General features: G+C 41.5%; 1 protein-coding gene across 1 annotated transcript; it reads left to right on the top strand.

The window, feature by feature from the left end:
• Window positions 1-29,484: 29,484 nt before the first annotated feature.
• On the top strand, window positions 29,485-39,030 carry LOC126455706 (defensin-like). Its single transcript, XM_050091474.1, has 2 exons — window positions 29,485-29,645; window positions 38,760-39,030. The coding sequence occupies exons 1-2, from the start codon at window positions 29,576-29,578 to the stop codon at window positions 38,921-38,923; spliced, it is 234 nt and encodes a 77-aa protein (XP_049947431.1). The 5' UTR covers window positions 29,485-29,575; the 3' UTR covers window positions 38,924-39,030.
• Window positions 39,031-72,089: the final 33,059 nt, after the last annotated feature.

The following is a 72,089-nucleotide window of genomic DNA, read 5'->3' on the forward strand; positions in this document are numbered from 1 at the left end:
ACGGCAACTACCAGAACTTAAATCACAGACAAAATTCAGATTATCAATATCGTCAAAATTTTCAGCAACAGGAAACACATTTTGGTAACAATAGACGTTTTCCACCACAACAGCATGAAAGTCAGCCGGTTGGAATACATAACCAACAATGTAATGCACAAGGTCAACCAGGCTTTAATGTTCCGCCGCGTGCGCATATAGTCCAAGATCCAACAAATAGTAACGTACGGCAGCAAGGAAACAACTACGTACAAAGAAGACAGTATTTCAATTCCTATCGTAATGCACCGTATAGGAATGACTATTACGACAGACGTAAAAACGATGAGCACAATTATCATCGTACATATAACAACAGTCGGTTTCACCAACAGCAAAATCATACGCAAGAACATATTCTCATGAATGAACCCGACAGTAGGTACCATCCAGAGCGTAACACGTCAGGAAGAAGTAATAGGACAGTTCAAATAGTCGAAATGCCACAGAATCCTCCTAATAATAATAACACGTCAGATAGAATCTGACTAAATACTGTACAGATCGCATTTTCCAATAATACAAGCACTACTTCAGACACGCAAAATGTTGTTCACGAAAATGTAATTACTTTTGACGATATCAGAGACACTCTCTTGCAGGAAAGACCAGTTATTCAGAAAACCATTTCACATCCTGTTATCGAAATTAAGATTGGTTCATCGAAATTCTCAGCAGTAATTGATTCCGGCTCACCTATATCAGTAATAAATGAGGAGACTTTTAACGAGTGCAACAAAGAGAATACTTATCCGACATTACCTTTAGGGAAAACCAAAGTGAAGGGAGCAGTATCGAGTAAAGGTGTAGACGTTAAATTACAGACGCATTTGTCATTTTGTATTGGAGGTCATACTTTCCACTCAAATTTTTGGATTGTTCCTTTATTGACAACAGACCTTATTCTAGGTACGAATTTTCTGGTACAACACGACGCAGTTATCGATTTTCAAAATTCTTACTTAATGTTAAAGGATGGAAATGTACAATTGGCTTTAGAATTTCAGCACTCACTATCTGCGGAAGAACAAACAATTAACCGCACAGAGGTCATTTCCGCAACACGCAACATAGCCTGTAATCCCACATTGTTCACAGATACGTACGTACACAACTATAATACTCCAGACGAAGTTGACTACGACGTAATGCAAATGATTTCTGATAAGGTTAAAGAGAGCAGTGCAACTACAGACGACGAACGAACGCAGTTACACAAAATTCTTTTACAGCAAGCTCCAGTTTTTGACAATGTTCCTGGTACTATGTCCGGATTTATGTATGAATTTCAAGTGAAACAGCACGATACATTTAAAGCAAAGCATTATCCTATTCCATATATCCACAGAGAACAGGTTAAAAAAGAATTGCAGGATATGCTCGACCAAGGAGTTATAGAACCAGCAGTTAGTCCGTACATAAACCCGTTGCATATTGCTAAGAAAAAAGATGGCTCACTTCGCCTTGTACTTGATTCACGTCACATTAATGACATTATTATTAATGAAACAGATCGACCACAGACATTAGAGGAACTTTTACAGAAATTTCACGGTACAGCTATTTATTCCACATTAGATTTGAAATCGGGATTTTGGCAAATTCAACTTCATCCGAATTGCAGAAAATATACAGCTTTTCTCTGTTTTGGCGACTGTTATCAATTTTGCAAATTACCATTCGGCTTAACTATTTCTTCAGCAGCTTTTATTCGCGGTTTGAACACAATACTTCCGACAGAACTTAAAGACAGAATTACGACGTACGTAGACGATATTCTTATTGCAGAAGCTAACTGGTCGGAACACAATATGATTCTTGAACAACTGTTACAAACTTTTCATGCACAAGGACTTACAGTTAACCTCAGTAAATCGCATTTTGGCAAAACTTCTATAAAATTTCTTGGACACGTGATTTCAGCAGAAGGGATTGCACCTGATCCGGAAAAACTTCAGGCTCTACGTGACGTTACTGTTCCTACAACAAAAAAGCAATTACGCAGTTTTTTGGGTTTAATTAACTTTTTTCGTAAATTTATTCATCACTCTGCTTTAGACACACCCAGATTATGCCAATTAACAGGTAAAAACAGTATTTGGTCATGGGATAAGCAAGCACACTCTGAATTTGTGAACCTGAAACATGCTTTGTTGAATGCTCCACTTTTATCGCACCCAGATCTTACCAGAAATTTTTCCATTGCCACTGACAGTTCCAATACCGCTTTAGGCGTACACATTTTCCAGGAAATTGAAGAAGATGGTTCAATAGTAATTAAAAACATTGCATTTGCAAGCCGCATTCTGTCACCTGCTGAACGAAATTATTCCGTCACAGAACTTGAAACATTATGTGTTGTATGGGCTTTTACGAGATTTCGGCACTTTCTTTATGGCAGACATACCACCGTTTACACAGACCATAGAGCTATACAATTTTTGCTTTCAGCTAAATTTACTCACGACAGATTAAGTAGATGGAAACTTTATTTACAAGAATTTAATTTTACAATAGTTCACATTCCCGGCACACAAAATGTTATAGCAGACGCACTATCGCGTTCTCTCGGCAACAATCAGCAAGACGGAGCAACCAACTTCTGCAAAACAAATTTCAGTGTCATGTACATTCAGCAAGTTGCATTTGAAAACTTTATTTCATCGTCATTACAGGACATAGCAAAAGAGCAAAATAAAGACAACGTGTGGAAAGAAATTAAACACCTTTGGGTAGATAAGAATAATGTTACAATTAGAAACCACTACACTGTACGCAATGACATTCTGTTTCGCCGCTCTCATCCTGACAGCAACAATTGGTTACTATGCATTCCTGACGAACTGGTCAACAAATTAATCTGGTACACTCATTTAAGTTACGCACATTACGGAGCACGAAAATGTTTTCTTATACTGAGACAGAACTGTTATTTTACTAACATGGAGAAACGTATACGACGAGTTTTAGCGTCTTGTAAAATTTGCCAGAAAGCTAAATCAGACACCACTTCACATATTCCTCCATTATATCCCATTATACCTGTTAAATTAAGACATATGGCCGCAGTAGATATTTTTGGTCCAATTCCCAGAACTAACAGAGGTTTTTGCTACATCTTTGTCGCTGTTGAGCTCACTTCAAAATTTGTTACTTTCACTCCATTACGCAAAGCTACTGCTAAAACTGTTTCGAAAGCATTTGTAAAACATTTTCTGTTTCATGTAGGGCATGTGATGAGAGTAATTTCTGACAATGGATCTCAATTTCGTAGTAGCGTATGGACACGCATGTTACGAGCTAGAAACATTTCTCCGATTTATATATCCAAGTACCATGCTTCTTCGAACCCTTGTGAACGGTTAATGAAAGAAATTGGTAAACTGTGCCGAATATACTGGCACAAAAGACATATTGATTGGGATACACACATACTCTCATTCCAAGATGTAATTAATTCCATTCCAAATGAATCCACTATGCTATCTCCGTCTGTTATACTGAAAAACGTTGAACCACCAAACAAAATTAAAGAATTAGTAAACTTCCCTAAATGTCGTCGACTAAGACACCACGAAATGATTGACATTGCGCTGAATAACATCAAACGTGCCGCAGAGCGCCGGAGAAAACAGCAAAAACAGGTTTGTAGACGCCGCGACTTTCACGTTGGACAGAAGATATTAGTACGTACACACTATTTATCCAGCAAAATAAAAGGTTAAGTGCAGTAAATTTGAACTTCTATACGCAGGTCCATATCGGATTCGCAGCATCCCTCACCCCAATGTTGTACACGTCGAAACTTTGAGAACCAGAAAATCGAAAGGCAATCACCATATCTCAAACATTAAACCGTTTATTGAGTGAAACCGCTGTATGATTCAACACACTATGATGCCATTTACTTATGCAATTATTTTACCTGACTAATTACTGATGATTATCGCATTTTTTTTTGGCAAGTGCCCGGCAAGGTAAGGTTAGGAGGTCGCTTTTCTTGTCGTTACATATCAGACCGTGCACATTTTCCATTTTTTTGTGTATATGATTGTACTCCAGTTTTGTTTGTATGTACTGTGAAATAGTTAAGATATAACACACACCAGTCGACTTTGACATTTTTTTTGCCTTATGACATCTCAACATCGTGACTGTTTTACATTTTTTGCTGCTGCATTGTATTATTCTGTGTACATTTTTGCATCTGAACACTGTCAATGTTTTTGACATATTACGTTTTCTGTCATGTTATGCTGTATGGTTAATTATGTCACCATAAACCAGTCATTATTTAGTGGGTATATGATTTAAATGCAAGACATTAATCTTTGTTTATCAATTTCAGAAAGAAATGATGCGTGTAAGAAATAAATTCAACATAAATGGGAATTTCACCTACGGAATAAACGAAAGAAGATGCAATAACTTTATGAGGAAGAGTAAATGGATCAGGGTTAACAAACATTAACAAGAATATACTATACTCATCGTAGAATAGCAGTCTTAACTAATTTTTTCTTTCAGAATACAAGGTGATTGATGCAGGCTGTCAGACAGAACTTCACATCTTAGTTTTAGTGATGAAATATGCTAGAGATAAGGAATAGTTGTATAATGAGTAATGAAGTGATTTTTTGCAGATGATAATGAATGCTGATGAATAATGATGAAGAATATGCTATTATGAATAATGAAGTTTTTCTTTACAGGTGATGATAATAATGAAGTTATGATAATATGGATAATGAAGTGATTGATAATGAAGTTTTTTTCCTTACAGATGAGGATAATGTTGAAGTTATGTATTTAGGCTATGTTGTTGTTTAAGTATTTGTTGCAGTTTGTTTTGACAGCAGGTGTTATATTGCATAGTAGGATGACGGAAAGTTTTGGAAAGGACAGCTATGGAACACATTTTTTATACATATTTCTCTACCTGTTAATTCGAAGTTCACTACTTTTCAGCATAGTGTGCGTTTCTTCTTTCAGGACAATAATCCATTTTGTATTTTTTTTTCAGGAGAAGTTTTTCATGATACTTACTAAACCTGTTACTTATTATATCTGTTCTAGTACTTGCATTCTTATTTTTTACCCATCTGTGTCTATTATTTATAAATGTGATCACATATACTGCCTTGTTACATAACCTTGCTACAGCTGACTCATGACGAATGACGTTACCTATCCTCATTTGCAGCAATAGGTCAAAAGCAAATAGTCTTATGCCTCAGCAATTAATTATCGATCCCAACGCAATGCATTGTTAACAAAAAAATGTATTACCAGTCCCAAATAGTGATACCAGTTTGAGAAAGTTCTGAGTAATGCTGAACAGCAATGAATAATATGTCACTTGGAAAATGATTAATTAATTATGCTATGCTTTGTAATTGGAAAGGAATGTGATTGTTTCATAATGCTTTGTAATTAGGAGAAGGCTAATAATTCTTACTATATTCAAATGACAAATGATTAATTACGCTTTGTAACTGGAAAAGAATGCGATTGTTTAACAATACTTTGTAATTAGGAGAAGGCTAATGATTCTTACTATATTGGAATGACAAATGATTAATTAACTATGCTATACTTTGTAACTGGAAAAGAATGTGATTGTTTCATCATGCTTTGTAATTAGGAGAAGGCTAATAATTCTTACTATATTCAAATGACAAGTGATTAATTATGCTTTGTAACTGGACAAGAATGAGATTACTATTGGAATGACAAATGATTAATTAACTATGCTATACTTTGTAACTGGAAAAGAATGCGATTATTTAATAATGCTTTGTAACTAGGAAAAGAAGGCTACTGATTCTATGTAAAACAATTAATGAACATTTTTCTGTAATACTACATACTTGGTACAGAAATGTTCAATAACTGGGCTATGAATGCCGCAAACTACTAATGTCCTTTACCTTATGAGCTAACTACCCTGAATTACTGCAATGTCCATTTGTCCTGTTTATCCTAGTGATCATGGAGCACTATATTTGGTTTTGCACTTATTCTACGTTGGTGTGCCTTGTAAGAGCGTGGTGTTGACACGACGTGCTGTCCACCACCGTGAGCGATGAAGACGTTATTATGGTCCCACTGTTTGGTGTACCTAATGTACTGCCAAAATGAAAACATGGAACATTACTACGACAGTTCAGTGTCTTGGCTACGCTGATAAATTCTGATGGGAAAAGAACTTCAAATTGTGTCACTTGGTGTTGTACTTCTGTGGAAAGATATGGACTTTCAGAACAGCTGTGTGCAATCTAAAGTGCTACAACCATGATGCAATCCTTCCCTTTCCTATCCTAATTCTTGTCACATAGTGAAAATAATTTTTTTGCTAACATCATTTATGTTCATGGGTCATACATTTTTTTCGATTCGCTGAACTCCAGTGCGAGTACACTTATGGCACTTGTCGACATGTTTTTTTTTGCCATTATGTTTATTTGTTGTGAAAATGCTAAAGACATTTTTTCGATTTGTTCTGAAGTACAGTATATGTGCACTCTTGTCTTTTGTATTGTATATACATTTTTTATTTTGATGATATGTTCTGAACTACAGTGCATGTGCACTTATGTTAGGTGTTAATATGTTTTCTACTGAACTTCAGTGCCTGTGCACTTTTCTCATTTTTCAATATGATTTGTACTCATTCTGTATGTTCAATACTTCAGTGCGTATGCACTTATGTCATTTCTTACTCATTGTATACACATTTCGTCATTTGCTGATATGTTCTCAACTCCAGTGCGAGTACACTCATATCACTTGTCAACATGATTTTTTTGCCATTCTGTTTATTTGTTCTGAAAATGCTACAGAATTTTTTTTTCTGTGCGTGTGCACTCTGTTATCTGTCAAATAATTTGTATATACAGTTTTCTGATTTGCTACTATGTTTTGTACTCACATCTTGTCTTTGTCTGATATATTTTGTACTCGGTGCGTGTGCACCACATTTAATTTATGTACTACATTTATATATTCTGTAAATTGTAAAAGTTCATTAATTAAAGAAAAAATTTTGCCGCGCTTGGCAAGTCCAAATGACTCACCATCGCTGCCAAATTTTTGCCCCCCCCCCCCCCCCCCCCCAGTGGAGGGTTATGAAACACGTATGTAACGTAGCAGCGATGGTGAGGCACGTTAAAATCTTTGACCAGAGAGCCTATTATCGTGGTTAGTATGCGCTTGACCGCGCGAGTGTTACGAGCAGTCTGTTAGTAGTAGTCGTGCAGTGCAGTACGCTTGTAGTCGTCATGCAGAGCAGTCGGTCAGTAGTAGCAGCCCAGTGCGGTTGTGTGATGTAGTCTGTCGCCAACACTGGTCAAGATGCTGAATGAGGTATACTGTTACTTAAGATAATCATCGGATAATGTAAAGTTTATTTATTGTAACTAATTTTCAACAAGTGCCCCCAATAATAATTTTGATTTCAAAAGCAATTTTACATAAAAATTTTATTTAATTGAAGTAACTATTTCGTTCCACTTCCCTTAAAGAAAAGTTTCAGTTTTCAGTTAAATAATAAAAAAAAGGAATATTATTATTTGCAATGCAGTTCCTCCAAGCCGTGCGCAAGAATAAGAGCAGAAATTTGACTAGCTGTTACAATGAGGTAAGAATTTAATTCTGATTTTTGCACAGGGCCAAAGACAAATATTTCGGTTTAATTGAATTATCATTATCACTGAGATTTTCTTATCACTGAATGGACTTTAATTTTTTTGTGAAGAACTTATATTTGAGTCAGATTGTGATTCTCACTGTCATTGTCATTAAATTTAATTGCTAGGGAGGTTACGTTTGGCTCCTATTCATTTATTATTTCTGTCTTTAAAATTTCAGTGGAGAGGTTACACTTAGCGCAATGTCCATTAGCATTTCTATATAGTATTGTCTTTTTTTTTAAATTTTTGTGGAGAGGTTACACTGTCTAACAAATACGGACAAGAGACAGACGAGCAAGCTGGGAACGAGAGACTGACCAAGAAAACAAGTAGAATGTAACAAGTAAATGAAACAACATATCACGAATCACTTAACTTCTAATAAGCTGCGATGTCTGGCGAAGACCTTGCACAGCACTCCCAAAACGCTCACCCGAACCGTCCGCTGCCAGCCGCTTCAACGAACGCATGAAGGCGCGCCGATCTCCCGTCTCACGGCGTCGCATGTCGCACCGGCCAGACCGATGTCGTGGGTTGACTCCTGTTGCTCTCGTGTGGGCCGCGAAGCCACTACCCCTCGCTATACGGCGCGGCCCACTGGACTGACGTGGCAACCTCACATGCGCCGATGCTCAAGACGGACAAGTCATCTTGTGTCTCAGTGCGCGACCGCCCAACCGATCGATCCAACCGCCAATGACCATTGCCTGAACAAACTCGAGCAGACTGGCGGCCTAACGCATACTAGCACTGCCCCACACTGATCCGGCTGACCAACTGACCAGACTCGCCGCCTAGCGAGCTCATAGCGCCCCTACCAGAGGAAAACACCAAAGCTGCGATTGCCACAGCGGCGCCACCGCCAGAAACGGAGGGCGACTGCTTCACACTACGCACTGCGGCGCTCTCTCCAAAACAGCAAATTTACCACGGCTCATTTACCTTTGGTGTCGATCATTACTTTTTCTGCAATTTCGTACAATAATTCAGCTTGTATGTCCTGTGGAATAGTGACACAAACCAATCGTGAGACTCCTGTCACCGTCGTCGGCTCAAAACATTGAACCTAATAGTCGTACGTAATGGTTGAAGTAGGCTGCACTTATACCGCGTTGCGTGATGAGGCGACGATCGTCTGCACTAACTATGGCCTGTATTAAAGCCCTTCGCCGTTGTTCACGTTCTCGTATGACGTGTTACGCGGTGTGTCGTTCCGTTGCTGTTCTGTCATGGGCTCGTCCACTCAGCTATGGAGGTGAATGTTTGAAAATTAATAAATATACATTTAGAAATAATTAAACTGTTATGTTATTCGTACCTGAAAGACTTACGGTATACAGAGTGTAAGTAGGCTGTTTAGGTTTTTATATTGGTAACGCCACGTAGCGCTCTATATGAAAATCACTGACTGTGCTGTGTGCAGTCTGAGGCTGGTCAGCATTGTTGCAATATTCGCCATTGTAGTGTTGGGCAGTTGGCTGTTAAAAGAGCGTAGCGTTGCGCAGTTGGAGGTGAGCCGCCAGCAGTGGTGGATGTGGGGAAGTGAGATGGCGGATTTTTGAGAGCGGATGATCTGGGCGTGTGTCCATCAGAAACAGTACATTTGTAAGAATGGATGTCATGAACTGCTATATATATTATGACTTTTGAACACTATTAAGGTAAATACATTGTTTGTTCTCTATCAAAATCTTTCATTTGCTAACTATGCATATCAGTAGTTATTGCCTTCAGTAGTTCGAATCTTTTATTTAGGTGGCAGTAGTGGCGCTCGCTGTATTGCAGTAGTTCGAGTAACGAAGATTTTTGCAAGGTAAGTGATTTGTGAAAGGTATAGGTTAATGTTAGTCAGGGCCATTCTTTTGTAGGGGTTGTTGAAAGTCAGATTGCATTGCGCTAAAAAAATGTTGTGTGTAAGTTTAGTGTTGATCAGAATAGGTAAGGAGCGAAATTTCTGAGTATGTTCAGTTTTGCTCAACTGTTTGAAAATCAAATAATGTAAGAGATTTATCAGCACATTAATTCAATAATTTTTCTAAGGGGACGTTTCAAGAGGAGAAGAACGAAGTTAAATAAAGGTTTTCGAATACTTTTATTCATTTATGCACTTAATTTCTGGACAGGTCACTGTAAAATAGAACAGAGAGAGATAGAGAGAGCAATTCAAATTGTAACTGAGGTAAATTCAACTAAAGCAGAAATATGTGAAGCAAGCCAAAGATCGACGTTTTACGTAGACCAGTAAGGCGTTCACCACTTTGGTTAGAAATCCCCTCCCACTCTTTACAACCAAACAGACTTCATGTTCTGGCCGATACGATGGGCCATGTCATCTAGGAGAATAGTTTCTCTTAGTTTATCTACGTGTGAAACATATAATGTGCGATCTAAAAATTCATCTGAATCCTCTTCCGAACTCATAGCTCCGCGTTGCAGAACTTGGATGTGAGCACGATTCGCTAGGTAGTTTCCCGTCCTATATGTACTTGAACTTTAGCCGAGAGCGCTGTTCGTAATCACCACCTGTCTGAACTTTGTATGATAAAGCACGAATTTTGTAATGTGATTCGATATACTTTAAGTATAAAAAATTCAGAATTTCATAAATATCACTTGTCTGTAAGTAACAGTATATGGATGTCTTTGAGGTCGCTGCAAGCAGCATGAAAAGATCTAAAATTTATTAACAACACATCCTTTTGATGCGAACATACGTTATGATTGTTATTATTGGATGCAACTAATGCTTTCATTTGTATTTCAGGTGTCTTGCGCTTTGCTTATTTAATCTACATATTAGTAAAGTGCAAGGAAGGCCAAAGGCAAAATCTCCATTTTTAACTCATTATAGATCAATGATAGTACCCTTCTGAAATGAATCGTCGTTGCCTCTATACTGGGTGTTAGGACTATAAGTGTAGATATTATGATCATTGGTACCTTAACTTGTACCCATTTCAGTGTGTTAGTCTTCCTGCAGACACAACACATTATTTTCTGTCAGATGTTTTTTGCACGGTCGTAACTGCATCATCAACTAAAGACTAACTGTTTTGCGTCCACACGACCACACTTCGCTCCTGACGTGCTGCCAAGGCTAAAACAAAAGATAATGCCTTGCGCTTGTGACATATACTTAGAGGTATTAGCCGAGCGGTCTAAGGCGCTGCAGTCATGGACTGTGCGGCTGGTCCCGGAGGAGGTTAGAGTCCTCTCTCGGGCATGGGTGTGTGTGTGTTTGTCCTTAGAATAATTTAGGTTAAGTAGTGTGTAAGCTTAGGGACTGATGACCCTAGCAATTAAGTCCCAAAAGATTTCACACACATTTGAACATTTTTACTAACCAATCTGAAAACATACTACTTCTAATACTTCAGTCTGTAAATGAAGCAAATCCAGATGTAATGTTATTCAGCACAGTGTCCTAAGTCACCAATAAACGTATCTACACATATCACATATACCCCTAGCGCTCTGTATGTAGCGATTTAGAAGAACGGGAAAAAAAAAGAATCTCAGGAAGACGATTTTGAGCATACTATGCTAGAGAGAGAGAGAGAGAGAGAGAGAGAGAGAAGGAGAGGGAGGGGTAGAGACAGAAGGAGATTTGTAGGAGAGTCTGGCTGCTCTTTAGCCCTACAGATTTTCAATATGACTGAAACTGAGACTAAAAAAAGGGCACCAGCAGCTGACAGTAGCAGCGAAACACCAATCGTTACAGGTATTACTGTTCAAAAAAACTGGAACTTTGTCCACAAAATTTTTCTACGCTTATCTTCTGCTTATTGTGCATGGTCTCTTTCAAATTCTCTCATCCAAAATTGATACACCTCTCCCAACGCCGTTTCCATGTCTGCGAATTTTCGTTTATCTCGTCTATCGTTGCAAACCTTCGTTCTTTCAACGGGGTTTTCATCTTCACAAATAAAAAAAAAAAAGTCCGCACAGACAGGTCTGCTGAGTACGGAGGATTAGACAGCACAGTGATTTCGTGTTTTGTGCAATAATCACCCACCAACAGGGATGAATATGAGGGTACGTTACCGCGCTGCGAGAACAAGGAACTGTCTGACCACATTTCAAGCCACTTCCTTCTCACATTTTTTCGCAGACGTCGCAACACACTCCCGATAGTGCCCTCGATTACCAATTTGTCCCTGTGGCACGAATTCGTGATGAACTAATCCTTCGAAGTCAAAGAAAACTATCATCACGGCTTTGACATTTGACCTGACCTGACGAGGTTTTCTTTGTCTTGAAGAATCTTTGCGAAGATTGAACCTTGGTCTCAGCATCATAACCGCAGACCCACGTCTCATTGCCAGTTATGATTCCCTTAGGGAACATCTCGTTCTCATCTGCGCAATCCAAAAGCTCTTCGCAGACTGCGAGACGAAGGTCTTGACTCATGAACCGTGGAACGAATCTGACAGCAACACGATGCATTCCAAGATGCGGTGTCAGCATTTCACGACATGATACAACCGAAATGTTACATTCTTCTGCAATATCCCGGACGGTCAGTCTTCGAATGGCACGTGCATTTCGTTGACGTTCCTGACATGAGAGTCGTAAGAGACGTCGAAGGGTGTCCTGAACGATAGCCATATTTAACTTCCGTCTGGCCACTTTTAAACCAACTGAACCGTTAGCAACATCGAGTACGGCTTACGCACTCATCACCGTAGCCTTCCTGCATCATTCTGTGTGTCTCTGTAAAGGGTTTCTTGAGTTTCAAGCAAAATTTAATGCGGACGCGTTGGTTCTCTAACCCGGCCACTCGAAACTCGCAAACTGTGCGATACAAGGTTCTACTCAATAAAGCACTTAACAATAACTAACGCACATCCAACAATGAGCCGGCCGGTGTGGCCGTGCGGTTCTAGGCGCTACAGTCTGGAACCGCGTGACCACTACGGTCGCAGGTTCGAATCCTGCCTCGGGCATGGATGTGTGTATGTCCTTAGGTTGGTTGGATTTAAGTAGTTCTAAGTTATGCTCCGTAACTTTTTGAACAGACCTTGTACCGAAAACTAGCTAAAGCTGGAGATAAATTCAGCCGACATTTTTAGAAAGAACCTACGGTGTTCAAGAAAGGACAGATTAAATACAGTTGGTAGCGGCATGTTTGTTTTTGTTATAAGCGGTATATCTTGTAACACAATTGAATCAGAGAATTCCTGTGAGTTATTATGAGCAGAGGCTGTGCCTGACAACTGGAATATATTGCTAATTGGCTACCTACCTCCAGATTCAGATGATACAGTTGCTGAACGGTTCAAAGAAGACTTGAGTCTTATTTCAAGAAGGTACCAAACTCGTAAAATTATACTGGTGACTTCAGCCTATCCTCGATATGTTGGCGAAAATCCACATTTAAAATCCAGCTTAAAAAATCTCCCTAAATCATACTAAATCCTTTCTCTGAAAGTTTAAATGGTTGCAGAAACATATTCGACCTCTTAGCAACAACTAATCCCGAGCAAATAGGGACCATTGTGATGGATAAAGGGATTCATGACTACAAGGATGTTGTAAAGAGACTAAATACTGCATCACGCAAACCCACAAAAATAAATACAAAATATAACTATTTAAAAATGCAGATAAATGTTAAATTGACGTCTTCCTAAGGGAAAGCCTCCATTCCTTCCGAACTAACTATAAAAGTGTAGACAGATGTGGCTTACATTCAAAGAAGTAGTTTCGACAGCAGTTGTGAAAATGGTTCAAATGGCTCTGAGCACTATGGGACTTAACATCTATGGTCATCAGTCCCCTAGAACGTAGAACTACTTAAACCTAACTAACCTAAGGACATCACGCAACACCCAGCCATCACGAGGCAGAGAAAATCCCTGACCCCGCCGGGAATCGAACCAGGGAACCCGGGCGTGGGAAGCGAGAACGCTACCGCACGACCACGAGATGCGGGCCAGCAGTTGTGAAATTTATATCAAGTAAACTAGTAAAAAATGTAACTGATTCCTGATGGTACACGAAACAGGTTAGAACACTATCGCAGAAGCAATGAAAAAAAAGAGTGCCATGTTCAAAAGAACGCAAAGTGCCCAAAATAGCCTATGTTTTACAGAAGCGCGAAATTTAGCGTGAACGTCAATGCGAGCTGCTTTTAATAGTTTCCACAACGAAACTTTGTTCAGAAATCTGTCAGAAAATCCAGAGAGATTCTGGTCGTTCGTGACGTACACCAATGGAAATATGCAATCAATATCTTCACTGCACGATAACAATGGTTATGTTATTGAAGACAGTGTCACTAAAGCGGAGTTACTACATACGGTTTTCCGGTTATTCACCAAAGAACACAAAGAAATCTTTCCAGAATTCGAATCAAGAATTGCTGTCAAAATAAGTAACTTAGAAGTAGATGTCCTCGGTGTAGCATAATAGCCTAAATCGCTTAGTAAACCCCAACTCGACCGTTTCAGATTGTATACCAATTAGGGTTCTTTCAGAGTACACTGATGCAGTAATTCTGTATTTAACAGTTCAACGGAAGATCCATATCTAAATACTGGAAAGGGGAAAGTTGCACAGGTCGCAGCAGTGCTGAAGGAAGGAAGTAGTAGTAACCCGATGACATCGATTTGCAGTAGTTTTTTGGAACGTATACTATGTTCGAACTTCGTGAATTAGATAGAATGCATTCACAGTTGCGAATACGAACAACAATCAGTTGCGTAAGGGAATGACGACAATGAAAATTTGTGCCGGACCGGGACTCGAACCCGGATCCCTCGCCTTACGCGAGTGGTCGTCTTAATGCTTTGACTATCCGCGTACGACTCAAGGCCACACCCGAACTTCCATATGCAGTCTTTCCTGTGTCACAGACCCTATTCGTATACACATTCTGTAATTCCCGTACAAGGGAGGACATTTTAATTGAAGCTAGCTGCCTGGTATCGGCGGATAAATACGATATTGCATGTGCATGTCCAAAGGAACATTACGTCATTCTTCTTTACAACACAGGTGATGCAATATCTTATTATGAATTACCTTGAGGGAAACGATCTGTTGACTGACAGTCAGCACGAATTCAGGAAATATCGTTCTCTTGAAACACGACTAACTGTTTATTCTCACGAGGTAATGAGTGTTATTGACAGCGGATCTCAAAAATGCTTTTGATACCGTTCCTCACAAGCGGGTGGTAATTAAATTGTGTGCATGTGCATTATTGCCTCATAGTGAGAATGGATTTGTGATTAAATGTCTGGAAGGTCACAGTTGGCGGTAACTAACGGAAAATCATCGAGTTAAACATAAGCGATATCTGGTGTTCCCCAAGGAGCTGTTATAGACCCTCTGCTATTCCTGATCTATATTAACAATTTAGGAGACAATCCAAATAGATTATTAGCGGGTGATGCTGTCAATTACCGTCTAGTAAAGTCTTCAGAAGATGGAAAACAATTGCAAAATCATTTAGACAAGGTATCCGTATGCTGCGAAATGTGGCTGTTGATCCTAAAAAATGAAAAATGTGAGGTCGTACTTTAACATTCCCGGGAGTAAAAATGGTTGGGGGACCCTTTTACTGTAGCCGTTTGTCGTTTCGGACTGTTGTTGCTTGACCGTGCGCTCTGTCCGCACCACGTACCTGATAATCCCGCGGCGGCCGTACTGTTCTGCTCCACACTGCTGCTGGCTTGCCTGGAATTATCTATCGAAATATGCAAGCGAGTTAGGGGAGCCACTCAGCGTCAAAACACAACACTGTTCTGCGTCTGGTACGAACAAATATATTCTGAGACGATTAAAGGAAAATCTCAGGTTGTACTGTTCACACTATAAGTCGTAAATGTTTGTCCCAACTGGCACTTGGACGAGCGTACGCGTACCGAACACGGCGCGGGTGGTTGTTGATGATGCGGAAGCCGAATGGTCGCACGAAAGTTCTTACGCTCGTCACGCATACACAGATATTTGGTATCTGTCCTCTTTGACACTAGTAATAAATTTTATCACTGTTTACAAGGTTAAATTTACAGTTCACAGTTCTCAGTTGTACGAGCGTGCGCGTAACCGTCGCGGCGCGGTTGATTGTTGATAATAAGGAAACGATGATCGAACGCACATTCTCACGCTCGCTACAAAACGCTGGCACTTGGGTGCGCTTTTTTATGGTGAATAATTTCTAATGATTCACATCAGTTCATTCTGGGAGACCGAACACGGCGCGGATGGTTGATACTGTATGGTACGACACGCAACGAGAGGATACACTAGTAATAAATTTTATCACTGTTTACAAGGTTAAATTTACAGTTCACAGTTCTCAGTTGTACGAGCGTGCGCGTAACCGTCGCGGCGCGGTTGATTGTTGATAATGAGGAAACGATGATCGAACGCACATTCTCACGCTCGCTACAAAACGCTGGCACTTGGGTGCGCTTTTTTATGGTGAATAATTTCTAATGATTCACATCAGTTCATTCTGGGAGACCGAACACGGCGCGGATGGTTGATACTGTATGGTACGACACGCAACGAGAGGATACACAAATCCGGTATCAGCAGCACTGCTCATTTTTAAATTACTTCTTGACGCACTTTCCTCTGAATCATTTACTTATTTATGATTTTACTGTAATAACACTTGTAGCAACACTTCAACTTCCATGTTAACAGTGCCTCTCACATGCAGAGCTGCACACTACTCAATATAACAGTTCCGTGTCCCGCGCTCGGCTCGACAGGCGCGGCTGCCCGCAAAGATACTCCACAACTAAGCCAGCGATATGACAATACACTTACAGTACACATGAGTACTTTAAGGAATCCGTTAAATTTTGATTACACGATGAATCAGACGAATCTAAAGGCTGTCAGTTTAAATAAATATCTGGGAATTACAGCTACGAACAATTTTAACTGGAACGATCACATAGATGAATCGGGTGAAATAGGAGATGAGTCCTTTTATGAAAATGTTTTACTATGAAACCATTTTTAAAACTAAATCTATGAAAATTTAAATTTGGCTTCCGGGTTAGAAATAAAAAAATACGTGAATCACTGTTTCTGGAAATTCAACTCCTGTGAGGGTGAAACGGGGGAGGAAAGTTTTTATGGAAATATTTCATTGTGCAAGCATTTTTGAAACTAAACTTATGAAAATTTGCGTTTGGCTTTTCTGTTATAAATAAAACAAACGCATGTCACTGCTTTTGGAAATTCAACCCATAAGGGGGTTAAATAGGGGATGAAACGTTTTATGAAAATATTTCACAGCGAAACCATTTTTAAAGTTAGACCTTTGAAAGTTGCTGTTTGGCTTCTCGGTTAGAGATGAAAATATACAAATGTCGCTGTTTTTGGATGTTCAGTCCCTAAGGAGGTGAAATGGGGGTAGACAGATTCACTAAATCACCATTGTCCAGCCCAAACCGCTAAGGATAGAAACTTGAAGTATGAAGAGAGTGTGGATCTTATTCTGTGTGCATAACTTAAGAAAGGATTGTCCGAAATTCCATTGTAAGGGGACGAAATAGTGGATGAGAGGCTTTTTGAAAGTAAGTCGCTACTAAGGAACTTTTGAAGCTATAACTACGAAAACTGGTATTTGGTTTCTCAGTCAGAAAATAAAAGAAATACATGTTTCAGCATATTTGAAAACTCAGCCACTAAGAGAGTAAAATAGTGGGTAAACGTGTTTTGAAAATAAATAATTACTGAAAAACTACTGAAGGATTCTTAAGGCTACAAGTATGACAAATAGTGTTAGTATTCTCTGCTGCAAAAAAAAAGAAAAAGAAACCAAGTGTTTTAGTGTTTCTGGGAACTCAGCCCCTAAGAGAGAGCAATAGAGAATAAAAATTTTTAATAAAATAGTTCGTTACATTGAAAAAATATAAAGCTAAATTTATGAAAGTTGTTATTACACTTCTCCGTTAGATATAAAGAAATATTTGTTAGGAGGTGAAAGTTGCTATGGAAATATCTCCAAAAGAAAGCAAAATGCATGATTAAGAAAGACTTCAGTGACCAGAATCGCTTTTTGCTCAGAAGTTCATTTGGAAAAGACCACGCTTATAAGTCCTTAATTAGCGTGAAAAGCTTAGAAGGTGTTCCAATTTGTGAACAACGTGAAAATCCGATTAAATAAAAACAAACAAAAATATCTCTGCAGACTATACAGTCTACACGAGCGAAGCAGCGGGCGCTAAACTAGTTTTAATATAATGAGAGAAATCAGAGCTCCCACGAAAGGATTTAAATGTTCGTTTCTTCCGCGCGCTGTTCGAGAGGTGGAGAAATAGTGTGGAAGTGGTTAGGTGAACCCTGTCCGATGCATTTAGTTGTGAATAGCAGAATACTCATGTAGATGAAACATGGTGTTACTGAAACATGTGACTGTAAAGGGATGTTTACGGTTTGTATAATGTTATGCCGCTGATCTTATGCTATAATTTGGCTAATAGATAAGTGTATGGCCGTCTTCAGGTAGAGAGCGGGTTGGAATCGGATCGTGATATCAAGGGGAAAAGAGTGAAACAATGAAGTATGGGTAGGGGAGTCTGATGTTAGAGGTAGAGAGCTGATGAAAAGAACTGTCAGATACCAATTTACAAGGATTGGGGCAGGAGAACAGATGTGACTATATGTGCGATGGAGATTGGGTGCAGTGGTTTTGAAAGATGGTGTTCATGACAAGGACGGATTGGGATTGAACGGGGAGGAGACGGAACGGGACGGTGAGGGGGGACGGGGCGGAGAGAAAGAAATGATATATGAGCACTGGGCAGTGAAATTGTTTGTTGAAAGCTATGAGGTCGCTAAAATGGATGGATGTCTGGAGAACAGCGGTGTGAGTGGGACGTAAGAATTTGAGCAGATAAGGTGGTGTGTCGATTTGGAGAATGTGAACAACATTTCGGTTTTTATGGGAAGCCAAGGATAGGTGGATGAGGTCTTACAGCCGTTACATAGTAATTTAGAATGCAAGGTAGGATATTGTGTGTCAGTTTGGAGGAAGGGGATAAGATTCCAGGTTTTGCTGGATGATGATAAAAGCAGGTGGATGTAATAAGTGACGGCCATTATACAGAATGAGTCGCGTAAGACGTAACACCCCCTTTATTCCGGGTGTGATTGCACGTATCGACAAGCGTTGTTCGGCTAATCAAAGCCGACTATGGGGCACATACTTTTGTACATGCACAATAATCACAACGTTTATTTTGACCGAGATTATGAGGCAAGTTCATGTTTTTTAAATGACACGCTATACTTTTTTTACCATCATTCGAACGCTCTTGAAAAGACGCGTATAGTGATGTAACGCATATTGTTATTGTGATTCAAACTTTGCTTAAGAGACGCTGGGAAATGAGGATTTACCTACGTACAGTAGGCCGTGCATGCTGCATAGAGCACGGGAACTCGGCCTGCAGGTCGCGCGAGACGTGTTTACAGTCTGCAGCCTCTTTCGACCGCCTTGACCTTCAGTCGTACAACATTTCCCAGCGTCTTTTAAGCAAAGTTTGAATCACAATAGCAACGTGCGTTACATCACTATACGCGTCTTTTCAAGAGCGTTCGAATGATGGTAAAAAAAGTATAGCGTCCCATTTAAGAAACATGTACTTGCTTCATTATCTCGGTCAATATAAACGTTGTGATTATTGTGGATGTACCAACGTATGTGCCCCATAGTCCGGTATGATTCGTCGGGAAACCGCTTGCCAATACGTGCAATCGCCCCCGGAATAAAGGGGGTGTTACGTCTTGCGCGACTCACCCTGTATAGGGATGTGGATTGCAGTTTATGATATTGTTTTAAAACGGATTGGATTTGTTAGGGGACAGTGGTCAGGTTTTCTCGTTCGTTGGTTAGTTTGTCCCTGTATTGAGGTATTTTTGGCGCAGCGGAGTACTTTGCCTTGAGATCAGAAAGGTTTTACATTGTTTCTGCGTTGGTAAATGTGGGCAGGTAGTCAAGAGGTTACTGGGACTCTGAAAATGCTGCAAACTAGTTTTCCTAGAAAACTAGTGCGGACCGCATCTGGAGCTGTGTAGGAAAGATCTGCAGTGAAGGCAAGAAGAATGTGTGCCCTTGATCTTGATGACGGTTCGGCAAATAGGTTTACAGTCGCCGGTAACAAACGCCGTCTCTTGCTTCACCTGGATGGAGTATCTCGCGGTGGTACTAGTGGAATTTGACGCGGTGACCTCGTCCCGCGGGGCAGCACCTGGCGGCAGGTGCTCGGAGCCTGAAGTGTCTTGCGAGCGTTACCCGTAACTCCACCGCTTACGTCACAGCGCTGACACCTGATGCCGTGGCCTTCAAACTAGTGGGCAACGACACTGCAGCCTGTGCGCGTCTCTGCCGTTACGCTACCGCGCACGAGCAGTACTTACACGAACAGGTTTGTCATCCCCCGGAAATAATTCAATATGCTGCTGATTATGATAATTAGCAGATCATCACCCACTTCTGCATGGATGCATCTCCCAGACTTATTCACGTAATATGCTTTTAAGCCATGTATGCGCGTTTTACTCCTGGACGTTTTCTAATTTTGTTTTCTGCGCATCTTCCTTTTCGTTATTGTCTCAGGCTTTTCTTAACTCTTACATTCTATGAAAAACCTCTAACGTCTCTCTACTTTTCGTTCATCTGACTAGGAGTCCTGGCTACCTACAAATAATTTTCATTTCGGTCATAATATTATCTTTAACTCCTGTCTCTTTATGCACTGATAACTGTTTTATCGAATGAGCCATCCTAAGCACGACTTCGAATTCGAGTCCTAGTCCGGCACATACTTTTAATGTGCAAATAAGTTTCAGTATCTTCATTGTTGCGGAAAAACCATCAATTTTGTACGACTTTGGCATTAGAAATCCACATCTCTTCGACGTTGGTCAAAACTGGTTGCAGATAAATCCGAAAATAAGCTTTGAAAACATTATTTAATTCACCCAAAAGTACTTCACGCAATTTTTAATGTTATGTTTCTTTCTGTTACTATCTAGCCAGTCGTTCTCCTCTGCTGCTCTAAATACAAGGGCTCTACTAGCGTGTTCCACTAAGTGGACCATACGGATGTATAGTCCCGTGCTAATCCGCGTAGATTGTACAGTATTAAGGTAAATTGTGGTTTAATGAACTGCCGAATTAGTGTGGTAACGGCTACGTGTACTGTGAATATTTTATTCTAGGAAGTAGTATTTTAATCCACTGATCTTTCATGTATGTTCCTTTTGGTCTGTTATCATGAAAGCTGAAAATATTCACAAACTGCGATTGGAACTTATCGCCTTGTATAAAGAGAGTAGCAATGTGATCTTTATAACAGAATGTTTTATATATCGGAAGTTTGCCGTGACCAGTCGATAGGGAGAGGAGAATCAGTTTCATAGCGTAGACGACCACGGCCTGATCAATCGGACACATTGTTAGCAAACATCTTATGTTAGTTTGTTCAAAATCTGAGTGCAAAATATCGTATATATATTGAACAAACTAACATTAGATGTTTGCTAACAATGTATCTCCTTTATATATTATATATGTATACATATTTATGCACTACATGACACTCCATTAGGTATATAAAACCACGCGCGTATTCAAATGCAACGTTGTGTCAAAATTTGAGAGCAATCGGTGAGGAACTTTCGGAGCTTCAAGATTAGGATCAGAGGGATGAGCATATAATGTCACGAAATGTGCTGCCTGATATTTTTGGGGTGTAAACGATTGCAACAAGTATACCTGTGGCTTAGAGACTGAAGCACTTGCTGAAATAAGGGCAGCGTAGCAGGAGCATATGTTGTAGTCTTCCGAAAATTAAATGTAAGAACTTGTGGCCAGGGTGACCGTGCTGCTGCTAGGTAGTGCTACATATCTGCAGCAAAATGAACTGGAGTTTTGTCGCTTTTAGGCACATCATCCGACGAACCTTTAGTAGGACCTCATCCCGTCCAATAGGAAAAACATCTCCGAGAAAAATGAGGTAGATCGGCGCTGATAGTCGGTTTCGGACTAGATAAGGCCCGATGTTCTGATTGCAAATTATCCCAGAAGATACATGTTTTGGTTACTTCTAACCAGTTCTGCATGTTAAATTGTAGTCGGCCGTGGTGGCCGTGCGCTTCTAGGCGCTTCAGTCCGGAACCGCGAGACTGCTGCGCTCGCAGGTTCGAATCCTGCCTCGGGCATGGATGTGTGTGATGTCCTTAGGTTAGTTAGGTTTAAGTAGTTCTAAGTTCTAGGGGACTGATGACCTGAGATGTGCTCAGAGCCATTTTTTTTTTTTTTGTTAAATTTCACAGAGCTAAATACGAGTGTTGTTAGAACTCACAACACATTCTCGAGTGAACTTGGTGAACTGCGCCGACACCGGAAATTATATTTGGAGTATGCAGTGCTTTAAATAGTATTGTACAGACTATGTACGCCCCCACGTTAAACGCTAATCTTCCCTTCCTATGTAAGGTCCTCTACTATTTTAATGCTATTATTAGCGAATATAGTTAATTAATACAAGCTGCAGACGGGCTAGTTAGGAAAATTAGGCATCGGACATTAATAAGCAGCTTGTTTCTCCCAAAGTACATCTCCGATAAAGTTCAGATGGACCTATGACGCATTCCCTACCTGTTCTCCCCTGCTATCCTATGATTCTGATTCAGATTATTCTATTAATAAAAGGAGGTCTTAATATTTGAACACTTTTGTACAGTACTGTTAATTTTATTTAATTTTAAATTCATATGACACATCCCTACTAATTCTGATTGCACTGGCGCAACACACGCAGTGACTCATTTATCACGAGCCTGTATGACTTCACCATTCCTGGCTCATTACTGTACTATCGCCTTTTCATTGCGTAACAGTTCCCTCGATACGAAATTCACATCAGAGCTTCCAAATCTCACATTGCTCAACGACATACGCGTTCTACTCGCGTTTTAACTCTGAGGCGACTTTATTTCCACAAAATACTTCAACTTTCCTTGGGCTGTACGGAACAAGACCTCCTGGAACCTACCCCGCAGGCTTGCTCAGGCTCGACTCACTCACTCTTTCGCGCCGAAAGATCTTCAGGCGCCAATCTCTCCCTCGTAGAACGATGGACAGACCCGTCAGCGATGCCGCTGCGCTGTAGCAAAGAAGCGTATGGGTAGATTCGATCCTTCCAGTAAAGGAAGTGCTCGTGTTGTATAGTCCTCCACTTTCATTCCCTGGACATGTAAAGGTTGAACCTGAATTCCACCGACCAAAATATTGTTCGGGGGTATTTCGTGAATGTTTTCTTATAAGGGACCGTTGTTTCTGGTGCCTCATTGCAGAGTAAATGTATGTCCTTATACTGATTGATTTTTTAATCTGTAATGCACTGAAAATATCTTTGCAACAGCGCCATTGTCGACAGTATGCACTGTGTTTCATCTCTGAAAACGAATTTGTTCATTTTGGTCGCTTTATTTGCTGTTGACAACAGTAATGCCCATTTAACTCTTCGCCCTCAAGTTTACATTCAGCATTGCTGACTTCTGTCTCGAGTTTGCTTTCCTGGCAGCGTTAGTTGTACGGTAATAGTGATAAAGTTGTGTGGACACGTTACAAATGGAAGGTTAATTGATATGCACCTCGTGTGTGTAGGAGATAGCTAAGCAGCCCTTAGATTTGATTGATAGCAGATGACGCTGTCATTTACCCTCCAATAAAGTCACATGAAGACCAAACGAACTGCAAAGTGATTTATACAAGGTGTCTGCTTGGTGTGAAAAGTGGCAGTTTACCCTAAATGATAAAAAGTGTTAGGTCTTTCACGTGAATTCTAAATGAATTCCATTAAATTTCGGTTATACAACAAAACAGATTTAAAGGTTGTAGATTTAACTAAACTCGTAATGGCTACAGTTATAAACAATTTAACCTGAAGCCATCGAACAGAAAATGTTGTGGCGAAGGTGAGCCAAGGATTGTATTTTGTTGTCAGAACAAGCAGGAAAAAATCTGCTAAAGAGACTGCTGATACTGCACTTGTCCTTTCTCTTATAGAGCATTGCTGCCCGGTATGGTATCCTTATCAGATAGGATTTAAGGAGGACATTCAAAAAGTTGAAAGATGAACAGCTCTGTTAGTATTACAGGAAATAGGGGAGATAATTTTACGGATACTGACAATCGAATTTGAGTGGCAATCATGAGAACATCCCCCGACTGTTTTAATATTTTGTTGACTGCCTGCTACACAGGAAGATATGACCTTCGTAATAAAACAAGAGAAATCACAGTTATCATTGAAATATTTAGGTGTTAATTTTTCTATGTGCTATTCCAGAGCGGGAAGGCCGAGTAACAGTATGAAAAAGATTGTATGAATCCTGTGCCAAACACTTAACTGTAAATTGCAGAGTAATCATGCAGATGTAGAGGTAGGCGAATGCTATGGAAGATCGCCACAACGACGTCAAATTAATCTCTTCCTGCAGCGACAGCATCCGTATTACAGTACTTTGGAACTGTACGAATGCGTCTACCAAAAACCGGACCTTTTTTCCGTTAGAATGATTTCACACTATCCTCTTTGTAGATATGATAAAGGTATTTTCACAGAATCGAAGGTAACAGCAGTAACAAACCGAATAAGTCACAGTTACATTATCACTCGGCAACGAACCACCGGAGATATCGATTCTCTCACGTCAAAATACTCAGCTTATATCCCTGAAAAAACTCCAAAATATTTTCGGTGGAGTTCTGGTTGACAATTTTTGCTTTAAGGATGTAAAATTTATAGTACATGGCCGACTACTAACAAAATAGATGTAAACAGTATAAATGGCAGTTCCACTGCAAAGAGAAGAACAAGAAAAAAATGTTATTGGCGGCTTTGGGATAGCAGGAGAGGCAAATTGTAGAAATGTTTGTTTAGTCTGTGCTTCAAGCATATCAAACAAAGTGAAATTGGTTTGTAGTGGTTATCATTGCACAGTCCTTAGACATTTCAGCTCCCAGACACATTCTTTCAGTTTCATAAAGTGCTGTCGCTAGGGACAACCAGCAGAGGCTTGTCCACACAGCTCGCATCGTCCAGGACTGCTTTTGTGAACACGAGGATGGACTAACGAATTTCCCCTGGCCGCCGGTCATAAGATGTCAAAGTTACCGAGCCTTTATGGCCTACTTTGGAGAGAAGGATGCTTGATCGGTATCCACCTCCATCATCACTACCTGAAATTCCCACTATTTTGCAGGACGTATCCTGTAGCAGTCGCTCGAAAACCATACAGTATCTGTATTTATCCATTCCGAGACGACTGGAAGCTCTGTTGGATGCCAACAGCTTTCCTGCACCGTGTTGGAGTTACTAATGGGCTTTTGGTGTTCCCACCCCGTGTGTCTTACCCTCATTATAGGTAGTGTGTTGGGGACACATAACATTTTAATTTATGTAGGTTCTTGTTGTTGTGGTATTCAGTCCAGAGAATGGTTTGATGCAGATCTCCATGATACTCTATCCTGTGCAAGCTTCTTCATCTGCAAGTAACTACTGCAACCTACGCCCTTCTGAATTTGCTTAGTGTATTTATCTCTCGGTCTCCCTCTACGAATTCTTGCCTCCACGCTTCCGTCCATTGCTAAAATTAGTGATCCCTTGATGCCTCAGAACGTGTCTTACAAGCCGATCCCTTCTAGTCAAGATGTGTCATAAAATTCCTCTTCTCCCCAATTGTATTCAGTACCTCCTCATTAGTTACGTGACCTACCCATCTAATCTTCAGCATTCTCCTGTTGCACCACATTTCGAAAGCTACTATTCTCTTCTAGTCTAAACTATTTGTCGTCCATGTTTCACTTCCATACATGGCTACGCTCCATACTAATACTTTCAGAAAGGACTTCCTGGAGCTCAAATCTATACTCTATGATAACAAATTTCTCTTCTTCAGAAACGCTTTTCCTTTCCATTTCCGGTCTACATTTTATATCCTCTCTACTTCGACCATCATCAGTTAGTTTACTCCCCAAATAGCAAAACTCATCTACTACTCTAAGTGTCTCATTTCCTAATCTAATTTCCTCAGCATCAGCCGATTTAATTCGACTACATTCCATTACCCTCGTTTTGCTTTTGTTGATGTTCATCTTACATCCTCCATTCAAGACAATGTCCATTCCGTTCAACTGCTCTTCCAGGTCCTTTGCTGTCCCTGACAGAATTTCGATGTCATCTGCAAACCTCAAAGTTTTTATTTCTTCTCTTTGGATTTTAATTCCTACTTCAAATTTTTCTTTTCTTTCCATTACTGCTGGCTCAATATACAATATTGTATAACATCGGATATGGGCTACAACCCTGTCTCACCTCCTTCTCAACCACTGCTTCCCTTTCGTGTCCCTCGACTCTTATAATTGCCATATCGTTTCTGTACAAATTGTTAATAGATTTTCGCTCCCTTTATTTAACCCCTGTATTTACCCCAGAATTTGACAAGAGTATTCCTGTTAACATTGTCAAAAGCTTTCTCTATGTCTACAAACGCTAGAAATGTAGGTTTGCCTTTCCTTAATCTATCTTCTAAGATAACTCGTACGGTCAGTATTGCCTCACGTGTTCCAACATTTCTGCGGAATACAAACTGATCTTCCCCGAAGTCGGCTTCTGGCAGTTTTTAAATTCGTCTGTAAAGAATTCGTGTTAGTATTTTGCAGCTGTGACTTATTAAACTGATAGTTCGGTAATTTTCACACCTGTCAACACCTGCTTTCTTTGTCATTGGAATTATTATATTCTTCTTGAAGTCTGAGGGTATTTCGCCTGCCTCATACACCTTGCTCACCAGATGGTAGAATTTTGTTATGGCTGCCCCTCTCAAGGCTGTTCGTAGTTCAAATGGAATGTCGTCTACTCCCGGGGCCTTGTTTCGACTTACGTCTTTCAGTGCTCGGTCAAACTCTGTACGCAGTATCATATCCTCCATTTCATCTTCATCTATTTCGTCTGCCATTTCCATAATATTGTCCTCAAGTACATCGCCCTTGTATATACCCTCTATATACTCCATCCACCCTTCTGCTTTCCCTTTTGTGTTTAGAACTGCTTTTCCATCTGAGCTCTTGATATTCTTACAAGTGGTTCTCTTTTCTCCAAAGGTCTCTTTAATTGTCCTATAGGCATTATCTGTCTTACCTCTAATGAGATGTGCTTCTACAGCCCTACAATTGTCCTCTAGCCATTCCCGCTTAGCCATTTTGCACTTCCTGTCGATCTCATTTTTGAGACGTTTACATTCCTTTTTGCCTGCTTCATTTACTGAATTTCTATATTTCCTAATTTCATGAATTAAATTCAGTATCGTATCTGTTGCCCAAGGACTTATACTAGGCCTCCTCTTTTTACCAACTTGATCCTCGGCTGACTTCACTATTTCATCTCTCAAAGCTACTACTCATTCTTCTTCTACTGTACTTCTTTCCCCCATTATTGTTAATCGTTCCCTAATGCTCTCTCTGAAACTCTCTACAATCACTAGTTCTTTCTGTTAATCCAGGTCCCATCTCCTTAAATTGCCATCTTTTTGCAGTTTCTTCAGTTTTAATCTACATTTATAACCAATCGATTGTGGTCAGTCTTCACATCTGCCCCCGGAAATGTCTTAAAATTTAAAACCTCTGCCTTACCATTACATAATCTATGTGAAACCTTCTCGTGCCTCCAGGCCTCGTCCATGTATACAACCTTCTTTCATGATTCTTAAACCAAGTGTTAGCTATGAGTAATTTACCAGGCGACTTCCTCTTTTATTCCCTACTCCCATTCTATATTCATCTACTATTTTTCCTTCTCTTCCTTTTCCTACTATCGAATTCCAGTCCCCCTGGACTATTAAATTTTTGTCTCCTTTCACTATCTGAATAATTTCTTTTATCTCATCGTACATTTCTTCTATCTCTTGATCATCTGTGGAACTAGTTGGCATATAAACTTGTGGTACTGTTGTAGGCGTGGGCTTCGTGCCTATCTTGGCTACAATAATGCGTTCACCATGATTGTGGTAGTAACTTACCCGCGCTCCTATTTTTTTATTCATTGTTAAACATACTTCTGCATTATCCCTGTTTGACTTTGTATTTATAACCCTCTTTTACTTTACCAAAAGTCTTGTTACTTCTGTCACCGATTAAGGAATCTGACATCCCCCGCTCCACTCTGTGGAACTTGTTGGCATATCACTTGTGGTACTGTTGTAGGCGTGGGCTTCGTGCCTATCTTGGCTACAATAATGCGTTCACCATGCTTGTGGTAGTAACTTACCCGCGCTCCTATTTCTTTATTCATTGTTAGACGTACTTCTGCATTACCCCTGCTTGACTTTGTATTTATAACCCTCTTTTACTTTACCAAAAGTCTTGTTCCTTCTGTCACCGATTAAGGGATCTGACATTCCACGCTCCACTCCGTAGAACGACATCCTCCTGAGTAGTCCCCGCCCTGAGATGCGAATGGGGGACTATTTTACCTCCAGAATGATTTACTCAAGAGGACGCCTTCATCAATTAACCACACAGTAAATCTCCATGCCCTGGGGAAAAATTACGACTGTAGTTTCCCCTTGCTTTCAGCCGTTCGCAGTACCAGCACAGCAAGGCCGTTTTGGTTAGTGTTACAATGCCAGATAAGTCAATCTTCCAGACTGTTACGCCTGCAACTACTGAAAAGACTGCTGTCCCTCTTCAGGAGCCACACGTTTGTCTGGCCTCTCAACAGATACCCCTCCGTTGTGGTTGCACCTACGGTACGACTATCTGTATCGCTGAGGCACGCAAGCCTCCCCACCAACGGCAAGGTCCGTGGTTCATGGGCGGGGTGAGGGGGTGAGGTGGAGTTATGTAGGTTGCGATATAATAATAAGATTGGTGTGTATGCGGCCCAAGGTGCCCTCTCAGAATAGTAGCTCTTGAGCACAAAAGTTTGACAATCACTATACTAAGGGACTAGAAGAGATGTGGACACCTACTACAAACTGATGCAGCTGTTAGCACACTGAGAAGGGTCTAACTGTCGAAACCGGTTTAGCCGATAAACAAAATTTGACAGCAATGAACCTCTGTAGTTAAATTCAGTGTGCTCACTGAAGTTCTACGGCAACAATATGGCGAATATGAATTCCGTTATGGCCTGACATTAACGTAGCTTTAGGTTCTGATGGTAGATTTCACTCATATACTTCTTTAGTAAATTAACTGAAGTTCTGCACAGCAGATGAGATTACTAACCTGAAATCGTTTTGTGCAGAGTGACTACTATGCGTGAAACAAATACTTTCTTAAACGTCCAGCACTGTTCCGGAATAACACAGTTGTCGTAAACGTCTTTCTCGAACGTATAAACCTTTTCAGATTTGTCTGGACGCACAATAAGAATACTGGCTACAGAACATTCTGTCAATTCTTTTCTATCAATACATATTTGCCTTGATCTGCATTTCTATTCGTGAAGGCCACTAATATTGTACGTCATAACTATTACAGCTTCTGAGAACAAGCGTAACGCAACCAATGCTTGCTGGCATCCACATGCGCACCTACTTAGAATTGCACTAGCGTGCCACACCGATGCGCTCCAAGGTCACTCTGGCGGCACGGGAGATCCCCTACTGTGTTTTACGGCACATCGAATGATGAAACCAGTTTGGTGAAGCAGGAGTGCTGGAAGTGCCGGAGCAATCCTCTCAGTCTCCGTATATAAAGAAGCAGCCGTCGGAGGGATACTGCAGACACCACAATTGTTGGGAACATCAGCTGCCGTTTACTTGTTTTGACTCCTCTTAAACTTCTCTCTGCTGAAATGAGAACCTGCGTTGCCGCTGTTCTTCTCGCTCTTGTCACCTTCGCAATCCTCACTTCCGCTGCTCCAGGTAAGTGCTGCTTCAGTAACACGTGTGTGGTAGCCCAGTGGAAAAATGCTCCTATTTCAGCACAAGAAAGGTGAATAGGTTCTTGGCATGCGAACATATTCGTGATCTTTTTAACATCCAACTCACCTCTCACTCCGACAAGCTGTCTTAATTCTAACTCGCTCACACCCACTATTCCATCACTGCACTTGCACTTCCCATTGTCACTCACTCATCCAGAACAAATCACTGTCATTATCTCTCTGTGTCTCTCCATTTGTCACTGTACCCTGTCTAACAGCCACAGGCTCCTTCATTCTGTCCTACTACTACTGTCTGCCTCTTGCTCTCTCTTACTGCTACTATCTCTTTCCTTCCTTCCCACTGCTGCTGTCTCTTCTCACTGTCATTATCTCTCTCTTCCACGTTGACACTGTCATAGACTCTGTCTTTAATTATTGCTGGCTTTCACCCACCTCCAGCTTGTCCTTCACTTTTTTCTCTCCTACTGGCACTGTGTCCTTCAGTCTTTTCCTAGCACTGTTCTGTCACTGTCCACAATGTTTCACTCCCACTGTGTCCCTCTCTTTCTCTCAAACAGCCATTGTCTCCTTCGTTCTTTCCATACCACAACCAATACCTACTAACTGTCACTTTTTCGTCTCTTTCCCACTGCGACTGTCTTCTTCTCTCTCAGCATAAAAAAGCTGGTTGGAAAATGTTTTAATGGTGCTGAGGAAGATAGTTTAAGGCAGCTGGTACCCCAGTTTTCAGTCAGAGCCTTTTTGTGCTTCGACAGAAGCATTTTCTCGCTGTTCCCTTCCTCTAGCCCGCCACAGCAGGCATGGCGTTTATACGAAAAGAGATTTATGAGTGACTAAAATTTTGATAAGTTGTGTGAAACTGAAATAATGCAAAACTATATAATGTGACATCTCAGACCCGGTGTACAAAAATTTTCCATGTGCTTCAATATTAAAACAACATGGCGTTCTGAGAACCCTTCTGACGATGTCGAAGATACTTTACAGCGCATTTCCCCGTTCTACATCACTTTATAAAGTACATTTTCGGCTCATACCGGATTTTACCTGCATATTTTACTTGCGCAAGTAACGTAACTTTGAACTTCTGTACTTCGAGAAAGGATGAAGATGTCAAGAAAATTTTCAAAGTTTTTCGAGATCGGAAACTTGGAGTAATATACTAAAAATTTCAGTCATTTGCTACCCATAGACTTCTTGGGATCCGTTTATCGGTTTTGGTAGTCAAAAACCATGTTTTTCGTGTTTTCTTAGGAAGCGCCCATGAACTACATGGTGCCTTCATTGGCCCCTTAAGAAGCGCCCAAGACCACATCTAACGCAAGAAGAACCAACCGATTTGCTCCATTTACCTAAGCTGGAGGGAATTTGACCCTGTTCTATGGCATAATAACAATAAGACTATCCTTCTGTTGGGTAAATAAATGTTTCCTACCCCAACGGCTATCCAAAACTATTAACTATTGACCCCACCTTTGCCTCACTAATAGTCTCCGAGGTATGAGCCCCAGAAAAATCCCGTTTTCATGGCGGGCGTTTTGGGACATATCTAGTAGTGCGTGTTGTCGCACGCATATCGATAGTAAAGCTTGAATAAAACTGTATGATTATCAAAAAAGTGTATTTCATTCTGCAGTGGAGGGTATGCTGTTATGAATTTCTTTGAAACTTTAAAGCTGTTTTCAAGACCAGGACTCGAACCTGGTCCCCTTCCTTTCGCAGAAAATGCTCTACTCCGATTTTCTTCATACATTTCATGTGATAGAGCCTTTCTTCTTGCTTCCAAGGTCTTCAGAAGTTCTTCTGCGCTCAATGCCATACTGGGTCTACTCGAAGAAATAATATTACGCAGAAATGTTTTTCACTTGCATCCTTTCTCGTAGTAGTGCAATTGCAGCAAGATATAGAGAAGTTTGTAAGATGGCAAGGAGGTGGTGGTAGGTGGAGTCTGTGAGGCGAATCGCTAGTCGTGCATGGTTAGTGCAGTTAATTGATCGCTGCCGACGGGAAGGGTTCGACACCACGTCCGGCGTACATTTTCATTCTTTCCGGAGATTTTGTGACTGTTATGATGTAGCGACTGGTGTGATACTGCGGCAGTTGCTCTTCACACACACTGTGCCTCCCGGACGGACAGTGAACGTGTCCATGTGAAATTCTACACTGAGTCGTTATGGAACTGAATAATTTATACCAGAGAGACACGTCATCCGGTAGCCAGTGACGTCTATTTGTGATAGTGCCGAACTCGTCGTTGTTGCCTAAATCTTGTACCCGATATTAAGTTGTTCCAGAGCTGCCACAGCTAAAATACATCGAGATGGCTCTTACGGTGCGGAACACACAAACCACCAGGTCAGCTAATAGGAGAGGGAAAGAGTTATAGTGAGGGCAAACGCCACGTTTGATGACTGATAGAAAACGTATAGTCGAGAATAAATTCCTGACAGTTTTACGTCTGTGCACGCAGAAGGTCCACTTTGTCACAGACGGCAGTAACTGTAGTGTGAAAACTGAAAATGACACATATTTAGGGGGTGTTTCGACATGCGCAAACATCTAATTAGCTGTATTTTCTTAAAGTATGTAAAATTTGTTTTACAATGGTTATAGTCTTTGAGGTGCATAAAATTTTATTAATTACGTTATAGCCTTTTATAAAGTATAATAATGTATTAGTTTTATCTTAGTTGAGTGTTTCACTTTCTCATGAGAAAAACTAAAGAGCTCTGTTCACCCTGGGACTTGAATTAAGCTGAATTGGTCTTTCCATGGGTATGGATGGACATTTTCAATGTTTTGAGATCGTGAACAAATTTTTCAGTGCGTGGTTTATTCATAACAAAAGATGGTAGTGTTCCTTACCCTCAGTATATTTATATGAACCAACAAGCTATGATCTGCATGCTGCTCATTAACATAAAGTTCCTACTGCATCAAAAATTATTGCTCTATGGAATATTTGCAACAATTGGTTGTACATATATGTACAACTCACCATTCTCTTCATGTCTTATTGTCCATTCGTCTTTTCATTTCACGTAGTTCCTTTTCAATGAAGTTAGTGTACGGGAGTGGACGGTAAATAATGTTACAGTGTTGATATCTTCTAAGAAACTGTGCAGGTTGTCTGCCGAGTAGATATTCCTTTGTTTATGTTGTATCTATCGTGATTCCGTCATTATTAGGTGCTTCTTTATGCATTCAGGAATTTCATTCACTTACTCCAATAATTCATTCATTATTGTATTCCATTATATTGTTAATGTGTCCTTCGTGAAATGTAAAATGTTTTAATTAAGTCTTTGACTAGCCGTAGTTAAGTATTTTTGTTGGTCGTAACAATGCTACATGGCATTCTTATAGAAGCTACTGAGTATAAATATCTGGTTGATTTGCCTCGAGCTCCATTTAGTTCGGTTGTCTTTCTTGCGATCTAGTCATTACAGGCGCACAAGACAAAATGTCAGCCGCGTCCTTAAAGGAACACACTAGTAGCTTTGGATCACTGCGGATGGCATATAACTAGTAACAAGTGGCATTGCGACCTTCTACGTCTAGATCATGGAAGTGTAGTGGTTTGTATGTGCTACCGGTTGTATGGAATCAGTACAGTAAGGTGACTCGGCGTGGAGACGTGACAAAACGGAAGAAAATCACTCAAGTTTTGGCACGTGCCTCGAACCACACCATGACTGAAGTTTCCCACTGCATGAATGTGGACTATTCAATATATCTGTAAGGAATGGCCGCCATGTAACATGCCGTCATAACTGTGGTTGTGAAGACAACCTGATTCGCAGGGACCAGACACGTATGTCACGCCTTGTCAAAGGCAATCAGTCTCATATCGACAAGAATGTACGGTGAATAGCGCGTAAATACCCAGGTCACGCAATAGTAATCGGAGGCGACTATAACCTGCTGAGTATAGATTGGGATACCTATGGATTCAATGCGCGGGTTACAGACAGACACTCATGCAAAATACTTTTGAATATTTTTTCTGAAAACTGTCTTGAGCAGTTACCTCGGCAGCCAGCACGCAGTGGAAATATCTTAGACCTCGTAGCAACGAACAGGTCGCACCTTATCGACAATGTCATTCTAGAAACAGGGATTAGCGATCATGATGTCATTATGGCAACTATGATTACGAAAGTTAATTAATCAGTTAAGAAGGCTGGGACAGCGTTTCTGGTAGACAGAGTAGATAAGCAGTTATTAACATGTCAGACAGTGAACTGGCATCACTGAGATCCAGTAAGATAGATATAAATGAATTATAGACACAGTCTAAGCAGATTGTGAGTTTTGGTCTGAAGAGTTATGTGCCTAGTAACTGGATACAGGATGGAAAAGACCCACCATGGTTTAATAAGGAAATTCGGTGAGTACTGAGGAAGCAGAGGCTATAACACTCTCGGTTCAAACGGGAACTCGCAAGTGACGACAGCCGAAGGTTAGCAGAGATTCGTGCGTCTATGAAAAGATCTATGCGTGAAGCATACAACAGCCGTCACAACTTAGCAAAAGATCTGGCAGAGAATCAGAGAAAACTGTAGTCGCATGTAAAATCGCTTAGCGGGTCTAAGACTTCCATTCAGTCTCTTGTTGACCAGTCTGGTATGGCAGTTGAAAATAGAAAAACGAAAACCGAAGTTTTAAGTTTCACGTTCAAGAACTTGTTCATGTAGGAGAATCGTGCAAACATATCGTCATTTTATAACCGGAGAAATCCCAAATGGACGACATAGTAATAAGCATCCCTGGCGTAAAGAAGCAGCTGAAATATTTGCAAGCAAATAAATCACGAAGTCCGGATGGAATCCCAGTTCTATTTTACACAGAGTACTCTACGGCGCTGGCCCCTTACCTAGTTTGCATTTATCGTGAGTCTCTCGCCAGCGCAAAGTCCCAAGCGACTGAAAAAAGCGCAGGTGACTCCACTATATAAGAGACGAAAAGAACGGGCCAGCAAAATTACAGACCAATATCCCGAACTTCTGTTTGTTGCAGAATCCTTGAACATATTCTCAATTGGAATACAATAAACTTTCTTGAGACTGAGAAGCTTATGTCCACGAATCAGCATGGTTTTGGAAAGTATCGCTCGTGTGAAACTCAGCTTGCCGTTTTCTCACATGATATACTAGGAACTATGGATGAACGGCAGCAGACAGATTCCATATTTATATGCTATTTTGTCTAAAACTGACATGGTGAGACCGTGGCTGTGTACAATTAATGTAGGTTGATTCTTACAAAGAAGAATACAGCAACCAGTCACTATTAATACCGCTATTTATTTAAGTAAATAGTGCCGTAACATGTGTCGAACTGAGAAGTTCATCATCAGACGGCTGTTCACAAGATTTACAAGATGCGCTTTACATGATCCCCAGTTTCCGTTTTTTATTCTTCCACTGTAGTTAAATATTGTTGGTGTGTTGGTGCCCTACGGTAGAAAACAGTGTTAGAAGCGCCCTATGTGAACATAACTAACCTCAAAACGATGAAATACAGACTAAACAAATATGTGAGGTTAAGTGGTTGCAGTACTTAAATCGAAAATTCCGCGCTATTTTGTTGAAAAGTTGCAGGATTGTATTTTTAAAATAATGTATAATATATGCAGCACTTACACGATTTGCATATCACCATATTGTGCAAAGCACCACGCACCGTATTTATAGATTTTCGAAAATCATTTGACACTGTGCCTCACTGCAGGCTTTTAACGAAGGTACGAGCATACGGAACAAGTTCACAGGTATGTGAGTGGCTCGAAGACTTCTTAAACAATAGAACCAAGTACGTTATCCTCGGCGGCGAGAGTTCATCAGAGACAAGGATATCGTCGGGAGTGCCCCAGGGAAGTGTGATAGGGCCGTTGATGTTCTCTGTATATATAAATGATCTGGTGGACGGGGTGGGCAGCAATATGCGGTTGTTTGTTCATATTGCAGTGATGTACGGTAAGGTGTCGAAGTTGAGTGACTAGGAAAATACAAGACGACTTAGTCAAATTTCTGGTTAGTGTGATGAATGACTGCTAGCTCTAAATGTGGAAAAATGTGAGTTAACCCTAGGACGCCCAAGCCTTTTTTTCTAACTTGGATGCCTAAGGACGTGGTTCGGAGAGCCCACAGGTATTAAATAAGTTTACTGACGAAAAATTATAACTTTCAAAATGGTTTATGTATTTTAACTAAGGTATCAGTTTATAAATGTTGTTAATTGTTATAAACATTGGTTTGAGTGAATAAAAAATTGACATATTACAATACAAAATACAGATATGTTCATATACAATAGACTTCTCTGAGTCCTCAACTTCAAGGCAAGAGACACACTTCACAATTTTTTTCTGAATGTGTGTTACACACATGTTAATGACACCGTCCAAAATACTGTTTTGGTTTACTTAGATCATTGTACTTCTACTTCTTTGTTTTAGCTTTCTTACACAAATATGGCACCGACCTTTCCCTGCAGGAGGCTGACGTGCTTCTGTTGTCACTTCTATAATTTTCTTTTGTACAATAGTTTCCATTTATTGAACAATTTGGTTAGATAACCCTCTGGCATTGGCACTTCTTTCTTCTACCTGGAATTTCACTAGTTCCATCCCAGCTTGCAGAAGATAAAGTTTCCGTTTGTTGTGTTTCTTTTCATTCTATCTTGGATGTTGCTCGATGAATATGTGGGACCCTTACCAGATTGAACTGACTGAGAATATCGAATAAATTCAGTGGAGGGCAGCTCGTTTTGTATTACTCCTAAATAGGAGCGAGAACGTCAAGGATTTTTTTTTATTCATCAGTCTTCTAATTGGTTTGATGCTGCCCACCACGAATACCTCTCCTCTGCCAACCTTTTCATCTCTGATACCAACTGCACCCTACGACCTGAATTACTTGCTTGATGTATTCCAGTCTCTGTCTTCCTCTCCAGTTTTTACCATCTACAGTTCCCTCTAATACTATGGAAGTTATTCTCTGATACCCTAACAAATATCCTGTCGACCGGCCGGTGTGGCCGAGCGGTTCTAAGCGCTTCAGTCCGGAACCGCGCGACCGCTAAGGTCACAGGTTCGAATCCTGCCTCGGGCATGGATGTGTGTGATGTTCTTAGGTTAGTTCGGCTTAATTAGTTCTAAGTTCTAGGGGATTGATGACCTCAGATGTTAAGTCCCATAGTGCTCAGAGCCATTTGAACCAAATATCCTGTCATCCTGTCCCTTCTTCTTTTCAGTGTTTTCCATGTGTTCGTTTTATCGACGATTCGGCGAAGTACGACCTCATTCCTTACCTTATTAGTCCACCTAATTTTCAACAATCTTCTGTATCACAACATCTCAACGACTCCGACTCTCTTCTATTCTGGTTTTCCCACAGTCCATGTCTCGTTACCATACAATGCTGTGCTCCAAACATACATTCTCAGAAATTTCTTCCTGAAGTTAAGATCTATGTTTGACACTAACAGACTTCTCTTGGCCAGGAACGCAATTTTCGGCAGTGCTAGTCTACTTCTTGTATCCTCCTTGCTCAGTCCGTCATAGGTTATTGTGCCGCACAGGTAGCAGAATTCCTCAACTTCGACTACTTGGTGATTCCCCAATTCTATTGTTAAGTTTCTCGCTGTTCTCATTTTTGCTACTTCTCATTACTTTCTTCGATTTACTCTCAACCCATATTCTGTACTCATTAGATTGTGCATTCCATTCAATATATCCTGCAATTATTCTTCAATTTCACTGAAGATAGCAATGTCTTCAGCCAGTTTTATCATTGGTATCGCTTCACTCTGAATTTTAATCCCGCTCTTGAACCTTTCTTTTATTTCCGTTATTGCTTTTCGAGGGACAGATTGAAAACTAGGTGCGAAAGACTACATTTCGGCCCGTCACGGATACGAAAGCGGGTGGTAATCATTAAAGTAAATAGGTCTTTCATTGCAGCGAGATATTTTAACAGAATTTCAGCCACCAAATGTCTCGCCGAATGCTAAATTATTTTGCTGCCGAAAGAAATGACCATCGTAATAAACTAACAGAAAGCATAGTTAGCTCGGAAAGATTTAATTATTCGTTTTTCTAGGACTGTATTCGACGCTGGAACGGTAGAAAAATGGTCTGAAGGTGGTTCATGTAGATGCAGATGTAGAAACTGTCAAATTTGGCACTACAAAGAAACTGGACAGTAGCTGACTGGAGTTGTGTGATGCGTACCTATGTGCTGCGACTTTTCCCTTCTTCTAGTGATGCAAGGCGTCGAGTGCATCGAACGAGGCGATTGACCCACAGTGTTTGTAGATGGTAATCACGGCCGAAGAGGGGTATATTGTGTTCCTAGGGCGTTTTTCGTGCCATGAATTGGGCCGCTCATTCTGGTTACCGTGAACAGGAACCACGATGTTGCTTTCATCACAGCCAGTGCTCACTTCTTACCGTTTCGTTTTCATGATAACAATACTTTGGACGCTCCCGCCTTCCAAGGTAACGTAAGATAGGGGCGATCACGGTGCTGTATCCATACATTCCTATAATTTCACTCAGGCAGCCTACGGAACCTCGACTGGCCCGCCACATCACCTTATCTTGATCCCAAAGAATATATCAAGGACTATTGGGAATAGCAGGTGAAATGTAGCGGTGAGCATCTTCACAAATGGGTAATTTTACCGGAGCGAATCATAAGTGAGCGGTTTCAGATGTATGTGACATTACTGAAGGAATTTGTAAGGTATTTTTCGTCGAACTGGCGCCACTATGAGGAAGAAGTGGTGTTACACAGTATTAGCGTATGTTCCTTCAGAATGACAGATTTTTTCTCCGGTGTGCTTACTCTATGACATGTAATAACTGTGAAGTTTGGTTACGGAAAAATAATGTCTGTCAATTTCTTGTTTGTCTGATGCTTTGAGAGTCGCTTAGCAGTTTACGGCGCATTATTAAAAGAGACATCGATGTGACCAGTTTAACATTTCTTTCTCCAGTGAAGTGGCTGACTGTATCACAACGAATGTCGAAGTCCGTTAAATTTCCATTGAATCAAAAAGTGGTTGTTTATTCTGTTAATTGCAGCGCGAGGAGAGGATGAGCACGGCGACCGGCACGTGCGAGTCACGTGCGACCTGCTGAGCGCGTTCGGCGTGGAAGACTCAGCGTGCGCCGCGCGCTGCATCGCCATGAACAAGGGCTACAAGGGCGGCCACTGCGAGGACGGCGTGTGCCACTGCCGCAAGTAGCGGGGGACCGTGGCCCTCACGTCTCCAGTGACACGTCGCCACGCCCTCACTGTTGTCCAGTGTACATAATCGTTCTGAATAAAGTTCCTTATCTAATGACGCATAAACAGTGTGTGTCGTTATTCCATCCGCAACCTTCTATCGATTAAATGACGTCATTTTTTGAAGTCACGTTGTTTTCCACGTTTGACCGTATCTGTTTTTAAATGATAATTAACTGCAACCCTAAGCTGCCGACAGGTGTTGCTGACATACCTTGATGGGGACAGCTGTCGGCAGCTGAGGGTTTCAATTAAATATCATTTATCCTAGAGAAGCTGCACGGTCATCAATGGTACCTGTTCTTTCGAGAACAGTTACTATCTTCATATATAGTTAAAATGGCTACCCGGCCATTGACCTTCGTCTGTGCGAGTGCGCACAGGTTGCCCGAACCCTTACGGGAATCGTCAACTTAAGTGGGCGCGAGTAACGAGTGGATCGGCAAAGTATCTATTAGGAACTTTACGTATGTAGATTGTGGACAGTCGGGAATGTGGGTCTCACGGGAAGCGTGCAAGGAATAAGTCCCTGCAGTCGCGCTGTTCGACTTTGTCCTCGGTGGCTCAGATGGACAGAGCGTCTGCCATGTCAGAAGGAGCTCCCGGGTTAGACACCCGGTCAGGGCACACATTTTCAGCTGTCCCCATCAAGGCATGTCAACAACACCTGTCGGCAGCTGAGGGTTTCAGTTAATTATCCTTTATTCTAGAGAAGCTGCACGGTCATCAACGGTATCCTTTCTTTCGAGAACACTTACTATCTTCATATGTATCTGTTTTTATTTTGTTATTGCAGCTTCGGCTTATGTGCCATTGCCAAGCATCTACAAAGATACAATACAAAGTAGCTACTAAGATCAATGTAATAGGAGAACAACAGTATGTATGACTAGTTTACAGTCTGTCAACATCCACGTACTTACAAGTTTCATATTACGGCATAGAAACAGCTTAAAAATAACTACGTGCCGGTACACCTGTGTCACTTGTGATGGTCAAAGAGTCCACGGCTGTTATCAATGAAACGAGTAATACGATACTTGGATTCGTGCAGAGTCAACGGGGGATATATGCGTATATCAACGTAAGGCCTGTGTACATAAAAGAGTAAATAGTCAGCAGTATATTATTGATTGTGATGCTCCATTTGTAAGAGGTCCATGACTAAGGAATTTATTGCTAGCGCACTCGAGCAGATGTAATTTCGATGGATTGCTCACGCGCTGCCTGCGATATGTAAGCTATAAGAGTATCTCAGACCAGAGAGCGGTGTTGGCTGCAGTAAGAGCAGTGACACTAGGAGTAAGCAGTAGCTAGCAGTCGGATGTATGGAGTTCGCGGGACCGGTCGTGGGAGGCGATGGCGGTGCCTGAGCGATGTAATATAAGGTAAAAACAGCTGCGCGGATATTTAATTTATTGTAACTAAATTTGTATTATTGTTATATGAAGTCCCATGTACATGTTTCAAAAAAAAAACTTTTAATTTTAATCTTTTTTATAAAATTAACTTTTGGCAATCATTCGTCTGAATGTAAAGATTTTACTAATTTCTCCAATCCATGATCATCCCGATTATCGTAAGGAAAAATCAGTTGTTTCTTTTTATACAATTCTAGCGGCCAGCATTGCACTAGGATGTGCCAGAAAAAATTCTTATAGGAGCAGATATATATGCGTTATCCGGCGACTTCAGTGAGGTAAGAATTTTCAATTTATTCAGAATGATCTTTCAGGGCCAGGACGCAGCAGTGCTGACGTCCAAATTTACCAGTTTAGATTCAACGTCAGTTAATTATTGAAATGTTATATATGAGTCACATTTTATATTGGGAGGTTATTCACGTTATTATTGCGAGGTTACGGAATAATAAACTGTTGGGACGTTACACTGAATGCCAATGTTATACAAATTTTTATTGTTGGGAGGTTACACATTTTATACAGGCTGATTGTATGATGATGTTTCAGCCATCGTGCTGTTAAAGAGGACAAGATGGTTCAAATGGCTCTGAGCACTATGGGACTTAACAGCTGAGGTCATCAGTCCCCTAGAACTTAGAACTACTTAAACCTACCTAACCTAAGGACATCACACACACCCATACCCGAGGCAGGATTCGAGCCTGCGACCGTAGCGGTCGCGCGGTTCCAGACTGAAGCGCCTAGAACCGCTCAGGGAAAGTGATACGCAGGACATTTATATTCCCTGTTGAACTGGCCACCCCGGCCGGCAAAGAGGACAAGAGTTTCGTCAGAATACCTCTGGTAGTAAATTTAAAAAAATTAAAATAAAAAAATATGTTTCAAAGAATCTGTTCTCTATTTGATTTACGAAAATACCTGCCCTAGCGACTCCATCGGTTGTTAATATATCACGTACTGGAACTTAAACGAATTGACAGACAACATTAACTGCAATATCTCGATAATTTAAGTCATTTAGGGCTATCCCTAATTTTTAATGTTTAAGCAAGTTCTTTTTCATGATGTCAGCTCTGTTATGCACAAATTAGTGAACAGAGCGACTCTATAGCATCAAAGGAGCTTTTCTTTCATAGGAATGGACACGTCTTTAATGTTGGTATTTACGTAAATGGCTGGTGGCTGAACTATTCGGCTAATAGTTTACAAGGTTACAGTTCCAAGTAGGTAACAGCTTCCAGGAAACCGTTATTTATCAGGCTGTCAAGTGCAATGAAACGAGCGAAATAGTTCGCCTTACTATAGTACTTTGTGAATTGATGAACATATTGTTGGATTCCTTCGGTCCTAAGTCTTTTCTCATGCTATTCACAGTCGCTTTCAAACATAATGTTCCAACACAAATATCGCACTGCACAATTATGTTATTTTTACCATTTACAGAAAAATGTCGCCACAAATAATAAGGTTTATGTCTTTTATAGAAGCAGAGGAGCAGTCATATGACTGTCTAGTGCTCAGATGGAAAGCTAGTATTAAGCAAAGAAGTAAAAGCTGGAAGGTGGAAGGAGTATTTAGAGGGTCTATACGAGGGAGATGAATGTAGTATTATAGAAATGGAAGAGGACGTAGATGGAGATGAGATATGAGATGCTATAGTGCGCGAGGCATTTGACAGAACAGTGAAAGACCCAAGTCGAAACAAGGCCCATGGAGTAGGCGCCATACCGTCAGAACTACTGACAGCTTCGAGAGAGTCGGCCATGACAGAAGTATTCCATCTGGTTCAAGATGTATGAGATAGGTGAAATGCTCTCATACTTCAAGAAGACTGCAATAATTACAATTCCATAGAAAGCAGTTGCTGACAGGTCTGAATATTACGGAACTGTCAGTTTAATAAGTCATGGATGCAAAATGCTTATATGAGTTCTTTACAGAAGAATGAAAAAGCTGGTAGAAGCCGATCTTGAGGAAGATCAGTTTCGATTCCGGAGATATACAGGGTGGTCAGAAAATGTGTAAAATGCTTGTAGGGATGTTACAGGACAGGCTGTACTGAGACATAAATGTTAAGAAAGAAATTCGATACGTTGCTCCATTTCCGAGTTATTTAGCATTGAAGTTAGCCAATCGGGGCGTCGCACGCTCGCATTCAAGCGGCCTGCCAGGGGCGGTGTTGCCCAACGTGTGCTTTGACTCGTTAGCAGAAACTTGAATTTACGCGCGCGACGATCTGATTGGCTAACTCCAATGCTAAATAACTCGGAAACGGCGCAGTGTACCGAATTTCTTTCTTAACATTTATGTCTCAGTACAACCTGCCCTGTAACATTCCTACAAGCATTTCACACATTTTCTGACCGCTTTGTGTAGGAACACGCGAGGCAATAATGACCCTACGACTTACGTTAGGAGATAGGTTAAGGATAGGCAAACCTACGTTTATAGAATTTGTAGACTTAAAGAAAGCTTTTGAGAATGTTGACTGGAATACTCTCTCTGAAATTTTGAAGGTAGCAGGGGTAAATTACAGAGAGCGTAAGGATATGTACAACTTTTATAGAAACCAGACAGGTATTGCAAGATCTGAGAAGAATGAAAGGGAAGCAAGAGATAGGGCTTTATCCTATCCTCATGTTACTCAATCTTTACATTGAGCAAGAAGTAAAAGAAACCAAAGAAAAATTTGGAGTAGGCATTAAAGTTCAGGGAGAAGAAATAAAAACTTTGAGAGCTGCCAATGACTTCGTAATTATGTCTGAGGCAGTAAATGACTTGGAAGAGCAGTTGGACGGAATGGATAGTGCCTTGAAAGGAGGAAATAAGATGAACATCAACAAAAAAAATAAGGGTAAAGGGACTCTAGTCGTATTAATTCTGTTGAAGCTGAGGTATTACGTTAGGAAAAGATACACTTAATGTAGTAAATGAGTTTTGGTATTTGAGCAGCAAAATAACTAATGCTGGCCGAAGTAGAGAGGATATAAAATGTAGACTGGCAGTGTCAAGATAAATGCTTCTTATGCAAATGAAGTGACACAATTTCAGAGGCCTTACTAGTCTCAAACAGATATGATTTTACGGACTTTACGTGTATAGACCGAAGCATATATTTTGTGCGTTCTTTTGCATCTCGGTTTCAGACTGGATCCCCCACTTACATTCGATGCTGAGGTACTATTCCAGAACGTGGAGAGTCTCGGCAATTCTGTTCGTGTGTTAGGGGGAATTTATAATAGTCTGGGACGGCAGTGAGAATTTGGATCGAGGAGGGAGGCACGACAGTGTAATCCGTGTAGTTGTTAAAACCGCTATGCCAAGGTGGCAGTGCTGCCCTAGCCGCCGCCGTGTGCAGAGTTCGCCGTGAGTGGGGCACGTCGTCGGCCGGGTGTCGCTGTAGCTTGTGAGTACAACATAGCCATCCTGTTATGGAAGCTCAGATTCAGAAGTCTACGTTGATGTTTTCGTTCCCGTTTGGATACGACAGGCCGAAAGTTTATGAAATCGACAACTGGTTGTAAGAAAAGATAGATTTACAAGATGGTGATGTTCACCGTTTGGCATCTGATTTCGTTGGTAATGCAGTGTATGTTAAAGTGGGAGACGTTGAAACATGTACCCGGATTATGATAAAAACAGGCGGTGTAGTGAACTTTCTTCATGCCAATGGTGAATCTAGTTCAGCTGCAATCTGTGCGAATTTTTAACCTCCCATTTGAACTGAAGTTAGATCTCATTACAGAAGCGTTAATGCTTTATGGAACGGCTTTGCAGGTTACTGGTGAGAAATGGACAGGCAACAAACATTTTAATGTTGACAATGGTGTGCAAATGTTGGAATTAATCTTCATAAGCATATCACGTCTTATATCATGGTTCAAGGCTTCAAAGACTTAGTTGCTCATGATGGCCAATCAAAGATCTGCGTAGTTTGTGGATCCACGGATCATCTTAAGGCAACCTGTTCCCGTGTCAAATCTTTATCGACACTCGCCTCTGCGGGCGATGTGCGACATCAACAAAAACTGTCGTATGCTGAGACCTTGTCTGCCCCATCACAGTAAACTGGGGAGAAAATGAAGGAATTCCGGATTCAACTGCACCTAGAGTATTGACAAATGAACAGAGTTCAACGGTTACCCTGACAAAATGTTCGAATCACGCCTCTCCAAGAGAGACTGATACCCAGACCCTAGACGGTAGTAAGACACCTGGAAAAGAAATTGCTATGCCTCTTAACCATCCCCGTATACTACCAAGTTCCATTTCCGGTAATGTTCCAGTGTCATCAGTAGGTAGTGACATGCTAGTTGACGAGGAGACAAATCCAAACAACCCAACATTCAGCGACCGGTCTCATGTAAGGGCAATTCAAGAAAGTTGTCTAGACGGTCCCCATAGAATACAAAGTCAGGAAGAGACACAGGGATCAGAAAGGAAAAGAACACGCACAAGAGAGATCCTTAAGAAATCTCAGACAGGGGAAAGGGCGGTGGCTGATGCGATTAGGGTAATGGCTCCTAGTCGGAATGATGGCATTCAGATTAAATTAGGCAATCATATGAATGCAACCATGTTAGCATCTTCCGAGTCCCACCTGGTTCCGAGCACGCTTGGGCAGAAGATACGGAGCAGTAGTAAACATTTATATGCAGACTTACAAGCTGGCTACAGTTAATGTCTCTCGGATAAGTTCGGAGTTAAAGTTACAAAGTTTGAAAGATTATCTTTATGCCGCTGACATAGATGTTGACATGTTACAAGAGGTTGTAACAACTAAAGCAGCAGACATAACAGGTTATGAGACCATCATCAACATCGGAAATGAAGGAGGAACAGCGGTTTTATTCAAAGAGGGTATCGCGAATCGATCTCAAGCTATTTTAGAGACTGGTCGGAGTATAACTGTCCAGCTTCATCACCTCAATTCAATTAATGTATATGCGCCATCTGGGACTAATGGAAGACGGCAGGGAAGTAACTTTTATCGGAATGTGATAGTTGAACTGTTAAATAATGTTGGAGCCGCTGCCATGATTGCCGGAGATTTTAACTGTGAGTTGCGCCATGAAGACCAGACGCCCAATTTTAATACTTATCAAGAGCTACAAACATTGGTTACTGAGTTATAACTGCAAGACACCTGGACTTACTTGGACCCCCACCATACCGGATATACTTATGTCAGTACCACGTGAGCACGCAGGTTAGATGGAATCTATGTTACAAAGAATTCATGAGCAATATTGATGATTGTGAGATGTGGTCTATAAACTTCTCCGATCATTGTGCGTACCATATTTCATTCAGGTATATCCAACAAAAATCCTTTCGTGGACATGGGGTATGGCAACTACACGTTTCACTATTGCAGGATGCTGAACTTAAGCAATATATCAGACAGACTTGGCACAAATGCTTATGCTCCCAAACGAGGTATCGGGAGCGGGTCATTTGGTTGACCGAATACGCAAAACCCGTACTTCGTAAATGTATTATACAGTACGCAAAAGCCCAAGCATACTGGCGCAAACAAACGACGGAATATTATTTCCCCTGTTTGCGAGACCTTTATCAACAACCAGATGGCCTTTCGGCTAACATACTCAAACTGAAACGCTTTAAGTCGAAAATAACCGCCATAGTCCGGCAGCGTCTGGGTGGGGTGCATAGCGAGCTCGAGGCAAGAACGATCTTATGCAGGAACGTACGTCGTTATACCATGTAATAAGGGAGACACGTACAGGGAAACAGGGAATAATAACCGCGCTGGCGGACGATGACGGAGGAGAGTACAATACTCAGACCGCCATAAAACAATACGTGGCGAAGTACTATAGGAGTATAACTGCGTAGGCTACCGCGGCCAGAGTTAGTCGACTTAAAAGTGTTCTGGGTGTGGTACCGCGTCATAATGTATAAAACTACTGCTGCTGGAGATAATCCAACGTTTCAGTATACCCAGAAGAAGGCCGCTGCAACCATGGCCGAAACGTTGGTTTTTCTCCAGAAGCAGTAGTTTTATACATTATGACGCGGTACCATACCCAGAAAACTTTTATGTCGATATTATAGGAGCCTCTGCGCTGGGACTGTGAAGAACTTTTTGCAAACGTTACGACGAGAATACGTGAGGAGGATAATGCCGTCGAATCGAACATAAAACTCAGGACGAAATAAAAACTATAATTAGCGACGCTTCGAGGAACAAGTCAGCTAGTTCCGATGGGCTCTCGGTCGAATTTTATGTACGCATGTGGGATGTAATAGGGAATGAGCTCACAGTTATGTACAATGAGTAATTAACTAACCAGGCGTTCCATCCTATATTTGCGGCGAGAATGATCGTACTCATTCCTAAGAGGATTGAAGATTTAAGACTACTCACCTTACTCAGTGCTGACTTTACGATTTTCAGTCGCATCCTGAACAGAAGGATGAAACCCCTCAAATTTCATAGGTCCTTACCAAGCGATTGTAACAAAGGGTAAATGAATGCTACATTCCTTATTTGAGTATTCGGACGTCATAAGCCTTACTTGGTTAAGTGACAATAGTCTTTCCTTATTATTTTCAGATTCTGATAAAGCCTTTGATAGGATCAATCATGGCTTCTTATACAGCACCACACAGAAAATGACTTTCGACGATTACTTCATAACTGTCATACGTAAATGTATCAGTGGTGTTTTTCCAAGGATTAAAATCAATTGACAACTGACTGAAGCATTTCCAGTTCAACAGTCAGTACATCAAGTATGTCCACTGTCTATGACATTACATGCGATTGCTGTGGAACATTTGCTTTCGACAAAGCACCAGAAATTGAGAGGACTACAGGTCTTCAATATTAAGACGGTTTGTCACAGTTATGCTGACGACGTAAGTGTTATCGTAAATTCGAATATTGGGGTTGAAGAAGTGCGACGTTTGGTACACCATTACTCACGATCCTCTGGTGCAAAACTGAATCTCCAAAAATCCCAATTAATGTATCTGTTATTACAGTAGTGCAATAGGTGCCCACTGGTTGGATGTAACTGAAGAGAGACTCCAACTCGGATTATGGATAAGGGAGAATGCCAAGCTCATGGCTATGAACTATTGGGAGCGGAAACTTAATGTCATCAGAGCCTTGCCGAAAGACCATAAGATGCTATCGTTAGACCGATTGCAGAAAGTTCAGTTTATAAATACATACATACTTAGCAAAATATATCATTTCGCAGCAACCTTACCGATACCGCACATCAACGCACGAAAAATACTAGCTGCAGCGTCTTAGTATGTGTGGGAACAAAATATCATTAAGGTATCCTTCCACGCGGTGACTTTGCAGAGGCACAACGGGGGACTTGGAATTAAAGACGTTAAATGTATATGTGGTGAACTGTTTCTAATTCGTGTTTCTAAACTAATACATACCACTAAGACAGGCATTACGAAACTTCTGTTCCTCTCGTTAGATCCTGGGAACAAGAACGCTCCTGTTAATGTAGAACATATAGATGCCAGCACAGATTATGTCCCCGGGAGACCACACGCCCCTCCTATACGCATCCTCAGCTGAGGATGACGCGGCTCTCGGATGGTCCCGATGGGCCACTTGTGGCCTGAAGACGGAGTGCTAGATTACGTCCGGAAGTACTATGTCGACTGGAGTTATATAAGACTTCCATCAGCACAAACCAACACTAAGACCGTCTATGACTATATTACCAGAAATCGTCTTCACAACCCAGGTAAAATATCCTGCTAAAAGCTGGACGAACATTTACAAGAATATCAACAGTAAAATTCTACCAACTAGAGTCAGTATCGTATGGTATGACGTCGTAAACGAAACCATACCCACAGCGGAAGGATTATTGTAAATCAGGTTGAGGACAACTCCATATTGCGACAAATGTCAGCTTGTAGAAACTGTCGCGCAAATATTCTTATGTGGAAATAAAATCAGAATTTATAATAATCGTCTTCACAACCCAATTCAGGTAAAATATTCTGCTAAAAACTGGACTAACATTTGGAGAAATATTAACAATAAAATTCTACCAACTTGACTAGGAAGAAATTAGAACTTATCAACAGAACCGCAGAAACTCATATACCGATAACTGAAGCTTTGCAACCCGACTGGAAATGTTACCCGTCCGCAAAAAATAACAGTTATTCGTAGCTTCTGGCACAGTTTGTGTTTTAGGTGTTAACAAACAAAACTTCGAACTTAGAAGAGTACACGTTTTATATTGCACAAGAACATTTTAAGTTGAAGATGAATAACAAACATAAGGAATGGTTTCAAAAAATTTTATCCTTTGCTTTATGTCAGTTACAAATAGAAGGACAGTTTTATTGATTAGGAACAGGATCTTATTCTTTCTTTTCTATTATTCCTGGAATCCTTTTTATGTTGGTTCTAAAATGAGAACTTTTCTAATTTGACAAAACCCCTGCGGCTCCGAATTTTCTTTAATTTGTTGAAAAATATATGGCTTCCTTAAAGACATCATATGTCTCCAGAGCATAATAACTTAAATTGTCAAAATGTTTCTGAATGGATGTTTGTTATGGATTTTTCCATTATCTTTCTGCCTGTTATGAGTTATGTTCTACATGGTGCTCACGCCATTGCAAGTGGCGATCTGTTATTTATTTTAACTTAATTACTACTTCAGTTTTGTTCTACCGTTATATGTGGGAATACATGGGAATAATGGAGCTACTGAGTGACAGGTATGGGGGAGGCATTGTGGCCAGGTCTCGGGTCTTCGACCATGCCTTCTTTGCCTCCGCCTGCCTGGTGCTGAAAGTCTTCTCAATAAAAAAAGAAAAGAAATAGCGCAATGGTAAAAAAGTGGCTGAGCTTATAACGCATCTGCCTCGCAAGCAGGAGACCTGGGTTCGATTCCCTGCCTTGGTACAAATTTTCACTTGCCCCTTCAGTTTATACACATAAAATAAAGGTTCCTGTAGAAGAGAATTTGATGACATCCGATATAGATGTAAGTCTTAGGAAGTATTTTCTGAAAATATACGTGTGGAGTATAGCCACGTATGGAAGTGAAACATGGGCGTAAACAGATTAAACGAGAAGGGAAAAGAAGTTTTTGAAATGTGGTGTTACTGAGGAATGCTGAAGATTAAATGGATTCATCACGTAACTAATGAGGAAGTACTGAACAGAACTGGAGAGAAAGAAATTTATGACACAACTTGGCTGAAAGAAAGGTTCGGTTGATAGGACACATTCTGAGACAACAAGGGGTCTCCAGTTTAATGTTGGAAGGAAGTAGGGGGGGGGGGGTGTTAAAATTGTAGAGGAAGATCAAGAAATGAATACAGTAAGCAGATTCATCAGGAGTGGGTTGGAGTAGTTATTTGGCGTTGAAGAGGCTTGCGCAGTATAGAGTAGCATGGAGAACTGCATCAAACTAGCCTTCTGACGGAAGACGACGGCCGGCCGGTGTGGCCGTGCGGTTCTAGGCGCTTCAGTCTGGAACCGCGTGACCGCTACGGTCGCAGGTTCGAATCCTGCCTCGGAAATGGATGTGTGTGATGTCCTTAGGTTAGTTAGGTTTAAGTAGTTCTACGTTATAGGGGACTGATGACCATAGATGTTAAGTCCCATAGTGCTCAGAGCCATTTGAAACATTTGAAGACCACGACAACAACAAATATTTTTGACAGCTATATGCAACTACACACGAAAACGAATGTAAAATTTCTGTATTCCACTTTCGTTTAGAATATCAGATTCGTGTAATCCACTCGTGCAGGACTACAGTGAAGATCGTACAACGTACTAGGAGCTACATAAATATTTCCTGGGTTGCGCGTCGGAACTATTCTGCACTCAGCAGCGCGCCACCGTTACCGAGGCAACAAATACTTTCGAACAGCTAGTTATACGCTGCCCGAGCGGCACTATGTAGTCATGGTTGCAGCTGAACGTTGAGAAGTGATTAAGTTGCAGGCGGGCGAATAACACCGTGACACTCGGAGCTGTGTGTCCGTATTAGGTTGCGAGAATGAGAGGCATGAATGATTCTGATTTGCTCACGTCCCTGTCATTTTAAGTACAAGAAGAAATGCAATGTGTTAACAACTCGATAGTTTTTTCATTGCTGTCATGAAACGGGGTGAATGGCGAAAGCTCGGTTTTCTGTAGGCTGATCTACACTGCTAAAATTTTTTTATGCTCAACGTGGAATGTATGATTTGCTTATTAGATACCTCTCAGTAACCTTGTTATTTTAATAGCTGCGTAAAATATCGCACATCCCTACAACCTTCAATTTAATTTCAAGTTCCAAAACTATTTCTTTGAAGATGGTCCTACTGCAGTTCCTCATTTCATCGTCGCATAGACACCAAAATATAGATACTGAGATAACTTACGGTACAGTATCAACTACAGTTAGTCAAAAAATGATATGCGACTGGATCTGACAGGGTTACTATACTATTTCACACAACGTATGCGAAAGAACTTGCCCCTATTGTAGCAGCAGTCCATAGTAGTTTGCTGGAGGAACGAATTGGGCCAAGTGATTGAAAGAATACGCGGATCATTCCCATTTTCAAGAAGGATCGTCGAACAGATGCACATAACTATAGGCCTATATCATTACCGAATATCTTATAGAATTTTGAAACATGTTTAACGATTTTATAATGGAGAAGGGGAGGGGACCAAACCTAATTACGCTAACAACAATCTTATCAAACGAAATTTCTTAAGTATTGCTTCACAGTCTGGGATTCCTAAAAGGCAGGACAGATAGAAGAAAAAAAGAAAGGAAGGAAGGTTTGGTTTTAACGCCCCGACGACATCGAGATCATTATAGATTGAGCACAGTTTCGAAATGTTACAAGGATGGGGAAGAAAATCGGCTGCGCCCATTCAAGGTAACCATCCTGTCATTTCGCTCGAGTGATTCAGAAAAATCACGGGAAACCTAACTTTGGGTGGCCGGAAACGGGTTTGAACCCTTGTTTTCCCGAATGTGACGCCGATGTGTTAACTACCGCGCCACTTGCTCGGTGGAGGAAACAGAGGCGATCCAGAGAGAACTATGCCACTCGTCATGGGCTTATTCAGTAAGAACGATAGCCCATGGACATTCTCGTCTACCTCCAGTAACAACCGCTACAAAAAGAGACACAAATCATCATAGCTTGGTTTACTGCAAAAATTTTGAGGGAAACAATCGCTAATGGCGTGGTTCACAAACGATATAATAATGGTGGAAAGCATTAAATAAAGAGAACTTTACACAGAACGTAGCTAAAAGAAAACAAAACAACGACGAAAGTGGCGAAGAGTTGCGTAAAGAGTACATCAAGCTTGATAAAGTTAAAAATTAAAATTAGGAAAGGCGGATCAGAGGAAGTTAACAAATTCTGTTAGCTAGAATTCATAGATACTTGATAATCGGTGCAAAGGCACCAGCCAAGGTAAATTTCATCAGCAAAATTAGTATATTAGAATCTAACGAACGTTACCTTGGGATCGACAAAGGCGTGTCTGAAGTTGCTCATTTGGTTGAAGAAATTATATACATGAAATGTGTGAACTATTGGAAAGTAGGAGAAATATCAGGAAACATTTGAATGTACAACAAAGATTTCAAAAAATTAAATTGACAGAAATAAATAGGTATCATATGGAAAAGACTAGTAATGAATCTTAATCAGAAACAGAGACACGTTAGTGGAGTGTGTTCTGCTGACGTGGCACTGCAACGAACAGCAAAAGTGAGGGTGGGGGGTGTGAGGTGAAACGTGTGATAGGCGACCAACGGTAGAATATGTTGAGGTAAGAGCTATGGAGGACGGTATACACTACAGGCCATTAGAATTGCTACACCACGAAGATGACGTGCTACAGACGCAAAATGTAACCGACAGGAAGAAGATGCTGTGATATGCAAATTATTAGCTTTTCAGAGCATTCACACAAGGTCGGCGTCGGTGGCAACACCTACAACGTGCTTACATGAGGAAAGATTCCAACCGATTTCTCATACACAGCCGGCCGGGGTGACCGAGCGGTTCTAGGCGATACAGTCTGGAACCGCGCGACCGCTACGGTCCCAGGTTCGAATCCTGCCTCGGGCATGGATGAGTGTGATGATCTTAGGTTAGTTAGGTTTAAGTAGTTCTAAGTTCTAGAGGACTAATGACCTCAGAAGTTGAGTTCCATTGTGCTCTGAGCCATTTGAACCATTTGAACTCTCATGCACAAACAGCAGTTGACCGGCGTTGCCTGGTGAAACGTTGTTGTGATGCCTCGTGTAAGGAGGAGAAATGCGTACCATCACGTTTCCGACTTTGATAAAGGCCGCATTGTAGCCCATCGCGATTGCGGTTTATCGTATCGCGACATTGCTGCTCGCGTTGGTCGAGATCCAGTGACTGTTAGCAGAATGTGGAATCGGTGGAAAGTATTATTTTTTCCATGAGTGAGAAGTGCCTGACTTGCCGTAGAATTGTCAGTCCCGGGGTTTGGTGTGATGGATGCAATAGTTTTTTTCATTGGGGGGACTGCAGTGGCGTGGGTGTCGGGAAAGTGGATCAGGCTCATCAGTGGTTATGTGGGGTTTGCAGCAGAGATAGGAAGATAGTGGAATAGGAGGGGAAAATTGATGCTCTTCAGGCTGAGCTAGATCAGGCTAGGGAAGATCTGTACAGGTTAAGGAGGGGGAAGGGCAAAGAGAGGTGGGAAGTGGCAACAGGTAACAGATGGAACAGGCCTAGAACTAAGTCTGACAGTTTTGTGGTGAATGACAAAAATAAGTTTGACCTGTTGCTTCAGTTAGAAACTGATGAGCCTCAAGCAGAGGTAGGTGTAGACAGGATACAACAAACTTTCAATAGGAAATTGAAAAAGAATGTAGGAAAGTCATCGAAAAGTAAGAAAGTTTTGTTGTTAGGCAGTTGTCATGCCAGAGGTGTAGGCCAACTTCTGCAGGAGGAATTAGGACCAGAATACCAGGTCACAAATTTTTTCAAACCAAGTGCTAGTCTGGATCAGGTGACAGAGGATTTAGGTTCACTCTGCAAAGGATTTACCAGGGAAGACACCGTGGTTATTGTGGGAGGGTCAGGGAACAGTATCAACAGAGATCCTGGGTACAGTATAGAGTATGACCTGGTAAAGATTGCGTCGGCATCGAGACACACCAATGTTGAATTTGTATCTATCCTGAGACGCCATGACCGGCCTCATTTGAACTCTTTTGTTGGGAGAGTTAATGTGTAGTTGGAACAGCTGCTTGGGTCGGGTGCAGGGGCTCATATTAGTGTGGTTCCTGTTGATTCTCTCAGTGGGTGGGACTATACCAGGCACTGCCAACATCTCAACAGGAAAGGGAAGGGGAAAGCTGGCTGGGGTAATAGCAGGAAATTTAAGGGGGGCGGGGGGGAGGCAGTGCCATGAATGGTAAAATACCAGTGGTTACAGGTGTTGGAGCAGCACCTTTTTTAGGATAGGTAAGACAGAAAGATGTCAAGTTCTACGAGAGGTCAGGATTGAAACAAATCTTCAGTTTAGGAAAGAAATTAAACAGTACAATTCTAGCACATTGGATCACCAATCACAGCTGTCAATTATAAATTTTCACCAGTCACCAGAAATTTTATCTCCACCAAGTTGTATCTCAGTCCTAGGTAATTGCATTAATGAATTAAAGTCTCCCAACCCAGTTGACATAATCTGCCTCTCTGAACACCATGTGACCACTGGTATAGGAACTAGGCCTAAGCACAATGAGAAACTCAGACAGGAAAGTACTGCAAATGTTAGAATGAGGAAAGGTTCTCATAAAAATATAATTAAAAATAATGTAAGCATATTTCATCAAAATATTGGGAGGTTAAAGAATTAAATAGATGAGTTTCTGGTTTGTTTAGAAGATTTAGAAGCTGTGAATGTAATAGATATACTATGCCTGTCTGAGCATCACATTGTTACTGATATGGATAAGGTAAGTGTAAGTGGATATAAGCTCTCTGCACATGTAATTAGAGAAAATATGGAGAAAGGAGGAGTTGCCATATCTGTCAAAAGTTATCATTGTGCAAAAAAGTATAGAAACAAAAAAGTTTTATGTAGAGAAACATATAGAAGCATGTGCCTGTGAGCTTAAATTAAATAAAGGCACATTTATAATTGTAACTGTATATAGGTCCACATCGGGAAATTTTCATCTATTTCTGAAAAATTTGGACTCTTTGTTGCACTGTCTGTCAGACAGGGGGAAGCAAATTATTACTTTTGGGGACTTCAATGTAGATTCTCTGAAAGAGGGTAATAGGAAAAATGACCTTGAAGTATTACTCGGTTCTTTCAGTTTGACACCCGTTATTGATTTTCCTAATCGGGTGGTAAAGGATAGCAGCTTACTGATAGATAACTTCTTTGTAGACGAAGATAAGTTTAACCAGATAAATGCTCAGCCTACTGAGAATGGTCTTTCTGATCATGGTGCACAGGTAGTTACAATATATGACATAGCTCCATTCAGCAGTACTAAACAGTCCTCCAAAGTAGTACGTTCAGTCAACGATTTAACAATTGCAAATTTCAGGGAAAGCCTACAGAAGTTAGACTGGGATGAGGTGTACCGTGAACCTGATGCCAATTTAAAATATAATTTATTTCATGACACTTATGTAAATGCATTTGAAAACTGCTTCCCCAAGAAAATAGTTACATATACTCGTAAGAAACCATGTAACAAACCATGGCTTACTAAGGGTATAAAAATATCTTGTAACTGGAAAAGGGAAATGTATCTGACAGCAAGAAAGAGTAGTGACCCAGAAACTATCAAACATTATAGCAACTACTGTGCTATATTAAGAAAAGTTATTAAAAAATCCAGAAGTATGTGTATCATGTCTGAAATCAGCAACTCTGATAATAAAATTAAAACAATTTGGAATATTATTAAAAGAGAAACAGGTCAACCAAGAGCACAGGAAGACAGTATTACCATCAAACTGAATGAAATTTACAAACAAAAAGTCAGAAGTTGAAAATATTTTCAATAATCATTTTCTAAATGTTGTGGATGTAGTAGGATCCAGGTGTTCATTAGAAGATGCTAGGCTGTTAATGGAAGATGCCATACCTATGCAATTTGATACAATTGAAATCTCACCCACTTCTACCTCTGAAATTAGGAAAATAATAAACTTGCTTAAAAGCAAAAACTCACATGGAATTGATGGCATTTCCAACAAAATACTAAAAGCTAGTTCTCAACAAATAAGTAAGATTCTCAGCCACCTGTGTAATAGCTCTCTGGAACAGGGCATTTTCCCTGATAGACTGAAATATGCAGTTGTTATACCTTTGCATAAAAAAGGGGGTAGATCTGATGTCAGCAATTACCGTCCAATCTCCCTTCTAACAGCTTTATCCAAAATTTTTGAGAAAGTAATGTATTCAAGAGTAGCTTCACATATCTGTAAAAATGAAGTACTAACAAAATGTCAGTTTGGTTTCCAGAAAGATTTTTCAATAGAAAATGACATATATGCTTTCACCAATCAAATTTTGAATGATCTGAATAACCGAGCACCACCCATTGGGATTTTTTTGTGATCTCTCAAATGCTTTTGATTGTGTAAATCATGAAATTCTGCTAGACAAGCTCAAGTATTGTGGCATGAGTGGGACAGTGCACAAATGGTTTAATTCGTACCTAACTGGAAGAGTGCAGAAAGTTGAAATAAGCAGTTCTCATAATATGCAAAGATCAGCACATTCCTCAAACTGGGGAACTATCAAGAATGGGGTTCCACAAGGGTCGGTCTTGGATCCTTTTTGTTCTTAATATATATTAATGACTTGCCATTCTATATTCATGAAGAGGCAAAGTTAGTTCTTTTTGTTGATGATACAAGTATAGTAATCACAACTGACAAACAAGAATTAACTGATGAAATTGTCAATAATGTCTTTCAGAAAATTACTAAGTGGTTCCTTGTAAACGGACTCTCACTGAATTTTGATAAGACACAGTAAATACAGTTCTGTGCAGTAAATGGTATGATGCCATTAATAAATATAGCCCTTAATCAGAAGCATATAGCTAAGGTAGAATATTCAAAATTTTTAGGTGTGTCCATTGATGAGAGATTAAATTGGATGAAACAAATTGATGATCTGCTGAAACGTTTGTGTTCTGCTACTTATGCTATAAGAGTCATTGCAAATTTTGGTGATAAACATCTTAGTAAATTAGCTTACTACGCCTATTTTCACTCATTGCTTGCATATGGCATCATATTTTGGGGTAATTCATCACTGAGGAATAAAGTATTTATTGCACAAAAGCGTGTAATCAGAATAATAGCTGGAGTCCACTCAAGATCGTCCTGCAGACGTTTATTTAAGGATCTAGGGATATTCACAGTAGCTTCTCAATATATAAATATATACTCTCATATGAAATTTGTTATTAACAACCAAACCCAATTCAAAAGTAATAGCAGTGTGCATAACTACAATACTAGGAGAAAGGATGATCTTCACTATTCAAGATTAAATCTAACTTTGGCACAAAAAGGGGTGAATTATACTGCCACTAAAGTCTTTGGTCACTTGCCAAATAGTATCAAAAGTCTGACAGATAACCAACAAGTATTTAGAAGAAATTAAAAGAATTTCTGAATGACAACTCCTTCTACTCCATAGAGGAATTTTTAGGTATAAATTAACAAAAAAAAGAAAAAACCAAAAAAAAATACATAAAAAAATTTAAAAAAACCAAAAAATAAAAAAAGTTGTTGTATTAACTTAATTATGTTGTTAAATTAACTTAATTAAGTCATGTATTGGAAAATTTGACTCGTTCCACATCATTACGAAATATCGTATTCATGATCCATGGAACAAGTATTAATCTAATCTAATCTAATCTATAACGGATCGTGCAGCCACATCTCGATCCCTGAGTCAACAGATGTGGACGTTTGCAAGTCAACAACCATCTGCAGGACAGTTCGACGACGTTTGCAGCAGCATGGACTATCAGCTTGGAGACCACGGCTGCGGTTAACCTTGACACTGCATCTTAGACAAGAGCGCCTGCGATGGTGTACTCAACGACGAACCTGGGTGCACGAATGGCAAAACGTCATTTATTTTCCGATGAATCAAGGTTCTGTTTACAGCATTATGATGGTCGCATCCCTATTTGGCGACATCGCAGTGAACGCACATTGGAAGACTGTATTCGTCATCGCCATACTGGCGTATCGCCCGGCATGACGGTATGGGGTGCCTTGGTTACACGTCTCGGTCACCCCTTGTTCGCATTGACGGCACTTTGAACAGTGGACGGTTACATTTCAGGTGTGTTACGACCCGTGGCTCTACCCTTTATTCGATCCCTGCGAAACCTTACATTTCGGCAGGATAATGCACGACCGCATGTTGCAGGTCCTGTACGGGCCTTTCTGGATACATAAAATGTTCGACTGCTGCCCTGGCTAGCACATTCTCCAGATCTCTCACCAACTCAAAACGTCTGGTCAATGGTGGCCGAGCAACGGGCTCGTCACAATACGCCAGTCCCTATTCTTGATGAACTGACGTATCGTGTTGAAGATGCATGGGCAGCTGTATCTGTACACGCCATCCAAGCTCTGTTTGACTCAATGCCCAGACGTATCAAGGCCGTTATTACGACCAGAGGCGGTTGTTCTGGGTACTGAAATATCAGGATCTATGCACCCAAATTGCGTAAAAATGTAATCACATGTCAGTTCTACTATAATACACTCCTGGAAACTGAAATAAGAACACCGTGAATTCATTGTCCCAGGAAGGGGAAACTTTATTGACACGTTCCTGGGGTCAGATACATCACATGATCACACTGACAGAACCACAGGCACATAGACACAGGCAACAGAGCATGCACAATGTCGGCACTAGTACAGTGTATATCCACCTTTCGCAGCAATGCAGGCTGCTATTCTCCCATGGAGACGATCGTAGAGATGCTGGATGTAGTCCTGTGGAACGGCTTGCCATGCCATTTCCACCTGGCGCCTCAGTTGGACCAGCGTTCGTGCTGGACGTGCAGACCGCGTGAGACGACGCTTCATCCAGTCCCAAACATGCTCAATGGGGGACAGATCCGGAGATCTTGCTGGCCAGGGTAGTTGACGTACACCTTCTAGAGCATGTTGGGTGGCACGGGATACATGCGGACGTGCATTGTCCTGTTGGAACAGCAAGTTCCCTTACCGGTCTAGGAATGGTAGAACGATGGGTTCGATGACGGTTTGGATGTACCGTGCACTATTCAGTGTCCCCTCGACGATCACCAGTGGTGTACGGCCAGTGTAGGAGATCGCTCCCCACACCATGATGCCGGGTGTTGGCCCTGTGTGCCTCGGTCGTATGCAGTCCTGATTGTGGCGCTCACCTGCACGGCGCCAAACACTCATACGACCATCATTGGCACCAAGGCAGAAGCGACTCTCATCGCTGAAGACGACACGTCTCCATTCGTCCCTCCATTCACGCCTGTCGCGACACCACTGGAGGCGGGCTGCACGATGTTGGGGCGTGAGCGGAAGACGGCCTAACGGTGTGCGGGACCGTAGCCCAGCTTCATGGAGACGGTTGCGAATGGTCCTCGCAGATACCCCAGGAGCAACAGTGTCCGTAATTTGCTGGGAAGTGGCGGTGCGGTCCCCTACGGCACTGCGTAGGATCCTACGGTCTTGGCGTGCATCCGTGCGTCGCTGCGGTCCGGTCCCAGGTCGACGGGCACGTGCACCTTCCGCCGACCACTGGCGACAACATCGATGTACTGTGGAGACCTCACGCCCCACGTGTTGAGCAATTCGGCGGTACGTCCACCCGGCCTCCCGCATGCCCACTATACGCCCTCACTCAAAGTCCGTCAACTGCACATACGGTTCACGTCCACGCTGTCGCGGCATGCTACTAGTGTTAAAGACTGCGATGGAGCTCCGTATGCCACGGCAAACTGGCTGACACTGACGGCGGCGGTGCACAAATGCTGCGCAGCTAGCGCCATTCGACGGCCAACACCGCGGTTCCTGGTGTGTCCGCTGTGCCGTGCGTGTGATCATTGCTCGTACAGCCCTCTCGCAGTGTCCGGAGCAAGTATGGTGGGTCTGACACACCGGTGTCAATGTGTTCTTTTTTCCATTTCCAGGAGTGTATATTTGTCCAATGAATACCAGTTTATCATCTGCATTTCTTCTTGTTGGCCAATAGCGTAAAATCTGTTCAAACGTCGCAGACCAATGCTCCTTTTGTTACTGGGTGTATCATTCGCTAATATAGTACATTAATTATGGATTTTTTATTCACTGCAAATTACGTTACTTTTGATCAGTCATATCATCAGATGTATGTACTGATGCAGTGTGAGACATGTCACTGAGGTTGGTGATGGAACAGAGGTAATTCTTTAGAGGAATCCTTCTTATGTTAGGCGCTTTATGGAGTTCAAAATATCATGAAGCCATGAAAGATTTATAGCGGATGCATTATTACATTTCAGCTGGTTTCGTTTAAGAGGTCTGGAAGTTCCATGACAGCTTGTAACACTGCTGTCAGACCGACATTTGTAATGGCCCAGAGAACGAAACAATCTGGCTCCTCGTGGTGCCTCATTTATCCCAGAAAGCTATCTGGATGTTTCACATGTTAGAGTTGCTTTACCTACAATATTTTTGTTGTTTCCGTAGTTTCACTGTCCACTATGTGGTGTATGGTACCACCACTAGTCGTCTCCTACACACTATTGATAACTGACATATTTTCATTCGTGAATATCCGAATCGTTCGTTATCTTACCTGTTCTAAAATCAATCACTAAATCTCAATAATGTTCAAGTTTGCTAATAGACTGGAGGTAAGGGCGCTTTCCTTGGTTAAACCACGTCTGAACAGTGCTAGCCGCAGAATGTGTCAGTATGATTGTTGCTATGGATATCTTTGCTGACTTACAACGTTTTCACAATCCTGAATCACAATGCGTTAGCAAGAATAAATACAGGATCAACTAAGAACGAAGAAAATTATACAGCAACAGTAACAGAACAATATTCAGATTTTAAGATGATTTTATTGATATCACAGCCCATGAACTGTTTTCAGAGGGTGCAGGCTAAAATAGATCATACGTTATTTTACAAATAGACGTCATTACAGGCTATGTATTTAGTCAGTAAGCTATAATAAAAAATTTAGAAAAAAAAAGAAGTTAACTGTAAGGGAGAGAGATATAACTGGAAAATACACAGACACCAAATTACAGTACCTGTTTAACTTGTTCGGTAGCAGATTAAACCGGTCTATTTAGACGCTCTTTGAATTATACCTGTCGTATCAGGTATTTCCGTTGATTTACTTTCTCATAAATTAAAATTTATAGAGCAGTTTCGTATATTTTTATTTAACTCATTCCGGATGCAGTTGCTCGTATTTCCTTCCTAAACCGCACTTATATCGCATTTGAAATGCTGAGGTGATTCTTCATGTCATAGTCTAGATTAAAGCGAGGCAATACAAAGAAAATGAAATCCACAGAAAAACAGACAACAGTGCTCTGCGTTCGTGTTCACCAGTCGAACATTATCGAGTTTACCGGATGTGTTTACCGAGCAGCCTGAAGCCTTAAGCCCCTTCCTTGCTACGCTTTTTCATACACCGAAGTAATCCGAGCATTAGCTAAAATAATTTATATTGTGAACAGTCACCGAAACCTATTTGTCTGAATTAAATTGACATTTTTTCGCTGTGTTTTTGCGGAAGGAAACGTAGAAGGTACAATGCGAGAGGATTTCACGTTAGCCTTTTTAAATAGGTATGAAAATTTATATTCGAAAAAGAAATAAACCGACAGGGATCGCAGGTGGAGGGAGGGTTACGCACAGAAGCGCCGGCGCTTAATCCCACGTGCGAACTGCGGTGAGCCCTCAGGTAAAGAGGAACAACGGGCATGCGAATCCGCGCTGCAGCTTGCCGCGGTCGGGGGTTCCATTTGTAATGATACTTTTTGTACGAGACTCTCTTTTTACGGCGAGTGAGCAGCTACATTTCTGCCACAGGTGTGTCAGACACGACCCTCGGGATCTGTTAATGGAGAGAGTGTCGGAAGGGGATTCCAGCGACGGCCGCAAAGCGAGCTGTACGGAGCCACTTTGCGTTCTGAAGGACATTACATCGCTTCTCAGGCAACGTCAATCTGCTGGGTTGTGGCACAGGTTCACGGAAAGGAGAACACATTACAGTGACGGAAGATTCCGTACCCTGGAGTGCACTAAGAGCCTCTACGCATCAAATCTGACTGTCGCTGGAATCAATGTGAAAGACGTCGCCGCCGTGCTCATTGCTCTATCTCATAATTTCATGTACAGGGGGTCACAAACCTCTAGAGTACATAACCGATTATATTGAGATAGGGGACCAACAATCGGATATACAAATTTATTGCCTTATGGACACACACAGAGTACACTGCATAACAACAACGGTACACTGCATAACAACAACGTAGCTTACAGTAACTGTTGAAAGTGGTACAAGTCAGTGGAAACACAAGAGGCCGAAATTTAATTTGGTCAATACGTTCTGAGAGAAGAAACTTTATTCTTGCTTCTGAGTCCTAGACTGATGTGACGTGGACGGTCTGGTGGGCAGTGGTGGCTGTTCAGTGTTCCAGCAAGCTGTTTGGTATAAGTGGTTGAGATTGCTGCCGACTGTAGGCTTTAGCCGTGCATTTCATTCGCATTCCTTTTATCTTTCTTTTACTTTTCAAGCTTACTTTCAAGTTCGGTTGATTCAGACTAGTTTCTCGTGCCACGTGCTTGTTCGTTTTGCAATAGGACTTCAGTATTCCTTTGTGATCCATTTGGCCCCGTATGCTCAGGTGAGTAGCAGTATCGATTTTTACACAGTCCATCAGGGAATATAAATGACTTGTACGCTACTGGCCATTAAAATTGCTACACCACGAAGATGACGTGCTACAGACGCGGAATTTAACCGACAGGAAGGAGATGCTGTGACACGCAAATCATTAGATTTTCAGAGCATTTGCACAAGGTTGGCGCAGGTGGCGACATCTACAACGTGCTGACATGAGGAAAGTTTCCAACCGATTTCTCATACACAAATAGCAGTTGCCCTGTGTCTCCTGGTGAAACGTTGTTGTGATGCCTCATGTAAGGAGGAGAAATGCGTACCATCACGTTTCCGGCTTTGATAAAGGTCGAATTGTAGCCTATCGCGATTGAGGTTTATCGTATCGTGACATTGCTGCTCGCGTTGGTCGAGATCCAATGACTGTTAGCAGAATATGGAATCGGTGGGTTCAGGAGGGTAATACGAAACGCCGTGCTGGATCCCAACGGCGTCGTATCACTAGCAGTCGAGATGACAGGCATATTATCCGCATGGCTGTAACGGATCGTGCAGCCACGTCTCGATCCCTGAGTCAACAGATGGGGACGTTTCCAAGACAACAACCGTCTGCACGAACAGTTCGACGACGTTTGCAGCAGTATGGACTATCAGCTCGGAGACCATGGCTGCGGTTACCCTTGACGGTAAATCACAGACAGGAGCGTCTGCGATGGTGTACTCAACGACGAACCTGGGTTACGACCCGCGACTCTACTCTTCATTCGATCCCTGCGAAACCCTACATTTCAGCAGGATAATGAACGACTGCATGTTGCAGGTTCTGTATGGGCCTTTCTTGGTACAGGAAATGTTCGCCTGCTGCCCTGGCCAGCACATTCACCAGATCTCTCACCAATTGAAAACTTTTGGTCAATTGTGGCGGAGCAACTGGCTCGTCACAGTACGCCAGTCACTACTCCTGATGATCTGTGGTATCGTGGTGAAGCTGCATGGGCAGTTTCACCTGTACACGCCATCCAAGCTCTGTTTGACTCAATGCCCAGCCTTATCAAGGCCGTTATTACGGCCAGAGGTGGTTGTTCTGGGTACTGATTTCTCAGGGTCTATGCACCCAAATTGCCTGAAAATGTAATCACATGTCATTTCTTCTTGGTGTAACAGTTTTAATGGCCAGTAGTGTATATAACTCTCCCTGAAATGCAAAGCAAAAGAAAGACTTTGTAACGTTCATTATGGAGCTTGTCAAATGATTGAGTTATTTGTAGACTTGTGCATTACTTGTGCTGATGTTTTACGTCGGTCATTTTCATTTCTGTGCTATTATTACGTGCATATACTTATTGCGTTGGAGCATTTCCTTCGTCTAAACGTATAGCCACGTGGCCAGGGACCGATGACCCCGTAGTTTAGTCCCTTTCTCTCCAAACTGTCCAACGAAACCACTTGACCATTCCCGTTGATATTAACACTACACGGCCTTATGGAATCCGGTGCCATTCTCTTTTTGTGATTTGCTTAGAAAGAATGGTATCTACCCACTTTGTAATGCCTGTGCCAGCTATCTTTCGCAGTATTTCTCAGCGATCTCGTAAGGTCACCTTGTCTACCAAAGTTCGCTGTTCAGTAATTTTTAAACTGTTAGCTTTAGTAAATTAGAAGTATATTTGCTCGGTACAACCGAACCTGTAAGGTAAAGTGCATTATACCTTACTCTTTGTTTAGGTATTGTGAGTGTGTGTGTGTACTTACTGTTCAATGTATGCTCGTAAGGAAAAGATCCTGCGGTGCTTCGGAACTTTTCTACTACTTCAGTAACTAATTTTCCGGGTCATGTTTTGTTCTCAGGGTTCCAAATTTGAAAATTTGGTATACAAGTCAGAGTGGAACTTGTTCAGAACTTCGTTTGAACATTACGCAGTTAAAATTTTACGGTAGACCTTCTTCTGGTACAGTTTGTTCACAGTCGGTTTGAGAACGTCGCGTGTCTTTGTAGGAGCCGCTGCTTCAGTGACCATCAGGACGGGGCGATATTTCTTGATAGCTACAGGAGCGTTGTGATCAACTGCTGAGTTGTTTGTCATTCACCGAGACATTGCTTATACTGTCTGTTCACAAGTCGTCAAACAAATACGGTCGTGCGGGATTAGCCGAGCGGTCTCAGCCGCTGCAGTCACGGACTGTGCGGCTGGTCCCGGTGGAGATTCGAGTCCTCCCTCGGGCATAGGTATGTGTGTGTTTGTCCTTACGATAATTCAGGTTAAGTAGCGTGTAAGCTTAGGGACTGATGACCTTAGCAGTTAAGTCCCATAAGATTTCACTCACATTTGAACATTTGAAACAAATACGTACTGACTCGGCAAGTGCCCTGCAGTCTGTTACCAGTACAGCGAAAGTCAAAACTGCAAAGCTTTTAGAACACGATATACTAAGGTGTCTGATAGTGCATACGGATCCTCCTTGGTGTGGAGCAATAAATGCGCAGACCAAATGGAAATGTTCTAGCACTTTCTGCCTACCAAAATATCCATACCGTACAGTGATTTTCATAACACATTCGCCAAACGAAATGGAGAACGGTAACGGACTTGGGCCGGAAAATCAAAGGCAAACGCTACTGAGCTGTTCAGCAACAGATGCCACGCAACCCTCGGTTTCTCAATTCGGCGATCTCGAGAAAAGTAATTGTTATTATTAATAGACTAGAAGCACGTCAAACGAATAACAATAAAACGAGACCTTATTCAATAATAATACCGTTTTCAAACTGTCATTCTTGCCGCATTGAAGAGGATATTGTGCGATCATAAACTTTCCGTTCGAAGGCCCTACAGTCCAGAATCGGTATGCGAAACACACAAAATCGCCATGAGCATTGAAATAGTGATTCTGCCGACGCCCCAGGTTGAAGATCTCTTCTTGTCAAACACAGTGTCCTGCTGCGTGAAGAATTCCATAACTACCTGCTGCACGTCCTCGCCCGACAGGAGTCGTCGACCCTTCAAGGCCATTTTTAAGGAGCCAAACGCGTGATAATCGCATGGAGAGAGATCAGAGACTATAGGGCGAGTGCTCGAGCTTCTCCCACCTGAGTTGACGTAACTTCTGCGTTAGATTTGCAGTATGGGGTTGTGCGTTGTCATGAAGCAGCTGCACACCTTTCCACAGCTTTCTCGAACGTTTGCGAGGTGCCGGGGCTAGCTGTGTATTTAACACTAAATTCTTCTAGTATCTTCATATGGAAATGATGCTCTAAGCCCCCCCCCCCCTTTCTAACTCTGACTTTTGCTGATGCACATGGATTAAGAAGAAACGCGAACTGACTGTAATCGCCCCTGCAAGTGGAGTAAAAAAGAGTTTGGCAACTGCAATAATTTAATTTGATAGAAATTAATTTGATAAAGGAATGTTTCGTTAAGGTAGTGAGAAATGAAAGGATTGCTCTACCGATCTACAGAATGAAAGTTCTGTCCAAAATAACAATTTTATTTATTACACATGAAACATTTACAATACGTCATATTGGATACTCAAATAATTGCTGTGAAGGTGAAGTTGTCCATAAACTAGCTTGTGACATTTATGACCAAGTGGTATGTGGAGCCAATTCCTTGAAATCTTAAGAGAAAGACCCAGCCAACCCAACATTAATTGCTGCTACAGTAAGGAGAACTCAGACCGAACCACATTATAAAAGACGAACAGGCGTGCTCTGCTGAGCTCTGATTATCACGTAGCAAAATCCCCTAATCTGCTGGTGAAGCGGACGTACATTACCAAGCTGTCTTCTTAAGTGCAAGGACACGATCTGGCGTACCGGAGGCGATCGCTGGTTGCTTCGACGTCCCGTCGTGGTGATGATAATGTCGCGAGTATAGCCCGAAACAAATTATCCTGGTCTGGTTGTTCCAGACTAAAGACATCCTAGCAATACAAATACGCCTCTGAGGGAGACGAAGAAGGCTCACCACACAATCACTGGCGGTACAGTGATTGATTTTAAAAAGCGAAGTCACACAGTAACTCCGATACAGTCAACTGTAGCCAAAACTGCTCAAGACGGACAGTATAGGCCGCTTGTACACAGAACGCTCAATTGCCAACTGTACTCAGAAAGTTACGTTGAAGTCGAAACTCCAGCAACTTCGTCAAACAGTTACAATTAAATGAAAATACATTAGACAGCCAACGGAGGGCAAGCTGTCCAGAGCAGCAAGAGCGCAGTCTTGTAACCTACTCTGACCGAAAGGCGAGAGCTGACTCTATCAAGAGCACCCGTACAATCCGAATACAGAACATTACCGCCCCCACCATAGTGACCGTAGTTAAACGTGCCAATCAGCAACTCGGAAAGCGGTGGAAAATTTAACTCTATTGATCAAGCACTACTATTCCACCAATGGAGATATTTGGCGCCATTTTCTACACCGATTTTGCTTCGTCACGGAACTATCCCCTGGGCAAGCCAATCACAGTTATGATTTTGAAGAAAAGGCGAGAATTTTCCTACAAGAATGCCTGGGAACATAAGTCATTCCCACACCTCGCTGGTAGCCCGTCAGAAAGTGTTTTCACTAAGTTTCTGCGAAGTAACGGAATCTCTAACACCAGGCGCTCCTTCAGGCACCTGTGGGCGTGTCGCCCCCGCTCTTATGCCAATGTCGGGGTCTGGACAGCATCCACTCGGCTCCCTCACACCTGTCGGTATACCCCTTTCAAGATCAGAAGAAACCACCTGTCACCGTGTAACGTCCCCCTCACTTATCGACCTTAATGACAGTGAAAAATTAAACCGCGTGTACCTAATGGAAATTTGGGAAAAGCAATCGTCACCAAAGTTAATTTGTCGGTAAAGAGGGAGGAAAGGGTTACATCTAAATGAAAGGAAAAATGCAAATGAAACTGGTGGAAATTAATTTTGAAAAGGGGTAAAGTTAATAAAGAAAGTAAATGTGCGGCCGTTACGTTAACAATTAACTAGCGGTAATTACATATTTGAGATTTGGAGGAAATTACGGTTGCCAGTCCTAAGGACAATTACTGTAGTAACTGAAAAAGAAAGGTTATTACACATATAATTAGCACTAGAAGCGTGGCAACTGAAGGTTGACACGTGTAGTGTGAAAACTGAAACTTTGTCAGAAGTAATAAATTTCGCTACACTCTGACTTAATTTAGCAAAAGAATTAATAAAACCGGAAAATCGAAAGTTAATTTAGTGACTGAAGTTAATAGTGAGCTTTCTTTCTGAAGCACATCGAAATTCAGTAAAATACGGTTGGTCTTGGACTACTTCAACAATCATTTCAAAAGCTGCTTGAATCTACGCAATTTAGAAATAAGAGATTTAACTTTGAACTTGAAATAAATTATTCTGAACAATTAACAATAGTAAAGTTTAGTACGTACCAAGCTGAGCTGCAGTCACAGGTAACTAAAATACGATAACAAAACTCGCACTCTTAATTTGTGCTTGTGCAATCTAAATATTGTAGCCAGCTATGAATACCTTAACTGAACTTTGAAATTAAAGCTGTGAAATCGAATGATGCTGGCGTTTGAATTTCAACGACACTCGGGCTCATTTCGGAAAAGGAAGGGACCCTGCTTGGCGATGCAATTGGGACAATGAGCAACAAAGGTTCATGCTACATTGCTGTAATTTAGTTATGAAACAATTTTAAAAGTTTGAAAAGCTGAGGTCTGCCATACAGTTCTAAAACTTTACTTGCTTCCAGTCTTCCTTGTTGGCTGATTGAAGGTTTGAAGCCGTCGATCGAGGAGGTGGCGACAGTCACTCATTGTCGGCCGTCGCTGTTGCAGAAGCTGGATGTTGGCGCGCCTTCTTCTCGACACGGTCACCAGACGAAACGGGCTCTTGATGTGCGCCAGCTAATGCTTCCCGTCCGCGACACCATGTCAGAAACTATCATCGCAAGTCGAGCGCAATTACATGCTGCCAAACCCCGAAAGCGCGGCAACTCGCGGGAGCTTCACACAACACACCTGCTCCACTGCACCACCCCAGCCAGACTCCCCCTCTGCCCGCGCTCCACGCGACAGAGTTAACACTACCAAAGATCCTAAACACTTTTGTTCTCCACACGACCTATCGATGTATTCGTTCGATAGCATAGTTTTCCCTAGGCCAGACCCAGCGTATAAATACAAATAATATTCACAAAACAAACCAATTATAAATCGACATAAATGCATAAATATATACAAATAGTAAAACACAATATATAAAGACACAGAAATGTCATATCTTCGGGTAACAAAATAAGGAAAAATCTATAGTACAATAGATGGAAATAGAAGGATACGCATTTCCGGCGTTACAACCCAGGTGACGAGAGACGCTGCGTGGGAAGATCGCGTGTGAAGGAATAGCAACATTTCACCACATGCAATTAGAGAGGAAAATATTCATATCTTCTGAATTCTCAATACCAGCCTTGCAATGGCCATACTCGGTTATACTTCCCAAAATCGAATTTCTCAGAGTAAGATATAAATATGAGAGGGGGCAAGTCACTGTGTGTATCGTAAAGGCATGCCACCTCTCACGTTTCGCTTTAATTGCACGCCGCAATTTCTGCAGTACTGCCCAGTACCGTTCCTCAGAGTTGGAGAGACCAGGCTGTTGTCTGCAATAGATGAGGCTGATCTTCCAGATCGACTGGCGTCTTGTAACGAATCGTGACCAGCATGGATCTAAGCACATCGTTCCACGATGGTGGTTTTAGACATGAAAGGATGCCCACACACGTTATTCATTCTCCGATGAATGTCTACCGCTGTTTGTCCTTCGGCTGCCAGGAAAAGACTAACAGCATGTTGTTCCTGTTTGGACGCAAATGGAAATAACGTCGCCATAGTTCATGTTTCCGCATTTGTCACACGCACATCAGAGGAACATAAATACCACACTAATCCATTGCTACACTTCGCTGCTAATATACCCGCATCGGAGTTACGCTGCGTTGCACATATTTGTAACAACGCCCTCGAAAGGAAACTTTTTGAACGTCCTTTATAGTATTATATGATAAATGCAATTACCCATGAATAACTAGGGTGAACAATATTTTTAAATTTAAGGGTTATTTTTCTCTCAGTTCCATGAAGAAGTCCGTTACCAAGTGAAAACACCTTTCTATTCGTCTTCGTAGAAGAAACTTTAAAGCCTGACGAGCTTATCTTATCAATAATTATATCTCACGTAAAATTTGGCTTTACACAATACACATCTTGTACAGAAATCCGACAAATGCTCTGTTTGTATCACTGTGTCACATAACTGTGGCTGGTCAAATTTGTTTTGGCTGAAGCCAATAACAAAAGCCATTATGAAGTTCCCAGAACAGGTCCAAAATCTTTTCTGTCATTCTTCCTCTAGCGGTACTTCACCCATTTAATCATAATCATCTAGCGTTCATTTAACGAAAGTGAAGCCGTTCGTCTGTGACGGACCGTCAACTTCCATGAATATTGGTTCAGGATTCCAACGTATTTGTTATTCATATTTGCGTATGGCAGTGGGCATTTGGCTCCTCTCTCAGTTGCCAAACCCAGTGTAACTGCGTACTAACGCACAGAACATGTCTTAATATGCGGCCTTGTGGCTATAGCACACATGGTTTGCTGAGTAATGTAGCCTCTTAACTTAGTAACTAAATATGAAAACTAAACCTATGTACATTTTTCCAGTAAAATACTAATTAACGATAGATGATTCCATAACAGGTAAACAGTGTACAGATCATAATACTGTAATTTTGTTAAGTAGTTGATATTTGAAAAAAGCAAGGAAAGAAGAATAGCGTATCATGTCTCGTCGACAACTAGGAGCCCGCATCTCGTGGTCGTGCGGTAGCGTTCTCGCTTCCCACGCCCGAGTTCCCGGGTTCGATTCCCGGCGGGGTCAGGGATTTTCTCTGCCTCGTGATGGCTGGGTGTTGTGTGCTGTCCTTAGGTTAGTTAGGTTTAAGTAGTTCTAAGTTCTAGGGGACTTATGACCACAGCAGTTGAGTCCCATAGTGCTCAGAGCCATTTGAACCATTTGACAACTAGGTCATTAGCGACGGAGTGCACTGAGAAAGGAAACGAAGACTGGAAAGGAAATTGGTAGTAACGTTGGAAGGAAATCCTCCCCTAACCACCTCAAGCAATTAAAATTGCACAAGGTTTCGGAGAAGTACTCCTTGGTCATTCTCAAGTGGTGGGACTGCCAGTGAGCTGCTGTTACGCCCTTTATATACACTAGCTGCCGTCTGTGCTTGCAGCATCGCCAAATACCGTCATATGTTGACTTGGCGTACGATGTGCCCGCGTCAACCTCGTGATCGCTGAATCCCACGTCGTGCTGAACTACAGGACATGGTTTCTATTTTCGGAGTACTGGAGTTATTAATTCAGTTAATTCAGAAGCCGGTTGTGAGAGCCACGACTGATGTTTCGTCACATTTTACCAGTTGTCCGTTTTCTAAAGCATGCTCAACTAAAGCGGATTTATCTGGGTAGCGTGGGCGGTAAAACCTCTCATGCTCCTTCGTGCTTCGTTCCACAGTGTGCGTCCTGATAATTCGACATAAGACTGGCCACACTCCCAAGGTATCTTGTAGACCCCAGGTGTTCAGAGACCTGCTGCGTCTTCAACTGATCTCAGAGATTGAGTTTTGTCGGAAGCCTGAAGATCGATTTGATCTTGTGTTGTTTCAGCAGGTGGCTAATCTTGCCTGACACGGATCCACAGAACGGGGAGAAAGCAGGTTTCTTTTCCTGCTCCTGGTCGGTGTTCTTGTGAGTCTTGCGTGAGATCATTTTAGTTATTTTATGGACATTATAGCCGCTGTTCTGAAGACCTTGAGCACATGGCTCAGCTCATGGGGAAGGTTATCAGCGTCTGATATGATTCTCGCACGATGCACCGATGTTTGTAGAACAGTGCGCTTCTGTGCCGGGTGATGATGGCTGATGGCGTGCAAGCAGAGATCGGTGTGGGGAGGGGTGGTTCATATAGCCGCTGTGATCAGGACATCCATTTCATTTTCGGCGCACGTGAACGTCGAGGCAGAGCAATGCATCGCCTTCTTCTACCTCCGTGGTAAACTGGATGTTACTGTCAATGCCGTTGAGATGTTCCAAAAACTCGTCAAGTTTCTCACGTCCGTGGGGCCAAATGACGAAAGTGTCGTCAGCGTTTCCAAAGAACCAAAAAAAATGGTTCAAATGGCTCTGAGCACTATGGGACTCAACTGCTGAGGTCATTAGTCCCCTAGAACTTAGAACTAGTTAAACCTAACTAACCTAAGGACATCACAAACATCCATGCCCGAGGCAGGATTCGAACCTGCGACCGTAGCGGTCTTGCGGTTCCAGGCTGCAGCGCCTTTAACCGCACGGCCACTTCGGCCGGCCCAAAGAACCAACTAGGCTTTAATGACGCCGTGTCTAATGCGATATTCTCAAAATTCTGTTTTGCCAAAAATTGACTTTCTGAGCCCGTGGCCGTGTACAGAAAATATGTTGACTCTTACAGAGTAGATAGCAGTAACCAGCCGCTTTTCCCAATACTATTTATTTATTGAAATAGCGGCGTAACCAGTTTCGAACCGTAAGGTTCATCTTCAGACAGTTATTTCACGTTAAGGTAAAATTTACATTAGCTTTCACTTTCTGTTTCCCAAATGACATCAACACCTCAAGGAAATTTCATCATTCCGGAAAACAAAATCTTAAAGCTAATGTACGGTGTATCTTAA

Source organism: Schistocerca serialis, chromosome 2 (genome assembly GCF_023864345.2).
Source record: "Schistocerca serialis cubense isolate TAMUIC-IGC-003099 chromosome 2, iqSchSeri2.2, whole genome shotgun sequence".
Lineage (NCBI taxonomy): Eukaryota > Metazoa > Arthropoda > Insecta > Orthoptera > Acrididae > Schistocerca > Schistocerca serialis.

What these genes read in the sequence shown, in the direction of transcription:
- LOC126455706 (XM_050091474.1), top strand. Translation starts at nt 29,576, where the DNA reads ATGAGAACCTGCGTTGCCGCTGTTCTTCTCGCTCTTGTCACCTTCGCA. An exon ending in CCTCACTTCCGCTGCTCCAG is followed by an intron (nt 29,646 to 38,759) that starts GTAAGTGCTGCT and finishes TGTTAATTGCAG; the next exon opens with CGCGAGGAGAGGATGAGCAC.